Source organism: Sus scrofa, chromosome 4 (assembly GCF_000003025.6).
Source record: "Sus scrofa isolate TJ Tabasco breed Duroc chromosome 4, Sscrofa11.1, whole genome shotgun sequence".
In the NCBI taxonomy this organism is placed as follows: domain Eukaryota; kingdom Metazoa; phylum Chordata; class Mammalia; order Artiodactyla; family Suidae; genus Sus; species Sus scrofa.
In genome coordinates, this window is record NC_010446.5 from 42,438,277 (window position 1) to 42,492,609 (window position 54,333).

At 44.7% G+C, this 54,333-nt stretch overlaps 1 protein-coding gene and 1 long non-coding RNA gene across 3 annotated transcripts; both read left to right on the forward strand.

The window, feature by feature from the left end:
- GEM (GTP binding protein overexpressed in skeletal muscle) lies at positions 20,315 to 33,665 on the forward strand. Of its 2 annotated transcripts, none has more exons than XM_001926976.7 (5): positions 20,315 to 20,448; positions 21,880 to 22,219; positions 29,182 to 29,258; positions 30,040 to 30,244; positions 32,307 to 33,665. In XM_001926976.7, exons 2-5 carry the CDS (start codon positions 21,889 to 21,891, stop codon positions 32,582 to 32,584), a joined length of 891 nt encoding a protein of 296 aa, XP_001927011.3. In that variant the 5' UTR covers positions 20,315 to 20,448; positions 21,880 to 21,888; the 3' UTR covers positions 32,585 to 33,665. The 2 variants fall into 2 exon arrangements, with proteins under 2 accessions (XP_001927011.3, XP_005663022.1); XM_005662965.3 differs by lacking the exon at positions 20,315 to 20,448 and adding an exon at positions 20,562 to 21,640.
- Positions 22,226 to 27,438, forward strand: LOC106510023. The gene is made up of 2 exons (XR_001308124.2): positions 22,226 to 23,340; positions 23,703 to 27,438. It is a non-coding gene; the product is annotated as an uncharacterized LOC106510023 (long non-coding RNA).

A 54,333-nucleotide genomic window follows, 5' to 3' on the forward strand; every position in this document is an offset into this window, starting at 1 on the left:
TTCAAAAATAAAAAGTAGCCATGTAACATGGTCACATATGTAGGTAAGTCCTACTCTAGTCAAACAAAATATGTAAAAATTTGGTTAAAAATGTGTATTAGGTAATGTTTATTCACTTTACAAAGTATAATTCCACTTTATAAATGATTCTCCTTAGTAAGTTCTCCTATTGTCTCTAAAATATGATTCAGTTTACAACAATCATAATTACGCATATATCTCAGGTAACTCTTACATGAAGTGAGATATATTTAGATTATATGGGGCACTGTTTTTTATCTTTCCTTCTCAGTAAGTAGACTGTTACTTTATCCTGCGTTATAGACCGCACCTGGAAAAGACAGGAAATTTAATGACTCAAAACCTTGAAATTGGACTGGAGGGTTATATCAGAGAGGATACCAGTTTGATTGCTTTGCAAAGGTCAGAATAATAGTGGCTTAGACAAGAGAGAAGTTTCTTTCTGTGGTAGATGGAGCAATGACCTCCCCAAAATATCTATGTCCTAATATCTAGAACTTGTGAATGTTACCTTATATGAAAAAAGGAACTTCGCAGATGTGATTACGGTCACCGGCCTTGAAATCGGGGGATTATCCTGTGTCTTCTGGATGAGCTCTACAAAGCAGACAACTTTTCCTGGCTGTGGTCACAGAGGGATGTGATAATGAAGGGGGGTCAGAGAGGATGACATGAAAAAGATTCGCCCCACCATGCCTGGCTTTGAAGATGGAGGAAGGGAAGGAACCACAAGCCAAGGAATCCTCAGTACCCTCCAGGGACTGGAAAAGGCAAGAAAACATATTCTCCCCACAGACATTCAGGAAAGAACTTAACCTTGCCAACACATCTGTATTAGGTAGCTCTGTGAGACCTTGTCCCTCTTCTGACCTATAGAATTGTAAAACAATAAAGGTGTGTTTTGAGCTACTTAATTTGTGTTGATATGTTATAGCAGCAATAGAAAACTAATAAAGATTTTGGTACCTGAAAGTAGGGTGCTGCTGTCACCAATACCTAAAAATATTAAAATAGTTTTGGAATTGAGCAGTGGGGAAAAGCTAGAAGAATTTTTTTTTCTTTTTAGGGCAGCACCCATGGCACATGGAATTTCCCAGGCTAGGGCTCAGATCAGAGCTACACCACAGCCTACACCACAGCCACAGCAATGCCAGATCCGAGCTGCATCTGTGACCTACACCACAGCTCATGGCAATGCTGGATCCTTAATCCACTGAGTGAGGCCAGGGATTGAACCTGCATCCTCATGGATACTAGTTGGGTTCTTTACCACTGCACCACAATGGGAACTCCCATGGCTGGAAGAATTTTGAGGAGGCTAGACTGATGGTGGAAATATGGATGTGAAAATCTCTCTCTGCTGATGACGGCTCAGAAGAATCATTTTAGAGAATATCTAAATGGTGGCAAACAGGCTATTAATAGAAATCTGGGCTTTAAGGATACTTCTGAGGAGGATGTAGAAGGAAATGAGGAACGTGTTATTGGAAGCTTGAGGAAAGAGGATCTTTGTTATATAATGTCAAGAAGGATAGATGAGTTGTAACTTGCATTTATGTGAAAAGCAGAGCCCGTAAATGATGAACTTGGATATTTAGCTGAGGAGATTTTCATGCAAAGTGTTGAAGGTGCAGTGTGCTTGCTGCTTATAGTAAAATGCAAGAGACGAGAGAGCATGATTAAACCAAAAACACCCAAGAACTGATGTTTTGGAAAACGCTCAACCTATCCAGATTGTAAAAGATGCAGAAATTGAGAGATTTATTGTTAGGAAAGTATGCTCTAAAGAAGAAACTGAGGGTGTGCCTGTACAATCTTTTGCTAACACTTTAGAGAGATCAAAAGCTGAGAGTATTTAGTCACACAAAAAGCCTTTTGAAGGATGTGACTCACAGATCCTCTCAATCAAACCAGAGAGGACAGACAATGCTTAAAGTCATTGTTGCTTACCCATTTCAATATAGGCAAAACCACAAATGGGGTTATCTAGCAGAGATCTGTGGACAAGCCTCTTGCCTAATGGAATGAATCCTTGTGATATACACTGGAAACACAATATTCTTCATGATTTTTTTTTTTTTTTACCAGCAAAAGCCTTTCAGCTTGGAGTAAAAAGGATAGAATGAAGTGAGAGAATGCTATTGGATCCCCCAAATGCTAGAGCGGAGAAGCAGTTTGACAGAACTACTCAGCTGTAAATATATATCAGTTTTCATGAGAGGAAAAGGGTATGTAGATAGAAAAGAAAAAAGGAAGACTTTATTTTTTTCTTTCTTTTAATGATTTTAATTTTTTTCCATTATAGCTAGTTTACTATAATGTCAATTTTCTGTCAATTTTCTGCTGTACAGCAAGGTGACCCAGTCACACATCCATATATACATTCTTTTTTCTCACATTATCATGCTCCATCATAAGTGACTAGATATAGTCCCCAATGCTATACAGCAGGATCTTATTGCTTATCCATTCCAAAGGCAATAGTTTGCATCTATTAACCCCAAAGTCCCAGTCCATCCCGCTCCCTCCCCCTCTCCCTTGGCAACCACAAGTCTGTTCCCCAAGTCCATGATTTTCTTTTCTGTAGAAAGGTTCGTTTGTACTGTATATTAGATTCCATATATAAGTGATATCATATGGTATTTGTTTTTAGAGAAACAAGAGTTCTGACTTAACTTCACTTAGTATGAGAGCCTCTAGTTCCACCCAGGGTGCTGGAAATGGCATTATTTTGTTCTCTTTTATGGCTGAGTAGTATTCTGTTGTGTGTATATATACCACATCTTCTTAATCCATTCATCTGTGCATGGACATTTAGGTTGTTTCCATGTCTTGGCTATTGTGAATAGTACTGCAGTGAACATGTGGGTGCATGTGTCTTTTTCAAGGAAAGTTTTGTGTGGATATATGCCCAAGAGTGGGATTGTTGGATCATATTGTAGTTCTTTTTTTTTTTTTTTTTATTTTCCCACTGTACAGCAAGGGGGTCAGGTTATCCTTACATGTATACATTACAATTACATTTTTTCCCCCACCCTTTCTTCTGTTGCAACATGAGTATCTAGACATAGTTCTCAATGCTATTCAGCAGGATCTCCTTGTAAATCTATTCTAAGTTGTGTCTGATAAGCCCAAGCTCCCGATCCCTCCCACAAAAATGTGGAACGCTTCACGAATTTGCGTGTCATCCTTGCTCAGGGGCCATGCTAATCTTCTCTGTATCGTTCCAATTTTAGTATATGTGCTGCCGAAGCGAGCACATATTGTAGTTCTATATTTAGTTTTCTCAGGTGCCTCCATACTGTTTTCCCTAGTTCTTGTACCAATTTACATTCCCACCAACAGTGCCGGGGGGGTTCCCTTTTCTCCACACCCTCTCCAGCATTTGTTATTTGTGGACTTATTAATGACGGCCATTCTGACTGGTGTGAGGTGGTATCTTGTGGTAGTTTTGATTTGCATTTCTCTAATAATCAGGGATGTTGAGCATTTTTTCATGTGCTTGTTGACCATCTGTATATCTTCCTTGGAGAAATGTCTATTCAGGCCTTTTGCCCATTTTTCAATTGGGTTGTTGGGTTTTTTTTCTGTTGAGTTGTATGAGTTGTCTGTATATTTTAGAGATTAAGCCCATGTCAGCTGCATCATTTGAAACTATCTTCTCCCATTCTGTAAGCTGTCTTTTTTTTTTTTTGCCATTTCTTGGGCCGCTCCCGCGGCATATGGAGGTTCCCAGGCTAGGGGTCTAATTGGAGCTGTAGCTGCCGGCCTACGCCAGAGCCACAGCAACTCGGGATCTGGGCCGCATCTGCAACCTACACCACAGCTCTTGGCAACGCTGTATCCTTAACCCACTGAGCAAGGCCAGGGATCTAACCCGCAAGCTCATGGTTCCTAGTCGGATTTGTTAACCACTGCGCCATGACGGGAACTCCTCTTTTTGGTTTTTTTAATGGTTCCCTTTGCTGTGCAAAGGCTTGTCAGTTTGATGAGGTCTCATTGGTTTATTTTTCCTTTTATTTCTATTGCTTTGGGAGACTGACTTGAGAAAACATTTGTAAGGCTGATGTCAGAAAATGTTTTGCTTATTCTCTTCTAGGAGTTTGATGGTATCTTGTCTTAGATTCAAGTCTTTAAGCTATTATGAGTTTATTTTTGTGCATGGTGTAAGGGTGTGTTCCAGTTTCATTGATTTACATGTAGCTGTCCAGTTTTCCCAGCACCACTTGCTGAAAAGACTTTTTCCCATTTTATATTCTTGCCTCCTTTGTCAAAGATTAATTGACTGTAGGTGTCTGGGCTTATTTCTGGGTTCTCTATTCCGTTCCATTGGTCTGTATGTCTGTTTTGGTGCCAGTCCCACACTGTTATGATTATTGTGGCTTTGTCATATTGTCTGAAGTCTGGGAGAGTTACGCCTTCTGCTTGGTTTTTATTCCTCAGGATTGCTTTGGCAATTCTGGGTCTTTTGTGGTTCCATATAAATTTTTGGATTGTTCTGTGAAAATTGTCATGGGTGTTTTGATAGGGATTGTATTGAATCTGTAGATTGCTTTGGGTAGTGTGGCCATTTTTATAACACTAATTTTTCCCACCCAGGAGCATGGAATATCTTTCCATTTCTTTGAATCCTCTTTTAATTTCCTTGATTAATGTTTTTTTTTGTTTTTTTTTTTTTTAGTAAGGAGAGAATTTATTTATTTATTTATTTGTCTTTTTTTTGCCATTTCTTGAGCCGCTCCCGCAGCATATGGAGGTTCCCAGGCTAGGGGTCTAGTCAGAGCTATAGCCACCGGCCTACGCCAGAGCCACAGCAACATGGGATCCGAGCCGCGTCTGTGACCTACACCACAGCTCACGGCAACGCCGGATCATTAACCCACTGAACAAGGGCAGGGATCAAACCCGCAACCTCATGGTTCCTAGTCGGATTCGTTAACCACTGCGCCACAGTGGAAACTCCTGATTAATGTTTTATAGTTCTCAGCATATAAGTCTTTCACCTCCCTGGTCAAGAAAACTTTATTTATTTTATTTTATTATTTATTTATTTATTTTTGTCTTTTTGCCTTTTCTAGGGCCACTCCTGTGGCATATGGAGGTTCCCAGTCTAGGGGTCTAATCAAAGCTGTAGCCACCGGCCTACACCAGAGCCACAGCAACACCAGATCTGAGCTGCTTCTGTGACCTATGCCACAGCTCTTGGCAATGCTGGATCCTTAATCTGCTGAGCAAGGCCAGGGATCGAACCCACAACCTCCTGGTTCCTAGTTGGATTCGTTAACCACTGAGCCACGACAGGAACTCCAGGAAGACTTTAAAAGGAAGATATTTCTGGGTTCCTTTCCTAGATAGACTCTGTGTGAAATGGTTTGTTTGTGATGAGCTACAATTAAACCTGCCTTCTTTTTGCTAATGGATTGTGGTTGTGTTTCCAGATGTTAGTGGAGCAGAACATCAGAGTTATATATAGAAGCAGTTTATACAGTTATTTATCTAGAATATTCCATGCTATTTGATGATACCAGGAGTTGGTAGGGAGAACTAGCACAATTTTTCAAGGAGATGTCAAAAGTAGCCTCAGCCAAGCTTAGTTATTTGGAGAAAACAAGCTTTCTTGCCAATAGATGTAGAAAAAAGTGGAAATACAGTGACATAAGAATAGATTGATTAAGATGTTAGTACCATAGTTTTAAAAAGTGCTGGCAATTTTAATTTTGAAATTCATCTTTCACTTAGCTGGCAACTTATTGGCTATATTTCCAAAGATGTTGTGTATTCATTTAACAACAGACCTGAAATATCTTCTATATATGCCAAACTTTACACTAGGTTCTAGGGAGAATAGAGCTCATTAAAAGGTATCCTCAGAGTTCCCGTCATGGTGCAGTGGTTAACGAATCCAACTAGGAACCAGGAGGTTGTGGGTTCGATCCCTGGCCTTGCTCAGTGGGTTAAGGATCCAGCGTTGCCAAGAGCTGTGGTGTAGGCTGCGGACACGGCTCAGATCCCATGTTGCTGTGGCTCTGGCGTAGGCCGATGGCTACAGCTCCAATTCAACCGCTAGCCTGGGAACCTCCATATGCTGTGGGAGTGGCCCTAAAAAAGGCAAAAAGACAAAAAAATAAAAAATAAAAAAAAAAGTTATCCTCGCTGGTACAGACTGAGATAAATGGCTACAAATTCCTCCCATCCCTATGTCCTCTTCACTTAGCAGTGTGACTCTGCCTCTTGTCCCATAAATTGGTGAAGACTTTTTTTTTCACCATCTTAGCTATGGGCTGATCTTGTGACTTGTTTTCTTCAGTAGACTATGGCAAGGGAGACCTCTGTCTGTGGGGGTTCTCAGCTGTGGGAGTTCCAGGTCTTGCAGCCTTTAATCTTGCTTTCCTGGAATTCTGCTGCTGCTAGGGGAGAAGGCAGCCTCCTTAGCAGTGAGAGATCATATGGAGAGAGCGCGAAGCCCAGCTGAGATGCGGCCCCAATTTTTAATCACAAGAGTGAGGTCCCTGGTGAATTGCTAACTGATAGCTATGAAATGAGTAAGCCTAGGTGAGACAGTAGGGGGTGGAAATCCATCTGGGTCTTGCCCAAACCAATGACCCATGGTATCATGAGCTAATAAATTATACTTGTTTTAAGCCACTAAAGTTTGGGCTTGTTTGTAACACCACAGTAATTGCTATGGAGGGGTTCACTATTGAATGAGTATACTTCCACAGGTTTTTCATTCTAAAAGATTTACCTTTGCAACAGAAGAAAGGGTGGGGGAAAAATGTAATTGTAATGTATACATGTAAGGATAACCTGACCCCCTTACTGTACAGTGGGAAAAAAAAAAAAAAGATTTACCTAGGAATTCTCTAAGTTTTTGATAATTCACCTCACTGGGTTTCTCACATTCACATATGTATTCTCTTATGCCCTTTAGTCCAGATTTTTCTCGTTATCATGTGCTACTTTTGAACTTTGCTGATAAGGATTTATTCACTTTTAGATCCAGCATCTCGAGAGAAATTACCCTTGGGTTTATGTTGAACTCATACTTGGCAGAAGCTGTTTTATCCCACAAGATGGGAAGGAGGTGCTGTAAACTGGATTTGGGTTCATTGTGAGAAGTGGGGCTATGGTTCTTCTTTGACAGGTTTTTTTCTCCTGACTTCCGACCCTGAGTGTTCTAGACTCCTTTTGCTCTACTCTCATTTAGAACAGGATTTACAGGAGTTCCCATCATGGCTCAGTGGAAACAAATCTGACTAGCATCCACAAAGTCTCAGATTCGATCTCTGACCTCAAACAGTGGGTTAAGGGTTCTGGCGTTGCGGTGAGTTGTGGTGTAGGTCGCAGACATAGCTTGGATCCCACGTTGCCATGGCTGTAGGCTGGCAACTATACCTCTGATTCAACCCCTAGCCTGAGAACCTCCATATATCCTGGGGGTGGCCCTAAAAATAAAATAAAATAGGATTTACATTTCAGGGATGCAGATGAAGCCCCCCAAGGAATCATTCTTGAGTGGCATGTAGGAGAGATTGCCTGTCTATGGCTATCAATCAGATAAAATTCATCTAACCCTAATAGTGTTCTCCCTAGTGGGAAGCCCCATCTGGGCTGGCACCAAATGGGAGTTTGTCTACACACATGGAGGAGAAAACTTCCTGATGGCAGGGTACCTACTTCTTTGGTACAGGGACATGCTCATCAGTGACTGGATGCTTTAGGTTATAAATGAATGAAGCCAGGCTTGTATCTAGGAGATCAAAATATTTAGGATCTTTTGTGTAAGATGATGTGTCTTTTTCTAAAACTCCCATTGGTTCTCAGTGATATATTCTTTTGTTCTCAGTGATATATTCTTTCCTCTTACTTTGTGTTTGTGTGTAATATTTCTCCTTAATTGATGGCGAGAATCAAGGCATTGTAATGTTTAGTATTAATTAGCTTATATTTCTCAGTGAAGAGCTGGAGAGAGAGTATACTGCCTGTCTCTACTTATTTAAATAAGCAATCTACAGAGGATTTTATAAGAAGAATCGCAATTTTACCACCAACTTGCAAGGTCTTAGTCACAAGGGAGTTATGTAGCAGTTTTAATGATTTTGCAATATGTGAAGAGTTTTTCTTTAATGTGTCAATTGCTTTAAGATTTTCTGAAGTAATTCTTCAGATTCTTGGCCCTTGAACAACATGAGGGTAAGGAGCACCCACTTTCTGCAGAGTCAAAAATAGGCATATAACTTATAGCTGGCCATCTGTATCCTTGGTTCCTCCAAATCCACAAATTTAACCAATTGCCAGTTCTTTTTTCTATTTTTTTTTGGTGCTGCGCCCATGGCATATGGAGGTTCCCAGGCTAGGGGTCAAATCGGAGCTACAGCTGCCAGCCTACACCACAGCCACAGCAATTCAGGGTTCGAGCCGCATCTGGGACCTACACGACAGCTCATGGCAATGCCAGATCCTTAACCCACTGAGCAAGGCCAGGGATTGAACCTGCAACCCCATGGTTCCTAGTCAGATTCGTTTCCACTGTGCCACAATGGGAACTCCAATTACGAGTTTTGGATCTCGAAGTACTGTAGTGTTTACTATTGAAAAAAAAAATCTGTGTGTAAGTAGACTTGCACAGTTCAAACCTGTGTTGTTAAAGGATCAACTGTATTTGAAAAGAATAACATTTATTCAAATACCAATTGAGGGTACAATAGTACACTGAATAGCACAGTAGTAATTTTATTAAATGTGTGTGAAATTCTAAAATAGTTATTGTGGGAGTTCCCGTTGTGGCTCAGTGGTTAATGAATCCGACTAGGAACCAGGTTCGATCCCTGGGTCTTGCTCAGTGGGTTAAGGATCTGGTGTTGCCGTGAGCTGTGGTGTAGGTCGCAGACGCAGCTCGGATCCCGAGTTGCTGTGGCTGTGGTGTAGGCCGGCGGCTACAGCTCTAATTAGACCCCTAGCCTGGGAACCTCCATATGCCATGGGTGCGGCCCTAGAAAAAAAAAAAGAAAAAAAAAAGTTATTGTTTGAAAGTTTTAATGCTTGTAGAGATTCTTGAGGAGCTCATTTTATGTCTAAAGAGGATTTGGAGACAGGATGGGTCTTTTATGATCTAAAAAGCTCATATTACTTTTGAGGGAAACTTTCAAGCTTATAGTTCTTTTCCAGGAAAAGCAAGAGCAGACTGTTCTTAATTCTTGGTTCCTATTCTGTAGTCTTGTCTCCCCACTACCTTGTCCACCTTTGATGGGAATAGGGATTGATAGGCTGATGAACTGATAACTGGCCTAGAGAGACCTACAGGTCAGTTGAAGTTGGATGGCCAATCCAATCCAATCTTCTTTAGGGGAGAGTGAATTCCATTCACTCAGACAGATGTTGGAAATAAAGTGGCACAGAGGCCAAGAGGAATGGAGGTAGGAGGTAAACAGAAAGCATGACACATTAGTAGTTATAAATAAGAAGCCACAAGATATAAAATAAGAGAGAGGAGAAACTTAGCGAATGTAGTAGAGATTATCAATTCCTGGGTCATCATAAAGCAGTGCCCAGGACAGGGAGCAAGAGAAGCTCTCTGTGGAGAGATGACAAAATACTCAAAAGACTAGTAACACCTTTGTGATACTACTCAGTTCACAGTAACATCTTGCATCTGAGAATGCCCTTTCACACTCTGAAGGCTCCTCAGTGGCAGCCAGGTTTGTGGTACTTAGCCCTGCCTTCCAGGTCTCCATTGATTGGATCGAGAGTGAACATGTCATCCTACCTGAGCCAATCAGATGCTCTCTCTTGGGGCTTTGGCACTGGCACTGAGAGATAGTCTATCTCTCTCTCTGGCTGGAGCAAAGGGACATGGAGCTATGGGTTAAGAAGAAGACAAACCTAGTATATGGAGAGAAAGGAAAGAAACAGATGTGCAGCAAGAAGCAACCTTGGAGGGAGACAGTGTGCGAGCCCTGGCTTCTGATAGCTTTTCCATTTCCTGACTGTGATTCCCTCAAAGAAATCCCTCAGGGCCTCAAGATACCTGTAATTTTTATAATATCTACCACCATTAAAAAAATTAACATGACTCAAGGTAATGCCCAGATTTTGCAATAAGAAGTTTCAGTGAGAACATAGAGCTAAAGTAGTAACCTACACAAAGTTTGGGTTCTCCATGCAGCTCACCAAGGCAGCTGTCAAGATGGTTTCTGCCTCTGTTGCAATAAGTTCCCAGGAGGCTAGGTCTCATTTTGCAACCTAGAGGGGACTAGCAAACATAGCTGGAGAATGTGGTATAATGGAACTGATGGAATTAGAGCTTCAAACACCAAATACCAATTCCTAGATGAGGATACTTTTGCTATTATCTCTTCTCACTGCCCTTTGCTTAGTATGTATGTGCTCTTGGAGGGCAGAGGCTGTCTCAGTGCAGTAGGAATGGGGGAGCCTATGCCCAGTTTCTCAAGTTTGGGGTCGCCCTTTTCCTATTTGAAGTCTCACTATGATCCTGCCCATCCATGCTGATGGGGCTTGGTCTTCTTAGTGAACAGACACTTGAGTACTAAATATGAGTTCAATGATTGTGGCTTTATCGAGGGTGAGGGTTGTGTTGCTCTCATCTGTGTATCATAGGGCCTCAGGCCCAACACCTAAGAGACCCTTCATCAAAGTGTATTGAGTAAAAGACTAAATATATTATTTTTCTCATGGCAATTTGAAGGTACCAAAAACAGGATACAAAACCTGAAACCAAACCACATAGTAAATTCTATAATCTGAGCATGCAAATGGACAGATGCCTGATACAATTCATTGGCGTATTAATTATGATGATGGTATCTACGCCATACAATTTCTTAACCCTCTAGGTGTGAAATCCCTAGTGTGGGAAACAGATAAGACTATTGGGTCTATGTGTTGTCTGCAGGGATCTTGCTTTTTTTTTTTCTACTTCTGATTATGCTTTAGCATTGAGAGAAAAATGACAATCCCAGTTGCCATTGGGTCATGCATCATTCCTGCTGAATTTCCCAGGAGGGATGACATCACAGTTTCTTGGAGGCTTCTACTTATTTCACTTATTTATAAACATTCGCATCAGAGGAATGTTTATAGTTTTCATGTAAATTTTAATGGGCAGAAACATCTGTTCCTTATCCAACCATGATGTTTTGTGTATAGATGAGAATTCCTGGCCAAGCACCAACCATGTTTGCTGTGTATTGGATGCCCAGAAAATTAATGGAGACCAAGGATAAAGAAGAAGGGCATGAAGAGAGGGTGGGAAGGAGAAAGTGGAAGTGGTGAATGGGTGGGTGTTTGGGCAGGAAACCTTTCCCTGTGCCAGCTGGTGGTGCTGTGTGTGGCCTGTGCCTCCTGGGTGGTCTGGCTGGTCCTGGTGGATTCCAGGCCTCCCCTTTCCTCCAGGAGCGCAGCCAGTTGGTCTGGGGAACCACTCAGTTCCATTTAATGGAGCTGCTTTCTCATAATCATCCCTCTCGCCCCTTGGATGGGAAAGGGTAAATATGCACTGGTGTGACACCATCCCACACCCATTTGTCTCTCAAGGCTGGCAGAGCCGGCCGCTCCTTGTTTGCTCCTGTACTTCTAGAAATTCTTCCCTGTACTTCTAGAAATTGTTACCATCACCCGAGCCCCTGCTGGAACTTTGAATTCTTGGATAGGACTAAATGGAGAGTTGGGCTTATCCCACCACAGCTTGGAATTTGCAAAGGACCCCTGACTACCTTTTTGGCCTTGCCTCTCATTGCCCCACATGTTCTCTAGCCACCAGAAATTACTTGTGAGTCTCCAAATGCCCATGCTTCTGAGTCTTTGCTAATTTCTTTTTCTTTTTTAGGGCTACACCTGCAGCATATGGAAGTTCCCAGGCTAGGGGCTGAACCGGAGCTGCAGCTACAGGCCTATGCCACAGCCACAGCAATGCTTATCCGAGCCACATCTGTGATCCATGCTGCAGCTTGTGGAAATGCTGGATGTTTAACTCACGGATCGAACTCACATCCCCATGGAGACTATATTGGCTTACTAACCCACTGAGCCACAATGGGAACTCCTGTTATTTTTTTAAAATCTGGGAATGCTTCCTCTTTGCCAGCCCCTGTCCATGTGGTGATGTGTGCACACGCACTGAACACATGCCTACCCCAGCCTGCTCATTGCTCTCTGGAATTCAAAACCCACACTGATGTTTCTTTGTGAGGTGCTCTCGGACCCCCTCAAGCATAGTTTATCACCCCCGTTTGTTGCCCCACTCTTTTGCACACATGCTCTGTGACATTGTCATGTCATTTTGCAGTAACGGATTTGGATATGAAGACTCTGTTGCTGAAGTCAAGTTGCTGGGCCGCAAATTACAGCTCCATCACTGGGCAATTTGCTTAATATCTCCATGCCTCAGTTTCCTAATTTGTAGAATGGGGACACTGTCAATAATGACCATATATGGTTGTTGGGAAAATTAAGTGAGATGATACATGTAAATCACATAGCAAAATACCCAGCTCAATAAAGGGTGGCTATTACTATTAACTCCCCAGTTTTTCTTCTCAACCATCTTGTGTAGACACTGTCTGTTATGTACCCTGTATTCCTAGAGGCTGGTGTATAATAGATCTTTCACATTTGTTTGTTGAATTGAATTGTTGAATTGATGGCTCCTACTGGCCTACTCAATCAAGTTCATGTTCTCTGGAATCAGAAGTTGTGGTTCCAGTCTTAACTTTACCACTTTGTTGCTGTGGAACCAACCGTGGGTGAATTAATTAAACTTTCCATGTTTCAGTTTCATCAAATGTAAGATATTAATTATGATTGTACCTAGCTCACAGGATAGAGATAATCTACATTCACAGTGCCTAGAAAGAATATGGAAAGATCTCAATAAATGTTTGTTGATATTATTTTCATTAATGTATGAGTATTATTACATTTAAAGGCTCATCTTAAATATCACTATTATAGGATTTCCCACGTGGCTCAGTGGGTTAAGGATCTGGTATTATCACTGCGGTGGATTGAGCCGCTTCTGTGGCACAGGTTCGATTCATGGCCTGGGAACTTGCACATGCAATGGGCATGGCCAAAAAAAAAAAAAAAAAAAATCGCTATTATAAAGTCTCAATCACTCTATCTGGAAGTAATATCATTCTTTATTCAATCATCCAGTATAATTATTAAATGTCAACTATAAGCCTGGCACCGTGCTAGACACTGCCTGAACAGTGGTAAATAAATCATATATGTTGGAGTTTGAGAACTGACAAATCTCAACATGTTTTAAAAGTTTCAAATCCACTGAAATACAGACTGAGCTCAAAATATCGGATTACTTATAACCACGTATCAATGGTGTTAACAGCCCATGTCCTCAGCCCATGTTCATGCTTTTGGCTTTCTAGATTTATCATAGAGGAGTTCTTGGGTCACTATAATTGGCTAAATCAAGGCTTTAGCCTTAGGCTGGTTTGACTCCTTGGGTTAAATAGTGTCATTGGTTTTTCTGTTGCTGAACGAAGGAACCTAAGGGGAAAATCCTGTTGGTTGGGAAACCAAATATACATTGGGCCAAAGCTTTTAATGCAGCTCTTGGATGATCTCATGGATCTGGTAATTTCTGGGGAAGGGAACACCAGACCTTATGTTCCTTGAGGACAGGAACTTGGTCCTACATAATTCTGTGTCTCTGGGGATTAGGATATTGCTTAGTAATAACAAATATTCCATAAAAATTTGTTTTGCTCACATTGTTGAAAAGCAGTTTCATTGACCATAAAATTCCAGTTTGATGGTCTTTTCACTAAGCCCTTTGATTTTATTATATGACTACTTACTTATTTCTTGGTGGTTTTTGAGAAGCCTGGTATTCCTCCATTTGATTGTGATTTCCCTGTTCCCAGGTGGTAATCTCTATTTTGAAGTTGGTATGTATTTTATATATTTACTAAATGTATTTAACTATAAAATATTAGTGTGGGGTTTTAAAAATTATGTAAATGATTACCCTTATAGATATCCTATACTTTTCTTTTTCAAGTCACCATTATGGTCTCAACATTCATCCAAGTTGATACAACTTGGTCTACTTCATTCATTTTTCTCTGCTGTGTAATATTTCATTGCAAAAATATAGCACCATGTATATATTCATTGACGGTCATTAGGTGGTTTCTGATTGTTGCTATTACAAGCAGTGCTTTAGTGAGCATCCTTGTATCTGCCTACTGTGTAATGTAGAGGATGCACATTAAGAAGTAGAATTGCTGGGTCACCAGGAAATGCACATCTTGGATGTTGATGGTTGACCTCCAAAGCTGTCTCTCAATTTACACTCCCACCAGCAAGGCACAAGAATTCCCCTTCTTCAAGTTTTCATCAACCATGCTGCTGTTAGACTTCTGAATGGATATGTACTTGACACCTACTTTATTCATCGTCTCTAATATTTTTTTCGTCTCTCTCTCTCTCTCTTTTTTTTTTTCAGACCTGCAACTGCAGCATATGGAGGTTCCCAGGCTAGGGGTCCAATTGGAGCTGTAGCTACCAGCCTATACCGCAGTCACAGCAATGCAGGATCCGAGCTGTGTCTGCAACCTATGCAACAGCTCACAGCAATGCCAGATCCTTAACCCACTGAACAAGGCCAGGGATGGAACCCACATCCTCATGGATACTAGTCAGGTTCGTTAACTGCTAAGCCACAATGGGAACTCCATCACCTCTAGTATTATCATTCTTTTTTTACAGATGAGAAGACAGAAGCTAAAGCCCAGATAATAAATGAGTGAATGAATGAATGAGTGAGTATGGCGATACTTTATTTGTTATTTATTATTTCTAACCTAGAATATAAGTTCCATGCATGAAAGTACTTTACCCTTAGGCCTTAGAACAGGATCTGATAAAAGGTACAAGCTCAGTAGTTATTGTAATGAATGAAGGAACCTGGACAGACAACGTCCATTTCCTTCAGGACATTCCTCTTGGCCTTCTGAGATATAGTTGCACTTACCCTGCAGGGTTTTAGAAGGAGTGGCAAAGGCCCACAGCAGGCTGGGCTAATGGAGCAGAGGAAGGGTGACAGGTAAGAATTTTGCAATGGAAAATTAAACCTGCTCAGCAGGAGTCTGATGAGAAGCTGGGGCCAGCCTGAAGGAGGATGCAGCTGGAGAGAGTGTCCATCTGGATCCCATAGGCCTCTGGATGTTAGGAGATTATTCTTAGCTGTCTCTTCTACAGGCTTTATTTTCTCTTAATCAAGCCTCTCTTGATTTTGCAATTGAAGTCTTTTTTCCCCTTCTGTAAAGCAATGATTTTCCATATAGTAATTCTTTCCTTCTTTAGCCTTCCCAGAGGGGTTGGGAAGTTCTTTTTGTCTCAGACACTTTGCACATTGCCTCCCACCCAGCTCCTCCCAGTGCTTTTGTGGCTGGTGTAGACCTATTCTGTGTGCTGGATTTGACCCCAGATCCTTGTTTGTTTACAAAGGACTTAACCACACCACTCTCCTTGCTAATTATTTTTTCCTAGTAACATCAATAGGAGTACATTTCCCGCCCTGCCTCCCTCTGCCTCATGTGTCCTGAATTCTGCTGGATTAATTTAACTTGCGCCTTAAGGGGCAGCAAAACCAAAGGCACATGGCCAAGTTCCAGTCCTTGGTTCCTGCGTCATCATCGTAATCACTTGCATTGACTTGGTGCTGTGTGGTTAACAAAGTGCACCACACTCAGTAGCTCTCTCGTCCTCAGGGCAGCAGAAACCAAGGCCTCTGGCATTTGGTGACATCCTCAGGATCATGTGGCTAGGAAGAGGAAAGGCTGAAGTCTGAACTTGCTTTTCTAATGCTAAATCCCCTGTCTTTTCTTTCAGCCCTTGTGAGAGTCAAAAAGTCAAGTACATTTGGGGGCCAGGTAGATCATCTTAATGAGAGAAACTGGCTGGGGTAGACGGCACTAGGGAGTAATGAGGACTGTGGGGAATTAGAGAACGTGCTTTGCCTGAAGACATTAAAATGCAAAGCATTTAAAAAGCTGTAAAAACAAAACCCATTTATTTTATCACCTATTCAATGCCTGGTCTATAACTTCCCTTTGTTGGTGGTGAAGGTGGATGGTGTCACCTTTGCCATTGAGTAGCACTGACTTGGTAGCATGAGTAAGCATGACCGTGGTTGCAGCAAGTCTCCGGTATGGACAGTATAGATAGTATATTAAAGATCTAGTGACTCTATGGCTTTTAGAATAGTATTACATTAAGCAAGGAGGTCCTACTGTACAGCACAGGGAACTAAATTCAATCTCTTGGAGTAGAACATGATGGACGATAGTATGAAAAAAGAATGTGTGTGTATACGTGTGTGTGTGTGTATACACGCACACACATATACATATAAGAATGTATATTATATACACTTATGTATATGAGTCACTATGCTGTACAACACTGAAAACCAACTATAATTATAAAATTAAAAAACAACAAAACAGGAGTTCCCATTGTGGCTCAGCAGTAATGAACCCGATTAGTAACCACGAGGACATGGGTTCAATTCCTGGCCTCGCTCAGTGGGTTAAGGATCCTATGTCGCTGTGGCATAGGTTGGTAGCTGCAGCTCTGATTCGACCCCTAGCCTGGGAGCTTCCATATGCCACAGGTGCAGCCCTAAAAAGACAAAAAAAACAAAACAAAACAAAAACAGTATTACAGACCCCGGGATGTACAGATCCTCACCTAATTTCACTTTCCTATCATCTCACTTTCCCTAGACTTTTCAAGGGATGAGATTCGAAATCATGTGACATTAATGTTTGTATAAGTCCCTGATGCCCCAGCCCCGGCTCTGGTCAAAAGTTCTCCCCCTCCTTTTCCACCCTCTTTCCTCCCCGCCTTTTTTTTTTCCAACTTAATTTTTATTTTGTATTGGAGTAGAGTCGATTTACTAAGTTCTCATTCCTTTTTGAAATCTCAGAGCTTGGTCGCTCAGGTCTCTGAGATAAAGGGTGACAGTGACAGAGACAGAGAGGTAGTCAGGCCCCCAAAGGAACCCTAAGTTCACCTTCTCACCCAGGGCCTAGGACTCAGAAAGGAGAGAGAAGAGCATGGTTCATGATTTTAAGTAGAGAGACCTTCTCTATGAGTAAAATATGGCCCAATGAAGATCATGGACTTTGGCCAGTCAAATTAAAAACTCCTTCTCTTTTGAAGGGAGTTAGGAAGGGGGTGGGCTAAGGTGGGGCTAGCCTGGGAACAGGGCTGAAGAGTGATCCTTATTCTAAAAAACAGTGGTTAAGACTGTGGCCCCGGAGAGGGCTGCTCTGCTACCTACTAGTTCTGTGACCTTGAACGAGTTATTTCACCTCATCTATCAGCATCTTCATCCATGAAACATAGGTAGATGCAGTAGTGATGAGGATTAATTGGGATGTTATGTGTATTGTCAGTAGCTGTTAGTTACCTTTGTTTGGAGTTCTGCCTCCTAACCTCACTCTTTTCCATGTTAGCTAAAACCCAAGGAAGCCTTCAAACACAAGCAGAAGGAATATAGACAGAACAATTCGTAGAACAAGAAACTACAATATTCTGCCAATGTTTCCTCTTCCCAACTTGCCACTTGCTCAGATGCCCTGATTCTACCTTTTTTCTCCAGCTCGGGATTCTGCTGGATAAGGGTTGGCTTTTTTTTTTTTTTTTTTTTTTTTTTTTGTCTTTTTGCCTTTTCTACGGCCGCTCTGCGGCATATGGAGGTTCCCAGGCTAGGGGTCGAATCAGAGCTGTAGCCACCACCGGCCCACACCAGAGCCACAGCAACGTGGAATCCGAGCCTTGTCTGCAACCTACACCACAGCTCATGGCAACGTCAGAGCCTTAACCCACTGAGCAAGGCCAGGGATCGAACCCACAACCTCATGGTTCCTAATCAGGTTTGTTAACTACTGAGCCACGACGGGAAATCCAAGGGTTGGCTCTTGAATGTGCTTTTTGGGAGGTGTAACTGTGACTTTTGTCTAAATGGTCACTCCAACTTAACTGCTGTTCAGTTGAAACTTGTCCTAAATAGTTGTTTTCTCATCTGGCTTCTTGTAGGACAGGAAATTTACCAAGCAGATTCTATTATTCAAACACAACATTGTTGTACTTACCTAATCAGTAGTGGACTGAATCCCCACTCCCAATCTTTAGAGTTTGTTTTCTTTGGTGTGCCTCATATACTCCAATGAAAAACAGTTCATAGTAGATATTGCCTAGGCATAGAATTAGGTTCTTATTAATGAGAAGAACTAGGTTTTTTTTTTTTTTTAAATCATAGCTTATTTTCTTTAAAGTTCTTTTTAAAAAAGGTTTGTTTTTGTTTTGTTTTGTTTTTGGCCGTGCCCATGACCTGCAAAAGTTCCTGGGCCAGGGTTGGAACCCAAGCCAGGGATTGAACCCAAGCCATAGCAGTGACAATAGCAAATCCTTAACTGTTAGACTGCCAGGGAACTCTGGGAAGAATTAGGCTCATATCAATGGGCAAAAGTAGATCTGAGAGGCTAGATGCTATGCTTATATACCTTGATTTATTTGTTTTTACCACACATAATGTTTTGGTTGAGACCAGTTGGCAGAGTAGGAGACTCAGCATGGAAAAAGCATGGATGATTCTGACATGAGGATAATTCACAAATGCCATGTATTTTAGCATGGATTCAGGCACATACTTCTGGATAATTTCCTTTTCTCTCTGTCCCTCCCCAACCCAATCCACACATCTGTAGCTGTCCCCTCCCAAGCCCAGAAGGAAAACAGGATGGAAATGGAAGGGCACCATTCAGGAAATTATGACACCCAGGGTCTGCTTCCAGCTCTGCCAATGACTAACGGAGTGGTAGCTACCCCTCTGGGTATCCACTTCCTCATGCATAAAATAAATCGGAGGCTGGGGTCAGGGCACCTGAGATTAAAAGAGCTCTAAGTGTTCATTCCTCTGTGGATTCCACTGTTGCCAGCTTGGGGTCTGGCATGTCTCCGCAGCTGGTCATTTGGATTAGCCCCAGAGCAGATAAGTGCTGCAGGAGAATGGAGAATGGACCCTATTCACAGCAGAGTCCAGCCACTCAAATAGATGCTGGTACCTCTGGCTCTCTTCCAGAGCCACCAGCCAACCCAGAGATGAAGCTGGCTGGAAAGGTGGATGGATGGGTTGGAAAGACCAGTGTCATCGCCAAACACAGCATCTGGGAAATGCCCACGTCCCCAGAAAGAGGTCATTGAAACCCTTCTGCTGGTGGTGCAGTGCCAAGAGCCGGGCACGCCAAGCTTTGAATCCTGATGCTGCTACTTTTATGAGCTGTGTGACCTTGGGCAAGCTCACTGGTTTTTTGGTCCTTTTGCTCCTCCCTAGAGTGGGAATAGCAGTATATTCACCTTGCAGAATTGTAGTAAAGTTCAAGGTACTGCAGATGCCTAACAGTACCTGCTGAGTATAGGAACACAGAGGTACTCAGTAAATGGTAGTAGAAGTGGCTGTTATTATTATTATCTGGAGTCATTTGGGGGACTTGGGCCCCAAAGTTTGGCTCAAGACTCCTCCCATGACCCGAGGCACTGGCTCCATGCCCAGGGCCAGGCATGCCAGGCAGCCTCGAACAGAGATGTTGCCAATTGGGATGCTGATTAAATTCCCTGATCGAGGAGTCTCAGCATCCCCGCCCAGAGCAGGAGGGCCAGCAACATTTAGCACAATCTGCTTGGATCCATAATGAAGTTATTTTTCAAGACCTGTTCTTTCCTCATCTCCCTCTGGCTCCTTCTCTCTGAATCCCTGTCAGAGAAGGGAAACAAAGCAGTATGGGGCTCTCCCTCCTCCCTCTTCCAGAGAGAAGGTGACAGGAGCAGGCAGAAGGCTGTTTTCCTTGCAAAAGATGCAGCTAACACAAGCCCTGGCCACTCAGCGCTGCTGCAGCCTCACCCTGATCCCTGCTTTATTTTTGTTTTTCCTGAAACTGGGCATCCAATTCAAACCTGCCTCTTTCTCCATCCTTTATCCGGACAGTTCGCAAGTGTTTTGCTGGGCGGCGCGATTAAGTGGCACTTGGTGTATTTTCCCATCTTCCTGTGCCCAGCTGGTAAAAAGAAAATAAAATAAAGGCGCCCGGGATTGAACTGTCGTTATTTTTTAAAAGGGGTCATATGACTGCGAGTTACTGATTTAGTGAAGTGGCTGCAACTCGGGGTTTGCTGCAGAGCCGCCCCCTCCCAGCGGGGGCGCTGACGTCACGGAAAAGCCCCGGCGCGGGTTGGCGGGGCTGGTTATAAACCGCGGGGCCGCGGCGACTGCGAGCGGCGGGCACCGGCGGAGGCACGGAACGTGGTAGCGCGCGAGCATCCCGCGCGGCGCCAGGGCATCACAGCGCACATCGACCCTCCGACGACTCCCACCAAGTAAGTCAGGTGGTCGGGGCGGGGGGGTTGTTGATGGGGGTGGTGGTGGGTGCTCCCGACTTCGGAGTGAGGCGGGTGGTTGGGAAAGGGGTGGGCGTTCCCAGCCCGCAGAACTTTCTAACTTGAGAAAAGAGACTTTGGAACCTGCTGTCTGCGCTGTGGTTTTCCGGTCAGGGCCAGAGTTTCAGGTGCAAAGGATGCCATTTGTCATTAGCGGGTTTCTTAGTTCAGTTCAGTAGGAGCTGACTGAGGTCACCTCCTCCGACCGTCTGTGGCCAGAGGGCGCCCACAGTGATACTTCGGCTCCTGTGGTTTGAATTCAAGCCGGCCAACGGAGGCGCTGCTTGTAAGATTAAAAAACCGACCGGTCATGGTCATCGTGGTTAGATCATCGACGCCTTGGGGTGTGGAGAGTGGGGGCGAGTGTGAGAAAGGGGCTGTCTGTGCATGTCTCCCCCTTGTTAGTAGATCTTGCTGGTTAAAATGAGAATGCTTCCACTTTATCTCAGGGAACCTGGTACTACAGACCTCCCTGCAGGGAGGGAGGGAGTCTTGAGAAGGGAAAGTTGTAGCAAAGTTGTTGAATGTCTTTTGGGAGAGTCTTTGACCTTCTCATTTGCTTCCAGAAGGAGGAAATCTGAGTTGAGTTAAAGAACTCTCTGAGTGGATGTGGTTTAATAAGAGTGAAACATTTTCTCTGCAATTTTGACAGGTCTGAACGTGAGCAGGTCATTTCTCTGCCAGAAGGACAAGGCACAGGGCTGGGGCTGGGATGTTTTGAACGTAATATCTGTGGGCAGGAGGGCAGAGCTGAGGCACAAACCTCAAACAGAAATTCTCTCCCTCTCAAATAGTAGCTTATTCAGGGAGCTAGGGAGCATCAGGGCAACTTTACTAAACATGGAAGTTCCAATGAGTGCTTGTCCAGTCCAGCCAGGGGGGGTGATGTCATTGTCACGTGTTTTCCACTGAGGCATAAAAGCCGTCTGGATGCTAGTACAGTTAAGAGCCATGTTTAGACAAGAGCAGCTAACCTGGCCAGCTGGTCCCCAGCTGCATTAACTTGTTGCTTTTCAAGCCATCTCTGGAGGCCATTGGTTCCTTCTGGCTGCCTCTGTGCCAGCTCGGAGTGGGAAATCCCAAGGCTTCCTTGAGGATGGAGGAAGCCTCAGGGCAGTGGGCAATGATCACGGTACTGTTTTCTCTTTGCAAATGACAATCTGCCTGAGGAGCTGGTAACTGACTGTGTGTGTGTGCGCGTGTGTTCAGTTGAAAGCCTTTTGGCTTTGGGGACTGCTTCATTGGTGTCCCTTGTGTTAGGGTTACTTGGGTCTCACCTCACTCACTAAAATAGCGCTGATGACTCTTGGAGCCTCCTGAGCTCTCACTTGTGCTTACAAATGCTACCATCTTGGCTGCTTTGCTCTCCAGGACCCAACGATGACTCTGAATAATGTCACCATGCGCCAGGGCACTGTGGGCATGCAGCCCCAGCAGCAGCGCTGGAGCATCCCAGCTGATGGCAGGCACCTGATGGTCCAGAAGGAGCCCTACCAGTACAGCCAGCGCAACCGTCACTCAGCTGCCCCCGAGGACCACTGCCGCCAGAGCTGGTCCTCCGACTCCACGGACTCAGTCATCTCCTCTGAGTCCGGGAACACTTACTACCGGGTGGTTCTCATAGGGGAGCAGGGGGTGGGCAAGTCCACTCTGGCCAACATCTTTGCGGGCGTGCATGACAGCCTGGACAGCGACTGTGAAGTGCTGGGAGGTAGGTGGCTCGGCCCTGGTGGGCTTCTGTAGTCAGCAGTGGTCCAGGAGGAAGAGTGAGTGGGTGGGTGATTTGTCTGCAGATTTGGAAACTGAGACTGTTCTTGGCTCTGGCTGGGGAGCTAAGGCCAGAGAAGCCCTGGCATAAGCCCTCGGGACAAGAAAATGAAAATGCTTGTAGATAGAAGCTGGTCCAAGAAGGGAATTTCTTAGGTTCCAATTCTAAAGGGACTGGGGAGACTGATCACAGAGGACCGAACTGGAGGGTCAGGATGCCACCTCTGGCTTTTGCAGGCTCTCACCTGAACCTTGCAAGAGCTCAGTGCAGACACAGCCTTTTTCCATGGTGATACCTAAAACCAAACCAATTTGAAAAACTGTTAGGATGAATTCAGTAGTTTGTTTATACCAGTATTAGAGGCTTTGGATGGTATACAGCTGTTTAAAATCTGTGTTTTAAATAGCACAATATTTTTTAACAATTGAAGTATAACAATGATGATACATACATTTGTAGAGTCTTACAGCTTTTCATGACAAATTTTCATGGTCAGTCTCATCTAAAATATTTATTATTTAAGCCTCAATTCCCCACCTGATTTGAGGTGACATAATCTCAAAAATGCACACATTCCTCAAATACATATAAAGGATAACACTGTATTCTGGGAAGTCATAAGAGGATGCTAATAGTTAATGGTTTTCATACAATGTCTTTCAACCATCACTCCTGTCTTAGACAAGGCCAGGGTCACTGTGTGTCCATATTTGCAGCTGTAGAAATGAAGGAAGAGCCTTCCAGCGCCTGCCCCAGTGGCATGGTCTGTCTGGACGCTCAGTTGCAACTCTCAGCTGAAGCACAGGCTTGCAGAGTAGGAAGATGCCTTAGTGTGACTTGGTTCTGCTCTCCACTTGATGCATCGGAACCCCACTCCTTACACACCATTGTCAGCTCATATCTCTACTCAACGTTTATTCTTCCAGTGTTGGAGGAGTTCACTGCTTCATGAGGCAGCTCCCGAACTGGCTTTAAATGATGACTCATTGAGAGAACATTGATTTCTTTCCTCCCTTCTGAAGCCTCGGGGATGATGGCTAAACAAGAATTAAGGGAGAAATAAGGTCAGCGTCTCTTTCTTTGGAAAGGCTAGGAGAAAGGGAGGAGGAACTGCCATCTAGAATGTGTATTTGCAGCGGGAGAGGCACTTTATTGGGTGCCTTATGTTTGCTACTGTTAATTTTGGTCCTTGCGTTAGAACTGTACTCATATGAGTAAGCTGAGCCTTAGGGACTTACCTGGAATCACCCTGGGGCAGGTGGGGTTTGAAGTTGGGATTTTATAAGCCTAGTTTGGTTGTGGTCTCCTTCTGCCATTAATAGGCTTGCTATATGCCAGGCACTGTGCTAGGTACTCCCCATAAGTATTTTGATAATAGCTATAAAAAGTGAACCAATTTGGTATTAATAACATCTCTATTTTACAGGCGAAGAAGTGGAAGCTTTTGAAGTCAAGTGACTTTCCCTGGGTGGAAACCTAGTTCATAGTCTGGTCAGGAGTCAAAACTAGTTATAGTTGCACCTAAATCCTACGTTCTTTCACCGTACTCGGCAGCCCCTGGCTTTAGCATCCAAGTGCTGTTAAATACTATAGCATTGGGCTGGGTGCCGGCCACATGCCTGCCTCTGTGCTAGTCTCTGGGGTCCCCAGTGATGAATGAGGTGCACTGTTTATATCCTCTAAGGAAGGATCTAAGTGTCAGTGGCTGTAATTCTGGGCAGGGGGAAATTAATGGATACCTTAAGAAGTAGCAACAAAGTACTTTGGGGATTGATAGAAAGAAGAGATCCATTGAGAATTTTTGTTTGTTTCTGTAAGAGGAAGGAATTAAAAAAGTTAGTGAATAGCAGACTTTCAAAAATCTTTGTCCATCTATCACAGGCATAGATATGGGTGGTATCCCCATAGGCATAGAGTACTAAGAAGATCGACCCAGCCCTGAAATTTGGGAAGGCAGGCTTCTATATTTGGCAAGCCTCTTCGTTTAATAGGGAGGTGAAGCGGTTGGTATGGAGAACCCTTTCCTTATCTTTTCAAACAGAGACTCTTGACAACAAGAAGTTTCTGGGGTGACTCATCCTACCTTATGTGGCCTATTTGAGTAACTTAATTTATGCTGTCTAGGATTATACCCCTACTTTAGGTGGCCATTGGAATCACTAGTTGGCTTTAGGTTTTCCAAGAGGAGAGTTTTTCAAGGCACTTCCCTGCATTGTTTTGTTTTTGTTTTTTCCCAGCATTAACCGTAAAAAAACTACCCATAACTCTCACCATTATTTCTTGAAATAAAGATGGATGTTGTTAAGATTATGTGGCAATAATCTTATGACTCTCTGTACACATTTAATGTTGTTCATTTATTCATTCATCCATCCATCCGTCAATCCATCCATCCATCCATCCATCCATTCCTCAACAGTTACTGAACACATACTATGGAGCTTAATGAGATATTATGAGGATACACAAAGAGTCATGGGGCTTCTTCCTTAAAGGTACTTACAGTATATGCAATAGAGATCAGCTGTACCCAACTGTAAATCAAGACAGGGTGTGACAAATGTCTTCACAGAGGTACAATGGCAGTGCTGTGGGAATTCACAGGAGAAAATGAATATTACTTCTGGCTGTGGAAATCAGAAAAGGGTTCATGGAAGAGGTGGTCTCTGAGTGGAACCCTAAAGATAGCTAGGATTTGGAATCCCTGAGGTAGGTGGGAAGGCACCACATATGTGCACGGAAAGTTCTGGAGAGAACACTGGTGATGTGGGTTTGGACCCTGGCTTTGACAATGACTTAGTGGGCTGTTCTTGGATAAGATACCTATAGCTTGTCCTAAGGTACCCCCTCCAGCTTCCTCATTAGTAAAAGAGGGACAGTCCCTACTTTCTGGGGTAGAGGAGGATTAGAGGAAATAGCATAGTGCCTGACACAGAGTAAGTGGCCAATGAGCAAACGTTAGAGCTCATTGTGAATCTGTTGTTTCCTTTCCTTGGGCTTATCTTCCACAGTGGGCCCTTTCATTGCTTGAAATCCTCATCCACTTTGGTCCTTCTTGGCTGGGGCCCTCTGAGACATGCAGAGGAGATGTGAGCCACTGGAGGAGAGGTCAGTCTTCCTGAGCAAGGCTTTCCTTCCAGGGTTCCTTGGGATCCCTTGGGCTCTGAAGGCTGAAAGCAGTTGAGTTTCAGGGGAGAGGAATGCCGGGACCTCTCAAGGTGGGGGTCACTTGAGGAAAGCCACCTCAAGGTGCGAGAGTCCAGGGAAAGTGGCTTCTGATCACAATCACCCAGTTCTAGAAAAACCATCCCATGCCATCAGGATGATCCATCTTGTGAGACAGAGGGTGAGTTCTCACCCCATGCTTTCCTGGAAAGCACTGGAAAAAAAAAAAAAAGGAAAAGAATACTTCCCCAGATCAGGTTACTCAACAGCTTTACAAGCCAATAGGCCTGAACCCTTCTCCACATGTCATAGCCCAGGGAAGTTTCAAAGGGCTCTTCTCAAATTCCTCGTTCTTCCATTTTCCCTCTTTGTACTGGATTAGCACTGGAAAAGCCTGAAAGGTGAGTGACTAAGGGAGGAAGAGAAACTAGAACTTTGGTTACTAGCAGGTGCCGTCCTGGTGGCAGAAGATGGTCAGGCCGGAGGCTTTGTATATTTGAGGAATCCTTTGGGCCTGTAGCCAGAGGTGATGTATAAAGCCAGGTGCAGGGCAGAGGCACAAAGCAGGGCGGAGATGTATTGTTTTAGGCTCTTGGGTTTCCAACACTAACTTTCAGGCAGAGGTGAGTCCAGACAGTGTGATCCTGTCAGGAACCTTCCAGAACCGCAAGGCAGTTTGGCTCTGCTTTTGCAGCTAGAATCTTTAGTCCACTTTTTCTCTAGACTTCTTCTGATACCTCTTGATCCAAGAGAAAATTTGAGTTTGCATTTTCCCTAAGCTGTTGAAATATGGTATATTCCTATGGGAACTCCTGGGGACTCAAGTGAATCCCTAGTGCCTGCTTTAGGGTGGTAGGCGATGGGCTGAGGGCTGAGAAAGTGCTTTTTTGAGGTTTCTGAATGCAGGAAGGGAGAGAAGGGAAAAACTCTGAAGCAGTAAGCGGCAGTCAACCCCCCACCCCTGTTGTGCTGCTCAGGCTTTGGTGGTTTACGTTTGGTCCTGTCAATTTATCTGTTGAGGTCTTCCTTTACTCTTCAGGAAGACAAATTATGCATCTTCCGCTCTGAGCCCATCCACGATGCATGCCCTCATGGCAAACACCGTGGAATAACAGATTTTAAATCCCTAAGCAGAAAACAGTTACTATTGTTTAGAAGAATGGTACCTAAAGAGGTGGGTAAACTGACAGAAAGACAGAGCAACCCCTGGCTGATTGTCTTCCCATTTGTCCGTGTTTAACTCTCCTGATCCAAATTCTTAGATGAGCAAACGTTAAACCAGGAGCATTTTTTTTTTTTTAAATAAACCTGTCACTGTTTTAAAACAGAAATGTTCTGGTTCCTCCAAAATAGTGCTCTTAAGCTAACATTTACCTATAATAGTTTCATCTGAAAAAGTGATGATAACGACTGACATTGATTGCATTTCTACTTTGTGCCCAAGCTTAATATATATAATGGTCACACAGCCCTAAGGCATGGGTACTGTCATCAGTCTCGTTTCACAGATGAAGAAGGTGGGGCCAGAGACCTTACGTAATCAGTCCAGAGCCCAATAGTTAATAAGAACTGACCCCTGGATTTGAATCCTGGCTTGCTTGTGCTCACAGCCACAATGCTGTATTTATCATTCATTCATTTGATAAGTGTTTACGGAGCACCCGCATTCTATCAGGCATTGGCTCGGGTGCTGGAGATACGGTAGTAAATATTACAGATGCAGATGTCTGTCCTAACAGTCAGGGGGAGGGGGCGAGAGGGACAGACAATAATAAAATAAGTAAGTTAAATGATTCATGTTCTTTTGGCACTCAGCACGATGAAGAAAAATAAAACAGGGAAGGGAGGAAAGAGTATTGATAGGGGAGGGTGATGGAATTTAAATAGATGGTCAGAGAACACATTCTTCAGAAAGAGGTAAGGGAATAAGCTTTTGGGTGTTAGAACAGATTCTAGGTGAAAGGAACAGCAAGAAAAGTGATTTAAAAAAAAAAAAATCTCTGGGAATTCCTGTTGTGGCTCAGTGGTAATGAACCCCTGTAGTATCCATGAAGATGCAGGTTCCATCCCTGGCCTCACTCAGGGGGTTAATGATCCAGCATTGCCGTGAGCTGTGGTGTAGGTTGCAGACGAAGCTCAGATCTGGTGTTGCTGTGGCTGTGGTCTAGGCCAGCAGCTAGAGCTCTGATTTGATCCCTAGCCTGGGAACGTCCATATGCCTCAAGTGCAGCCCTAAAATGCCAAGAAAAAAAAATCATTATGAAGATCATAATTTTCAAATGATGAAATTCAAAATAGGAAACCTCATTGTGAAAACAGAGCGGGTATGAGCTCAGTTGTGTGGAGTTAGTGGGAATTCCTCTTGCAAAAATCCCAGTTAACTCACTTAATCCTCTCTCTTCCCCTCTCCCACCGATTTTTCTGGCCTGGAGCTACCCTGGCCCATTTTACTGCATTACCCTTTCACTATACTCAATCTGGGCTCCAGTGCAAGGAGGAAAGTTTCTATTACCGAGTAGAGCTGGAGGCTGCACTTCTGGTCTACTTGAGATGGGAAAACAAGCCCATTTATTCCTATGGAACTGGTTTTTTTTTTTTTTTTTTTTTAATGAAGAGAACTCCAAGATAGGAGTAACCTCAAGATTTTTTCCCTTACACATCTCAAAAGAGGAGAAATGTCTCTGAGCTGAAAACTCCTGAAATTGCCAGTGAATGTTTGGCAGTCACCCCCCTGAAAGGCGCAGTGGCTTTCGATGTAAGGCTTCTGAGTGGGGCTTACAGTTCTGCTGGGCAGTCAGTGTTTTCTGATGACAGCAGCCCTGGAATCTGAGTCAAAAACGCTGAAGTGGGAGTTCCCATCGTGGCGCAGGGGTTAACGAATCCGACTAGGAACCATGAGGTTGTGGGTTCGATCCCTGCCCTTGCTCAGTGGGTTAACGATCCGGTGTTGCCATGAGCTGTGGTGTAGGTTGCAGACACGGCTCAGATCCTGCATTGCTGTGGCTCTGGCATAAGCCGGCAGCTATAGCTCCGATTTGACCTGGGAACCTCCATATGCCGTGGAAGCGGCCCAAGAAATAGCTTAAAGACATTAAAAAAAAAAAAAAAAAAAAAAAAAAAAGGCGCTACAGTGAGTTTATCCTCCATATGCCGTGGGAACCTCCATATGCCGTGGAAGCGGCCCAAGAAATAGCTTAAAGACATAAAAAAAAAAAAAAAAAAAAAAAAAAAAAGGCGCTACAGTGAGTTTATCCTCCTAAATAGTTTTCCTATATGAAAGATATAGGAATGATGAAAAAGGAATCCTTTCATTTCAGGTGTTTAATGATACATGTTCCAAAGATGAAGTTCTTCTGCTTAGTAGATATTGGAGGAATATATGTAGAATGTTGTTGAAGGTGACTCAAAAATAATTTGTCTTAGAGGTCCCACTGTGGGCCAGTGGATTAAGAATCTGACTGCAGTGGCTTGGGTCACTGCAGAGGCACAGGTTTGATTCCTGGCCTAGCACAGGTGGGTTAAAGGATCTGGCATTGGATTCAGTCCCTGGCCTGGGAACTTCCATATGCCAAGAGTTCGGCCATTAAAAAAAAATTGCCTTTGTGAACTTTTACATATTTTACTTTGTATATGTACATAATTAATTGCATATTTAGAAAGTTTATAGCATCAATTTCTACATGGCCGTCTTATATAAAAGTGTTTAGCTGACCTTAATATTACTGTTCTTTCTTTTCCAGAAGATACATATGAACGAACACTGATTGTTGATGGGGAAAGTGCAACAATTATACTCCTGGACATGTGGGAAAATAAGGTATGCAGAACCTGTAAGTTCCTTCAAGGCTTGCCTTCCACCAGGCGGTTTGGTGCAAGGGTGACATTGTCCTTTGTGGGCAGTTCCAGATGAGTTGAACTCATTTTCTTGATTAAAAGCATTGACTTCTAAAGAATGAAACTGTTCTAAGGAACAAGTTGTTCATAAATGAGCTTTGAATACCAAGCAAGTTGCAGTGATTTGCCCTTCTATTCAGAAATACCAAAAAGTCAATTTGTTGTAGGGAAAGTGCCAATAAGTATGGATGATCATTTTAAACTGTGTAAAACCGTATTATACGACCTTGATACTCTCCATCCTAGTTTTCAGCATGTGCTTTGTAGAGATCTGGGGCTTTTGAGCATATACGTTAGATTTTCTGTTTATCGAGAACCTTCTGATGCTGATGAAGGAATTCTTGATTTCATCGGTTGGAAGAGGCGAAAGAGTTTTTTGAAAGCCAGGAAAGGCTCATTTGGGGTAGTTTAAATAAAGTTGGAAATACTGTTTGGCAGAGTCATTGTATAATTTATCAACTCAAGCTGTGAAAGGAGTCAGAAAGTAAAACTTCTTGGCATCCGTACCCCATGAGCCAGCAGTCTTTGTAGCCACAGACATCTTGTAGGCATGGAAGACCAATGCCTTTTGGGGAGTCGGAATGAATTTTCTTTCTTTCTCATATCAGCAAGGATACTTTAGGATACACGCATGGTTTCTTTCAAACGGACACCTCATTTACCAGCTCATCTGAACTCAATGGGAGTTCTTCTCATTTCATTAGGGGGAGAACGAGTGGCTCCAAGACCACTGCATGCAAGTCGGGGATGCCTACCTGATTGTCTACTCCATCACGGACCGCGCCAGCTTCGAGAAGGCGTCTGAGCTGCGAATCCAGCTCCGCAGGGCCCGGCAGACAGAGGACATTCCTATAATCTTGGTTGGCAACAAAAGTGACCTGGTACGGTGCCGGGAAGTGTCTGTATCAGGTGAGAGGAGTGGTGCCAGTTACCACAGACACTATCTCTGGGTCTTGGGTATTTTCCTTTAAACAGTTGCTCTTCCCTTCCTCTTACACAAAGCTGGAACCAGGGACTCTTAAGATGCCACGTGGAGTTTTACGCACACTCGAAGACACCCACATTCCCAATAGATCATCTGGTCTACCTGCAGGATTTCAGTCTCTCCATCCCCAAGCTTTCCCTGGAATTCTTTTAGAGAAGAGGTCATACTCGGGTTTACTGGCAGTTCCCAGCCCTTTTTTCTCATCCTCTCTATTCTCCAGGGACATCTCTCAAGAGTCCCAGGAAGTGAAAGTAGCACCTTCATGCAAGAAGGATGGGAACTTTGATTTCAAGAAACTATTGAGATTAAGAATTCTACTCTGGCTGCCTCTGATTCCTGTAGACCCTAGAAACACCCTTCCAGCCCCTACCCTTTGCTTCCTGAATAACCTTAACCTTAACTTTCCAGTTAAGGTGCCAGTCCAATGGCATCACATATACTTTGTCGTATTTAGTTCAGGCATGATTCCTATTTGTTGAGTTGGCACCCAGTGCCTTTGGGGCCCTTAAAATCTTAATTTTTTTTTTTGTCTTTTCGTCTTTTCTGGGGCCACACTCACTGCACATGGAGGTTCCCAGGCTAGGAGTCGAATCAGAGCTGTAGCCGCCGGCCTACACCAGAGCCACAGCAACGTGAGATTGAGTAGAGTCTGGAACCTACACCACAGCTCACGGCAACGCTGTATCCTTAACCCACTGAGCGGAGCCAGGGATCAAACCCGCAACCTCGTCGTGGTTCCTAGTCAGATTCGTTAACCACTGAGCCATGACAGGAACTCCCTAGGGGCTCTTAAAATTTTATTGGCCTAATTCAAATTTGGTACAAGGGTGAAAAAACAAAATACTGCATTGCCAGGCTCCGCCCAGGAGAAAAGAATGCTGTTAAAGACTAAACAGACCCAGCCAGCTTGGGAATGTCTTACTCTTAGGAAATGACTGTCTGCAGGAGTCATTTTTTCCAAAACCAAACTTGGACACCTGGTCATTGAACACAATGGAGCATTTGAAATTGAGACTGTTTCAGAAAAGCTTTTTTTTGTATCATTCGCCATAATTACACTGTACATGTGTGAAGATCCTCAAAATTTTTCAAAATAACTCATGAAAGCTTAAATAGTTTTTTTTTTAAGTAGGATTCTTTTTGTTTCTTTATTCATTTTTTAAACTTCTATTGAAGTAGAGTTGATTTACAATACTGTGATCATTTCTGCTGTACAGCAAAGTGACTCAGTTATATGTGTACACACATCCTTATTTTCAATTCAGAAAACTGAGTCAAGAGAAAGTTCTCTTAACTTGAGAGTGAAGCGGGTCTGGACTCAGATCCTCCACTTACAGGTTATATGAACTCCCTCAAGTTTTTAAAGGACCCCCCCCCCCCATCATCTACTGGAAAGGGATAATGTGTTTTTAAAGATAGTTGGGAATGTCTAAAAAATGTTTATACAAGATCCTTCTGTATAGCACAGGGAACTATATTCAATATCCTCTGATAAACCATAATGTATATATTCTTTTTCATATTCGTTTCCATATGTATATATAGGTATGAATCACTTTGCTCTACGGCAGAAATCAACACATTGTAAATCAACTACATTTCAGTAACGCTACAAAAAAATGTTTATGAAGTATTTAACCCAGTTCCTGGCACATAGTAAGCGCAATAAATTAAGGCTATGGCTTTTAGTATTGGATGGAATTTGACAATATTTGATGTAATTGGACCTTCACACAGGGTTTGGCAGGCCAGATCTAAAGCCCATCTCTCCTGCTTCTGGCAATCTTCCTGTGAGATTCTGCTGTTTAAGCTCCAGGAGGACACGGGTCCCAGGGGCCTCCGTATCCATTGCATGTGTGATGGACTTAGCATTACCTTGAGGACCATTTAAAAAGAGGATTCATCCAGCTTGGCTGTGTGTGTGTGGGGGGGGATGCTATTCTGCAGCCCCTCTGACTTTCTCCTCCCCACCCCACCCCCAACCAGAAGGCAGAGCGTGTGCTGTGGTGTTCGACTGCAAGTTCATTGAGACCTCAGCGGCTGTCCAGCACAACGTCAAGGAGCTGTTTGAGGGCATCGTGCGGCAGGTCCGACTCCGGCGGGACAGCAAGGAGAAAAACGAGCGGCGACTGGCCTATCAGAAGAGGAGGGAGAGCATCCCCAGGAAAGCCAGACGCTTCTGGGGCAAGATCGTGGCCAAAAACAACAAGAACATGGCCTTCAAGCTCAAGTCCAAATCCTGCCATGACCTCTCTGTGCTCTAGGTACCCAGAGTCACCCAGATGTCCCCCGATGGACGTCACTGAAGGCCATTGGGACCCATAATCTATATTAGATTGGATTCTTAAGTAGTGTAAGATGTGGCTTCCCCTGTTGTAGCTGGGAACTAACATGTTCGCTGGTGGGCAACATTAATGCATGGGAAATGAAAGATCTTTGTAAAGAGTCAGTATTTATTTACATGAAAAGCCTGACCTTTGCTACATGGACACCCGAGACTCGAGAGAGCGTGGTTGGTGTTCACATGTGTTTCCTCTCTCCTTTGGTTTGTAGAGGATGAGTGCCTAGGCAAGAACTTTTTCTTATTAAGATGTTGCCCGGTGTTCTGATATGTGACTCTGAGGCCAATCAGTGGGTCATAGATATAGGAAGGCTGTCAAAGGAATTTTTCAAAGGAGGGAGAACTTCTTTCTCTGTACCTTGTATTCGTGGAGCTAGGATTGCCCGACGGGGCTCATCACAATCATGACTATGATGCTCCATGAAGCTGTGAAAAGAAATGATGGACTTGCTGGAAACTAAAGCTTAGCAAACAGTTTTTTGTTCAATGCCCACAGTGGGGGATCCAGAAATTTGTAGAATTGGGAACTGATACCTGTACCACTAATGGGTTCAAAAATTCTCTCTTTACGACTGTGTCTTATAATTTTTTATTTAGGGGAAAATTATTTTAGCCAAATTCTATTGCATCAAACCACCTTTTGTGTTTCATTATTTTTCAAATCATAAGGGCATCATAAAAATATTTTTAAAATCTGAATTATTGAGAACCTGGAGCGCACAATGCAAAGTTTTTGAATATAATCGAAGGTCTGAATTTTTATAAAACATGAGACATAATACTTCCAATACTTTGGGTTGACCCTTGTATACCACAGCTTTGCTCTATTTATTATTATTTTGCAAAATAACAACCATTTTAACATTTGATAAAGCATATTTATGAACATATTTCTTAATGAGAAAAATGCTCATTTTATTACCATTTTCTATCTTTTTCAGAATATGCAAGTTTTTATCTATATGTCTTCTAATAAAAGAAATAAAATATTTGAAAAAAAGGCATTTCTAAATGTTTTTTCCTTCCCTACAAGGTGATTATGAATATTTTGCTATAGCTTCTAGAGAAAGCACATTATAAAGAAACACACTTATTGTATTTCTTCACTTCACTGGTGGAAGCCCAGTTATTATCTGGTGGGTTTTTTTTTTTTTTTTTCGCTCTTTATGGCTGCACCCGCAGCATGTGGAGGTTCCCAGGCTAGGGGTCAAATCAGAGCTGTAGCTGCCAGCCTAAACCACAGCTGTAGCAACGCCAGATCTGAGCTGTGTCTGCCAACTTCATCACAGCTCATGGCAATGCCGGATCCTTAACCCACTGAGTGAGGCCAGGGATTGAACCCGCAACCTCATGGTTCCTGGTCAGATTCATTTCCACTGCGCCATGATGGGAATGCCAGTGATTGTCTGTTTTAAAGAGTATCCCTGACATCTCTCTTTTGGAATGCAATTCGCAATAATGCAAAGTGATTTTTGGCTGATATAATTTGGAAGTATTTGGGATCCTGTAAATGCTATGTTACAGTAAAAGTGAGTTTGACTTTCATTTTGGTCTTGCAAATACCTGGCTCAGCAGATGGGCCTTGCTTTGCTCCCCAGAGGCTCTTGGTCCTAAGTACTAGAGGAAATTATAAAGGATTAGGGGTGGGGGGAAAGGAAACAGGTGATTTTCAGCCTGAGATCTAGCCAGGCAAGGCCTTAACTGCATTCTGTCCCTGACATAATTCAGCTGGACATTAATCACGTGGCTGCCATCCAATGGTCACATGTCATCTTTCTGCTGGAGTGAGACTTCGTGGTGCTCCTCATTCACCTCTCTGACCCCCACACGCACCCTCTTTCACTCTCGCTGCTAACGGTGACAGTCATGGGACCTTGCATGGTGTCCGGAGCGTCACAGTTTTACAGGATGTCTCTGCTCAGTGTTATTGGCCCTTTCTCCTGCCTTTTCCAAGTTGAGAGCAAAGGTTCCTGTCTCTGCACTTTGCATCTTTGAATTGCTCAAGGAAACAGTACAGGGAAGTGATCAGAGTATAAAGATTCAGGTAGCCCAGGCCCAGGCTGAATCTTGGCTGAGCCATTTAACATCAGTGTGACTTTGGAGACGTTAAAGGGTAAAGCTTCTAAACCATGACTATTTTTTTTTTTTTTATCTGTAAGTGAGATTGCTAATAATACCCACCTTGTAAGATTGTGAGATGAACATCTTTCAGTCTGTCATACTGTAAAGAGCTCAGGAGATGGCACTTTTCATTGTCACACATCTTCCACTTTCCATAAATAAGTTTTCTGTGTCTGTCTCCCCCAACTGGAATGGAAAATCCTTAAAATCAGAGACCATTACTGCTTTTCTTTTTCATCTCTTTACTCTCATCAGTGACGTTCCCTGCATATGTTAAAGCTTTTTATATTCTTTCTTCTTGAATAGATACTCCCAGTGGCCCCATGAGACTGACAGTCCATTTTATAGGCAAAAAGGGCTGGGGGTGGGGGGTTAAGTGACTTGTCCCAGTTCGTTCAGATGTGCAGTGTCTGGGCTAGAACTGGTGTCCAGATAGGATTCATTTGTATCTTCTAGAATCCCAGCCCGTTTCCTATACACTCAGCTCATGGACCATCACCCCTCCCTCCTCATACACCACATACACCACACCACGTCCCCCCCACGCACACTGCACACCATGCACACACATCCCGCATATACCACACTAAAAACACACACAGCACATACGAACACAGCACACACATATCCCACTCCACACATACCACATATATCCCTTACACACCTCACACACAGACATATATTCTTTTTTTTTTCTTTGCTTTTTAGGGCCACACTTGTGGCATGTGGAGATTCTCAGACTAGGGGTCAAATTGGAGGTGTACCTGCCGGTCTGTGCCACAGCCACAGCCACAGCCACAGCCATGTAGGATCCAAGCCACATCTGCAACCTACACCACAGGTCGCAGCAATGCCGGATCCTTAACTCACTGAACGAGGCCAGGCATCAAACCCACAACCTCATGGTTCCTCGTGGGATTCGTTAACCACTGAGCCATGAAGGAAATGCCCACATATTCTTTATTTACCCTTTTCTTTGTTCTCCCAGATTCAACCTTCTTCCTCACTTATTTCAGACCTTCCCAGACAAATGGCCAACAGCTCCCAAGCCTCCTAACTGTTGGGGCCTGCTCAGATTGTCACCCCAGGCCTCCCTCAGCTTGATCCAGGCAGATGGTGCAAGTTGCCTTTCCGTCTGAGTGGTATCTTGGTTCAGGGCTGCAGCTTGAGTTAGACAGATCTGGGTTTCACTCTGTTTTCATCACTTGCAGATGCGTGATCAGGGGAACTTTCTTATCCTCTCAGCCTCAGTTTTCCCATCTGTGACATGGTAACAGTAACATCTACTTCATAGGGTGGTGAGGTCTGCAAAAGTTTTCACCCTAAGAGAACTCAGACTACCTCTGCTCCAACACAATGTTCACATCTTCATTCACTCACACCTTCTTCAGACCTTACTGGACACACAGGCACCATTGGGTGCTGGGAATAAAATGATGACTAGGACATTATCCTGTTCCTCTGAAGCTTTGAGAGAGTAAATCTGACTCTCTGGAAAAGTCAAAGAAGGTGTCATTAGAGAGAGGAAGAAAATGAACAAACCGGGAGGATTATACTTGGAAGGTGCTGGATTTGCTGCCATTAGGTAAAATGCAAATGAAGGAAAAATGTCATTAAAGTGACTGGGTTTGATGTGGAAAAATAATTTGGGTTATCTAAAAACATTCCATTTGGGGGATGTGGGAACATTGGAGAAAAGTCGGCTTTTACGCGTCCTACTTTTTTTTTTTTTTTTTTTTTTTTGGCTGCACCCACAGCACATGGAAGTTCCTGGGCCAGGGATTGAACCCACGCCACAGCAGTGACCTGAGCTGCTGCAATGACAAGGCTGGATCACCAATCTGTTGCGTCACAAGGGAACTCCCAAGCATCCTACATTTTTTGCTCAATAATACATGATCTACTCAATGCAGGGAATGAGGTAGACAATTATGAATTTACTTGGCCAAATCCATGGAGGTCCTGTTTGTGAGCGTGCTGTGGAGAATACACTGCGGGAAAAAGTAGTCTTGCCTTTAAGAAGCTTATGATATATTTTCAACATATAGGTGGGAATGAGGACAACTGCCCAAAACCCTGGAATATGATGTAGAAGATAGAAAGGGCTCACAGAGACATGTGAAGTGAGGCTATTGGAGATGCGATGAGGGAAAGAATTCCTTGCTTGGCTGGTGCTAGCATGGAATGCTTCTCGGAGAAAGTGGCATCAAACTTGATCTTGAAGACTACTTAAGATTTTCACAAGCAGGGTCCGTTAAAGGAAAGAAAAAGGGAAAGGTTGATCTATGTAAAGAAAGTAACATGAGCAAGGGCAGAGAAAAAATCTGCTGAGAAAAATGAGAAATCCTAGAGTTCCCACTGGGGCTCAGTGGGTTAAGAACACAACTGCTACCCATGAAGATGCAGGTTGGATCCCTGGTCTCACTCAGTGGGTTGAGGATCTTGTTTTGCTGTGAGCTGCAGCGTAGGTCAGTTGCAGACATGGCTTAGATCTAGCCTTGCTTTGGCTCTGGTGAAGGCAGGCAGCTGCAGCTCCAACATGACCCCTAGCCTGGGAACTTCCATATGCCTCAGGTGTGGCAGCAAAAAGAAAAAAAAAAATTAAGAAAAAGAAGAGAAGTCCAATTTGGCCAGGAGATTTCTAGAAGGTGGTTAAGTGACAGGTTGGATTTTGTTCCCTCCAAATCCATGTCTACCTCAAAATATAACCTTATTGGATATAGAGTCTTTGGGGGTGCACTTAGTTAAGGATCCTGAGATGAAATCATTCTGGATTTATGGTGGGTCTTCAATCCAATGACTGATGCCTGACTTATTTATTTGTTTATTTGCTTTTTAGAGCCACCGTTGCAGCATGTGGAAGTTCCACCACCACAGCCACCGCAATGCCAGATCCAAGCCACATCTGCCACCTATGTATTTTTATTTTCTTTTCTTTTTCAGCCACCCCTGTGGCATATGGAAATTCCTGGGCCAGGGATCAACTTTGAGCAGCAGTTGTGCCCTGCGCTGCAGTTGCAGCCAACGCTGGATCCTTAGCCCACTGCACAGGCATGGGGATGGAACCCTTGTTGCCACAGAGACAACACCAGGTCCTTAAACCGCTGCACCACAGCGGGAACTCTGAATGACCCATGCCTTTACAGGAGAAAACAGAGGGAGAGAGATCTGACTCAGTGGGTTAAGAACCCAACCACTATCCATGAAGTAGCAACATAGCACTTCAGAGTAGGAAGTGTCGCAGAGATACGTAGGGAGGGAGCAATGTGAAGATGGAGACAGAGATAGAGGGATGCAGCTGCCAGAGAGGGATACCTAGGAAGATCTGGGACCCCCAGAAGCTGCAGAGGGAAGAAAGAATTCTCCCCTAAAACCCTCTGAGGGAGTATGGCTCTGTCGACCTCATGATTTTAGATTTTTAGCCTCCGGAATGGCAATAGAACACATTTCCATTGTTTTAAGCCCCCAAGTAGATGGTAACATCAGCAACCCCAGGAAATGAAATACTTCAGGTTATTTGGGGTCAACTTAGCCTCCATAAGCCTCAATTTCTTCATCTGAAAAACAAGGATAATACCCATCTCAAAGGATTATCAAGAGGATTAAATTTAAAGCACTTAATTTATTGTTTGTCCAAGAGGCAGAGGGTGAGCAAGCAGGAAGCTGAGAAGGACAGCGGGGTGGAATGCATCAATGCCCCAGCTGCCAAGTTTGGACTTGGTTCAAAAGGCAAAGCAGGCTCTAAATATCACCAAACAGGGGTGTGACCCGTCAAGTGGTACCTCTTCAGGACATGGTCCGGGGGAGCCGACCTGGCAGAAACCAGAAGGCACAAGATCACCCACCTTCTTGCAAGGAGACGAGTGAGGAAGCTTCCAGAACCCCTGGCCTAAGCACCGGGTACTCTGCTCTGGGCAGAGGGAAGGAGGCTGTCCAGCAGGAGAAGCATCATGTCTTCCTTGGATTTAGAGTGTATCTGGCAGGGTTCAAGGTTTTGCTTAAGGAGTGCTCCCAATGCGATCACCCCTGATGCCTACAACAGCCAGACAGCAGGGCAAATAACACAAAGAGAGAAAGGCAGCAGAGTGAGGCAGACCCTGGTTATAAGATTATATCGGAGTAAGTGTGCAGATTCCGCATTTGTGACTGCCTAGAAAAATAGCCACAAAACCAGGGGCCCCAAACCATCCGTAACTGTCCAGTTTAACTCCTGAAGCTATGAGGAAGCAGACCTTATATATCTGATTGTCCTGTCACGTGACCAGGAAAAAGGCTGCAAAGCAAGGACTTGAGGTTCTTAGCAAAGGAGCACTGCTGTATGCACACGTGACTCTGCATAAGTGTGCCTGCATGTGCACATACGGGTGCCTCTGTGTGAGGGGTCGGGTGGGGTGGGTGGAAGTGAGAAAGAGAGGCCCACAGGTAAAGGAGAAGTGGAGAACTGCCATGAGAATGACTTTAAATGTCAACCAGGCTCTCATCTTCTCCACTTTTCTATATATTCCAAAAAAGGGGTGCTGTCAGTGGTCTTATTTATTTCCGTATCTGCCAAGGAAACTGAGCATCCACGAGGTGCGTGCCCCTTCTGAAACTCAAGATGAGGTGTAATTTAAGTTTGCTGAAATTGTGGTCAAATAGAAAAAAACGAGCCCTCATCTTCTGTGGTGCTGAAGCTTTTAACCACTCAGGCTTTTAGAAACATGGGAATTCAGGTGGCCTAAGATGTATTCTCACTCAAGGTCCCCGGGGCTGTGGTTTGACTTGCCGAAATCTGGCTGCCTTGTGGCTAAGCTGAAACAGCTTTGGAGGACATTGTTCTGAAGGATATTTGCAATTTTAGCTACATGCGCTTACAAATCCCTGCATATACCTACCTATATATTCATGTATATGTTCACACACACACATTTGCACCAACCTCATTTAAAGGCAAACAATAATGGTAATATTGATGGCAGATATCTTATTTTATTTTATTTTGTCTTTTTGCCATTTCTTGGGCCGCTCCCATAGCATGTGGAGGTTCCCAGGCTAGGGGTCTAATTGGTGTTGTAGCTGCCAGAGCCACAGCACCGTGGAATCCAAGCCGTGTCTGGAACCAACACCACAGCTCATGGCAATGCCGGATCCTTAGCACACTGAGCAAGGCCAGGGACCGAACCCACAACCTCATGGTTCCTAGTCAGATTCGTTAGCCACTGAGCCATGATGGGAGCTCCTGATGGCAGGTATTTTAAAATAAATATCTGATGAGGGAACTATAGCCGTCACTTGAATGTTGGCAAAATGTACTTTATCAGCAGTACCACACAGACACAAAGAAAGGGCAAGTTGTGTATATTAGAAAATGGGCAGGAGTTCCCGTTGTGGCTCAGTGGTTAACGAACCCAACTAGGCACCATGAGGTTGTGGGTTCGATCCCTGGCCTTGCTCAGTGGGTTAAGGATCCAGCATTGCAGTGAGCTGTGGTGTAGGTCGCAGACGTGGCTCAGATCCTGCATTGCTGTGGCTCTGGTATAGGCTGGCAGCTACAGCTCTGATTAGACCCTTAGCCTGGAAACCTCCATATGCTGTGGGTGTGGCCCTAGAAAAGACAAAAAAAAAAAAAAAAAAAAAAAAGACTAAATAAATAAATAAAAGAAAGTAGGCAAAGTACAGATCTATAAGAAGTGCAACGCAATAGTTGGTCAGCTTTGATTTGATTTAAAAAATGCAATGAGATATACTTGAAAGCAGTACTTACTTTTTTTTTTTTTTTTGTAAACATCAGACCGGACAAGGCAATGAGCTCGGAGTGGAAATCCTATTAAAAAAATCTAGAGGAAATTGCCTGTGATTCATCTATTTGATTATAAGATGGAGCTGGTGGCTGGCCATAATGTGTTTCAATATTTGGAAACAGCAGTGTGAGGAGCTGGGATTATTTGAGGAATGATTGGGCAAAAGTAGTCCTGAGCTGAAGTGGAAAAAAAAAAAATCAGTGAAAACAGGACCTCTGGATGTCTTTCCGACAAAGACCTGCAACATCATGAATGTGTAACCTGGCTGAGGGGGAGGTGGGGAGGCAGGAAGCTAGCAGTGGGGGATGCTGAGTGGTCACCCCGTGTCTACCTGTTCCCAGTGCTGGGAGGGGGGCACCTTTTAACTGTCCTGAGTGCATAATCTGAGTCATGGCCAAGGCGGTGTTGTCCACAAGGATGGTGGTAGCTAACTGTTATGAGTTTGCTAACTTCACATTTGTTAATGGAGCACAGAGTCCTGGATGATGAACCCCAGTCAACAACGGACCATAAGATGAACTGAAATAGAGAAGTTTGTGACTCACAGGTCCTGGAGGGAGCATACAGGGAGGTCCAAGGAGGATGCAGACAGAGTGGCAGGACCCTGGGCACATGCCTTTATTAGGGTCCGAGGATGGAGGGCTTTGAGGTTCCTGGGTAAGGCAGGATGGATCAATTCAAACAAATGAGCCAGGGTTTTGGTGCCCTCCATGGGGTCTTATCTTAGGGGTGAAGGGGGGAGACCGTGCTTGCATGAGTAAGTTACATGGGGAACTTGTGGGCCATTAACCAGAGCATGTGCTTGCGTGAGGGGGCTGGTATCAGTTTAAGGCCTCCCGAGGTCACTTGGCCAAATAAAATAGGAAGCAGGGGCAGCAATACCCTGAAGTAGCTTAGCTAAACTCTAGGCACTAATGTTTATTGAACTCTCTTGGTCCCAAAGCCTTACCTGCTGACCTATGGACTCCCAGAGTTGACCCCAGGTTGGAGCTCGAGGGGCCTCAGATGGCAGAGACCTCCTCCTCCTTTTTTTTTTTTTTTTTTTTTTTTGCTCAGGAAGTAACTGAGGGAGTTCTCGTTGTGGCTCAGTGGTTAATGAACCTAACTAGTATTCATGAGGATGTGGGTTGATCCTTGGCCCTGCTCATTGGGTTAAGGATCTGGCATTGCCGTGAGCTGTAGTGTAGGTCCCAGACATGGCTCAGTCCCACATTGCTGTGGCTGTGGTGTAGACTGGCAGCTGTATCTCCGTGGGGACCCCTAGCCTGGGAACTTCCATATGCTCATGTACGGCTTTAAAAAAGCGAAAGAGAAAAGAAAGAAAGTAACTGGGACCCTGACAAGTGTGAGTTGCTCAAGGGACTCAAGAATCTGGTTGGGCCAGAACCCGGGGCTCCAGGTCCCAGTTCAGCGCTCTTTCCACAGGAGTAGCTGCTCTGCCAGGTGGGTGCGCATGGTGGTCAGGCACTGCCTCCACTTCTAGCTCCTTCCAAAGGCCTGAGCCTTTCCTTCTCCTCCTGCAACACCCTATACTGGGCTCCTCTTCTGCCAGGCAAAGAGATTGTGTAAGAGGAGTTGATATGTGCTAGTATCTCACATCCATAAAACACTGGTCCTGGAGTTAAAAACCTCCGATGCAAGTCCTGGCTTTGCTAATTATTTGTGAGCCTTAAAGCCCTCATATGTAAAATAAGAAAAATGATACCAACCTCACAGTGTTTTATTTATTTATTTATTTATTTATTTATTTACTTTTTAGGGCCACACCCTCAGCTCATGGAGGTTCCCAGGCTAGGAGTCAAATTGGAGCTACAGCTGTCGGCTTACACCGCAGCCAAGGCAACATCAGATCCGAGCCATGTCTGCGACCTACACCACAGCTCATGGCAACGCCAGATCCTTAACCCACTAAGCGAGGCCAGGGATCGAACCCCCAACCTTACGGTTCCTAGTGGGATTTGTTTCCGCTGCACCATGATGGGGACTCCTGACAGTGTTTTTCAGGTGATAGAATGAGATAAGTAAAAGGGCTTTGTAATCTCCAAAGATCACGAGAGGGTTATTAAAGTGCTGCATACATAGGAGGTGGCACTAGGGTTTATTTGCACATCGTTTGAGGGAGAAGGATGGTGTAAGTCTGATGGAAAGGGGAAGAAGATCTTCTGGAGTAGGTGGGTCTCTCAGTACCCACCCCCAGCAGATTCCACCCCCATCCCCAGTCCCCCGGTGTAGACGCTCACCTGCTTTGCTGACACATTGGACCGGCCTCAATCACTGTCCCTTGGAATGTCTATGGCCAGTTTAAAAACATTAGCAGTTGGGGAAAGGCCAATGCTATCTCTTCTGGCAGTAAAAGGAGGAGACCTATAATTCGATTTTCTTTATTGTGTCTTTGAGAGTCTCTGTACAGACTGGGCCATGAGAAATGCTATTTTAGGTGTTGAAGACGAGGACATTTGACTCATAAAAAAATCAGATTGATAGTGACCTTGCCCATCCCTCTGCTTTTAAGCGGAACAGTGCTCCACCTGACAGATAAATGGGACCCTAGGGTTTTCCACGTACTTTGGGTTACAGTTGTGAGTATAGGAAAGAAGCCAGACATACAGAATCCCCTCCTTTACAACTGAGAAGGAGGATGCAGGCTGTGCCGCTGTGGAGAGGGTGGCTGAAAAGATGAGATGAAGTGGTCACGAGGAGGATGGGTTCTGGAGTTCAGCTACCTGGGTTTGAATCGTGGCTCCACCTGTTCCCCAGCTGGATAACTGAGGCGAGTTAACAATCTTCCTCAGGCTCGGTTTTGTCGTCTGAAGGAAGAAACTGAATAAACGAATTAAAGATATCCACTTTTTAGGTTTCTACGGGGAATAATGGAAACGTGCTTTAAAAGTGCAGCCCCTGGCACCTGATGAAAGCTCAGAAATGTTTTTAGCGATGCTTAATTCTTTTCTTTATTTAAATGAAAACCAAGAGCCTCCCGAGACCCAGCAGGAGGGAAGCTTGGAAGTGGGGAGGGGCCATCTAACAAGTGACTGTCCTACTCTTGTTATCCTAAATTATCATTTGGCATATGCACACTGGGGCATATAGGACGACTGACCAAGGGGGACTTGCTGTACAGCATAGGGAACTCTGCCCGATAGTCTGTGATCATCTATATAGGAAAAGAATCTGAAAAATAATGGATGTATGTACAGTAGAAATTATCATGACATTGTAAATCAACTATACTTCAATAAAACTTTAAAAAATGAAAAAAAAAGGAGTTCCCATTGTGGCTCCATGGTTAATGAACCCGACTAACATCCATGAGGATGAGGGTTTGATCCCCAGTGTCGCTCGGTGGGTTAAGGAACCAGCGTTGCTGTGAGCTGTGGTGTAGGTCAAAGATGCGGCTCAGATCCTGAGTTGCTGTGGCTGTGGTGTAGGCTGGTGGCTACAGCTCCAATACGACCCCTAGCCTGGGAACCTCCATATGCTATGGGTGCGGCCCTAAAAAGACAAATGATATACAATAAAAAATTTTTAAATAAAAATAAAAAGATGAAAAAAATTACAATTGAAGTTATTAATTTGTAAAAAAAAATTATCATCTTCCCCCTGGGCAGTCAGTATCAATCTGGTGGGCAATCCAACCTGAATGCCTTGGCAAAGGGTGGACCCAAACTCTCTGCCAAAAGAGTTCCCCTTAGCTGGCTATGAACAAGCTAAAAATATCCAAAAGCCTTTCTTAAGTTCTGAGGTTGCTAAGCAACCTTCCTTCTGCATGTAAACAGTGTGATCTATAATGGCAGAGAATTAGCCCCTAGTCCCTGGGGAGGTATGTTGGGGGCATATTGTCTCAGCTCTCTTGCCTGGATTTCTTGTTTCCAAGTTTCCAAGCCTGCCTTGGAAAGAGGATTTTCTAAGTTTTCCAACTCAGGAACTGGCTCCTGAGTGCCTTACCGTGAAAAGAAGCCCGAGAGAAGCAGATGCCTCCTCTGCTCTTTGCAGTTTAATGTTTTCCCTCTTGTGTCCTCGTTTACTGAGTGGGGTACAAGCTTCTTCCTTCCCTGTGCCTGGCCCAGTGTGTTTCTTCCCTGTGTTAAGTGAGATCCTTGTCCATCTGCAACATGAGGATTTATCCTTGAAGTTTCAGCCTCAAGGCCTCATGCCAACCTTTCCCAAAGTGTGTTCTCTGGATCTCTTGCTCTCTGCGGCATTCTCTGTGGTGAAAAGGGAGAATTCCATGGTCAAATGCATTCAGGGAAAATTAGGTTTTAGAAAGTGAAATAGGCTTCTTTCTTAAAACGTCATAATAAAGTATATATAACATAAATTTACCATTCTAACCATTTTAAACCATAGAGTTCAGTAGCATTAAGCAAATTCACATTGTTGTATAACCATCACTGCTATTCATCTCCAGAATTTTTTTTTTTTTTTTATTTTTAGGGCCACACCTGCGGCCTATGGAGGTTCCCAAGCTAGGGGTCAAATGGGAGCTACAGCAGCCGGCCAACGCCACAACCACAGCAACGCCAGATCCAAGCCACATCTGTGACCTACATCACGGCTCACTACAACGCCAGATTCTTGACCCACTGAGCGAGGCCAGGGATCAAACCCGCAACCTCATGCTTCCTAGTCAGATTTGTTTCTTCTGCGCCACGATGGGAACTTTGGAAACTTTTTTTTTTTTAATAATCTCTCCCAACTATCCATTACACACTAATACCCATTTCCCTTCCCCTATACTCCTGGTAACCACCTTTCTACTTTCCGACTCTATGAATCTGACTTTCTCCAGGTACCTCAGATAAGTAGAATCATATGCAATATTCGTCCTTTTGTGATTAGCTTGTTTCACTTTGCATAACATTTTCAGGATTCATCCAAGATGTAGCAGGAGTCAGTATTTCATTCGTTTTTAAGGCTGAAAAATGTTCCACTGGATGTATCCACAGGGTATTCCACGTTTTGTTTATTCATTCATCTAGCAATAGACACTTGAATTGTTTGCCCTTTTTGATTATTTTGAAAAATACTGTCATGAACATGGGTGTACACGTTTCTGTTAGCATCCCTGTCTTTAATTCTTTTGCAAGTATATCCAGAAGGGGAATTGCTGGGTCTCTTAGTTATCCCCCCTTTTTTGACATTTTTAGGGCTGTACCCATGACATACGGAGGTGCCCAGGATAGGGGTTGAATCAGAGCTGTAGCGCTGGCCTACACCACAGCCACAGTGACACCAGATCCAAGCTGCGTCTGAGACCTACACCACAGCTCATGGCAATGCCGGATCCCCAACCCACTGAGTGAGGCCGGGGGTCGAACCCACACCCTCATGGATGCTAGTTGGGTTCATTAGCCACTGAGCCACAATGGAACCTCCCCTTTGCTGATTTTTTAGTAGTGTTTTTGTTGTTGTTTTTTTGTAGAAGTTTTTTATATTTTCTGGATATTAATCTGTCCTTAGAAATATGGTTTGCAAATGTTTTCTCCCATTCTATGGGTTGTCTTTTCACTTTGTTCATGGTATACTTTAATGCACAAACATTTAAAATTTTGATGAATTCCAATTTATCTATTTTCGTTTTTTGTTGCCTGTGGCGTTGGCATCATATCCAAGAGATTGTTACTGTACCAGTTGCATTTGCCTGGCACACAGCAAGACAAATGCTGAGATGGAGAGGTTTGCAGGAGAGAAAAGGGTTTATTCACAAGGTAGCCGAGGGAGGAGATGGGAGGACAAGTCTCAGATCCACCTCCGAAAAGGTGAAAGCCTTGGGATATTTATGGGATAAGGACGTGAGGTGGTCCGAAGCATGAGAAAAGATGATTGGAGGCAAGAAAAAGGTAAAGGAATTGATGTTCTGTGCAGACATATCTGAGTTACATGCTTCTTCATGGGATGCATGTTCAGAAAATGGCAGCATTAGCATGATCTAAGGGTGAGGTGTTTGGCTCTCTAATGTCCAAAGGTCATCTACTGCATCCAATGGACATTCTCACAGGCCCAGTTGGATGGTTGGTCATCTTGATAGGTTTGATCTAGGCAAGACTAGCTCTGTGTTCCTGGAAACCAACTTAGGCAATTGTTCATTGTTAGCCACACATCAGAGGTGTTATCTATGGGGGGCAGTTAAAGGAGTCTTGGGATATATTGTCTAAGCTCCGTGAAGCTTGGAGGGTATGCAGTTTGCAGAAACAGTTAAGGCATGTTTGATTGGTAAAGGCAGATTATAGGATATTAGTTATTAAGCAAGTTATGGTTTAAGAGATCAAACTGATGACCGGCCTCGGTTTCAAAATCATCGCTAAATTCAATGGCATGAAGCCTTTCATCTGTGTTTTCTTCTAAGCGTTTTATAGTTCTAACTCTTATGTTTGGGTCTTCGATCTATTTTGAGTTAATTTTTTTTGTACGTGGTATAAGATAAGGGCACAACTTCTTTTTTTTGCATGCAGGAAATAGATTTCTTGCATCATCTAGAGTTCTTTGGTTGCAAGCAACAGAGACTGAGATAGGCTAATTATTGAAATAATTCTAGATAGTTCACAGGACTTAAGGGAAGCTCTGAATGGTAAAATCTCTAGAAGCTCAGAATATGCCAATGATTTAGGAATCTTAGTAACAGGTACTCATGAACTGTTTCTAACAATGCTGTCATCGGAGAGATTTAGCTCCAATAATCTCGTGCAGGTGTGCCGTGTTGGGAGCCTTTTTCCATGCATCACATGAATCGAGCTGAAGTGGGTCTGGACTGCTCAAATTTGTGCTGGGAAACGAGGGGTCAGATTCAAGTAATCCTGTCTCATAAACTCATAGCCTTAATGGTGACCTCACATAAGCCAGGCAGAAATGTAGTTTGTGAATTTTTTTTTTTTTTGGTGCATATATTATCTAAGTGATGAGAGTAAATTTCTGTGACACCCAAATGTGAGAAAGGAGTGTTTACTTTTTGAGATAAAATGAAATGTTAGCCTAGTTCTTCCTGAGCAGGGCTGGTCTTGTGGGGAGACCTCCACTCCCTTGGGTTATTCATGACACCATGAGCCTTATTCAAGGCCCAAACAGTGGGTCTGTAGGGAATGGCTAGCTTCATCACTATTGTGTTTGCTGTTATGGAGTACCCCTACTGGGTGCTGGTCCCCCATGTTGGGCACTGATGCTCTCAGTGGGCTCCTGAGATACCTTCCGCAGTGCTCTTCTCCCCCGACTTCATGCCCATCATGGAGCTCTTAGTGTGGTTTCCCAGACAGATCTCTTGGAGGCCACCTCTGCAGACATCCATGAAACTAAATCCAAACTCAAGTCCTCTCACTTTCTAGGTGGCACAGTGGAAACTTGGGGTAGTCCTGTAGGAGTCCCACCCCCTCCCCAGGCTCTAGGATTCCAGTCTCCCCACCCATTTTATTCTTTTGTATTTATTTAGGACTGCACCCATGGCGTATGGAAGTTCCCAGGCGAGGGGTCAAATTGGAGCTGGTGCTGCCAGCTTATACCACAGCCACAGTACTGTGGGATCGAGCTGCATCTGTGACTTACACCATATTTCAAGGCAATGCCGGATCCATAACCCACTGAGCGAGGCCAGGGATCAAACCTGCATCTTCATGGAGACTAGTTGGGTTCTTAACATGCTGAGCCATGACGGGAACTTCCTCCATCCTCACTGACATTGAATCATTTCTTTTCTGGCTTCAAAGCATCAACATCTTCATCTCCTCCTCCTCTGGCACTTAGTGGTCCAGCACTTGGGGTGAGGGGAGTGCAGCCCAGGAATCCAACTTCAGTTCCCTGAGGGCTTTGAAGATCCCAGGGCCCAGTCCCCAGAGATTCTGATTCAATTCCAGAGCAGAGCTCAGAATAAGCTCCAGGGAGAGTCTGATTCAGCAGGTCTTCTGACCATACTTTATGAGCACTGGCCTAGATCTTGGGACAAAGGCCAATGTGTGTGTGTTGTGTGTGTGTGTGTGTGTGTGTGTGTGTGTGTGTGAAAGAGCTCATAGCTGGTCTCCCAGCTTCAGACAAATTTGTTTCATGGACAGTTCTAAAGTGGCAACAACATACAACCAATATGGTTCCATTTCCACGTCCTCATTAAATTCACCATGACTCAAGCTCTGTTGAGCTGTATTTCGGAAATCCCTGTAAACACAGAGAAAAGAGTCTGGCTATTGTGGCCTGGCAGGGATCAGCAAGACCTTGGCCAAGGGCCTCATTCTCTATCTCTTGAGGTCTGACAGGCTGCTGGCTTGAAGCAAAAGGGAGCAGATAGACAAGGGGGCTGGGCTCAGGCTTGTGTTCACGGGGGTGGCTTGTCTGCCCCAGGGCATCGTTGGGCATGGTCACTGATTTGGGCATCTTATGTGACTTTTGGAGAGCGGGTCAGTACCCCCTCTTCCTGCTTCTTCAAATTCCATGCTGGCATCCATATTTCTATTGTTTCACAGATCTTGGTGTTGGAGAAATGATTGGCTGTCCACCAGGACAGCAACAACCCTGTCAGTCTGTCATTTCAGAGAAGGCAGGAGTGATCATTTTTAAACTCCAAAACTGAGGGCTGGGTGGCAGGCTGATTTGGGACCCTCTGAGGACCGGTTTTAGCAGGGAGCCACCAGGGCTTTGACCAGTCTTGCTTGCTGGGGAGTTAGGTTTGAGTATGAATGTCATACGCACTGTGTGCAATAAGCTGGACCACTGAGAATGTGCAGTGGGAGTCCTCCTGGTACCAAGGATGGTGTTTCCTAGAAGTGAACCAGGAGGCAAAACATTTGGAAGCCTGGGATCAGCCTTACCTCTTGCAGGAATGTCCCGTGCCCTCTGTGCTTCAGGATGCTTTCCACTAGAAAGTGAGGAGGGTTGGGCTAAATCTCTTAATTCAAAAATAAACATTTACTGAGCTTTGATTATGCACTAGGCTGTGTGCTGTCGGGATGTGACATTAAATAAAGCCCGATGCATGCCCTTGTGATGACACTTTCCAAGGTCTCCCGAGGCTCTACACAACACCTACTTAAAAGCCCTTGAACCCTGCGCTTTCGCCTGCATCATCACCACTGCGCATGAGATGTGTTGCGCTTCCCACCACTGCGTGGGGGGTCAACTGACTTGTCCAAGGACCCACGGCTATGAAGCAGCAGAACTGGATTTGAATCCTGATTTTCTGGCTCCCAGTCCTGTGCTCTCTGCTTGTAGCTTGCTGTCTGTGACTCTGCTCCCTCCTTCTAGATGTTTCTGCCCAGAGAAATCATAGCTGTCATTTGCCAAGCGCCTACTTTGGGTCCTGCTACATGCATTAGCTCATGGGAATCTCACAGCAAGGTCACGAGGCACTGCTCTTACCACCATTTTATAGAATAGGAAACCAGGAGTTCTCGTCATGGTTCAGTGGTTAATGAATCTGACTAAGAATCATGAGGTTGCGGGTTCCATCCCTGGCCTCGCTCAGTGGGTTGGGGATCTGGCGTTGCTGTGAGCTGTGATCACTGATGGGCTCTGATCTGGTGTTGCTGTGGTTGTGGTGGAGGCTGGCTGCTACAGCTCTGATTAGACCCCCTAGCCTGGGAATCTCCATATGCCACGGGTGTGGCCCTAAAAAGACAAAAAAAAAAAAAAAAAAAGAAGAGGAAACCAAGGCTCAGAGAGGTTGAGTGCCTAGCCCAGGGTGACACAGTTTGTCAGTGGCTTGTGATCCCAGGTCTGTCTGGGGCTACTACACTGCCCTGCTTTCTGGGATCATCGTGAGAGACAACTGGAAGGACACTGGGCCCTGTTCTCACCTGCAGGGCTGAAGGCCATGCCATTGGCAGGGTCCCCCTCTCTTCCCTCTGGATAGAAGCAAGAGAGTCGAGGGAATGGAGGGAGCTGGAGGTGAAGAGGCCTGGGTCAATGCCTCCTCCTGGGTGAAGGCCCTAGGCTGGGGCCTTCCTGGGGAAATAGGGCCGACTTCCAAGGCCCAGAGCATCCTAGGCCTTGGGCCCAGAGGCTTAGGAGGAGTCAGCTGAAAGGCAGCATCCTGTCATTTTCTGGAAGAAATGAGCTGAACTGGCTGGGGGTTGAGGCCCTCCCTTTCCCCTGGGTCTACCATCCTGGGCTCCTTCCTCGCACCCTCAGCCCCTCCCTCCCCAAAGGCCTTCCTCTTCCTGAAGGCTACCTGCAGGGCTCCCTTCTCCCAACGCTTGGAGGCTCTGAGGACAAATTAACCTCCGGCTGGGCACTGCCCCCACCTCAGGGCTCCTGCTTAGCCTCATGCCATCATGGGGAGGCTGAAAATAGTGAGTGCCCTGCACCTTGCAGCTGGGGAGTGTAGGTTTAAGGGGACAGAACTAGCTGCCCCCCCTAACCTCCAGCGGAGGGAGCTGGGCCTGCGTCCCCGACCTGGCTCTCAGCTCCCGGGGGCAGGATGCAAAGCTGGCCTCTCAGCCCAAGGTGACAGGCTCTCATCTTTGTTTGTAGGCATTTATCTCATGTACAGTGACCCCGGGAGCAGGTAGTCTGTGTCTCCACTCTGCAAATGAGGCGCCTCCAGCTTGAAGTGTTTCGGTAACTTGACACGGAGGATTCAAACTCATGATCTTCTGGATCCCTCCAGGGTGTCCCACTGTCCTCTCTCCCCTTACTGCCACCCTGTGATGTTCCTTACTTGTAAGTTTCAAAGTAAGGTGGAGAAGTTCCGGTTGTGGCTCAGTAGGTTAACCAACTAGTATCCATGAGGATGCAGGTTCGATCCTGGGCCTGGCTCAGTGGCTTAAGGATCTGGTACTGCCGTAAGCTGTGGCGTAGGTCGCAGATGCAGTTCAGATCCCGTGTTGCAGGCCGGCAGCTGCTGCTCCAATTCAACCCCCAGCCTGGGAATTTCCACATGCAGCAGGTGCGGCCCTAAAAAAGCGAAAAACTGAAAAAACAAAAAACCCCCCAAAGTTCACTGGATGTGAGTGAAGCCTGGAAGGATCCTTAGGGTGGGGGGCTGGTAACTGGAGTCCTGATTGCCATTGGATAACTGACCCCCAGGCCCTGGACTTTAATTATCATGCAAGCAGCCACCAGAAGCTTAGACTCATTTGTTAGCAACAGGAAGTGTGTGGGCTATGCAGAGCCTCCGGAAGGACCTTTTAAGGGAGCCAGCAGCTCTGTGGAGTTAAGCAGAGCAGCCTAGAGATGAATGGCAAGCGGCGGGGCCCCAGGAGTAAGGGCTCTGACGGCTGGTGAAGTCACCCTGGGGTGTTGGATGCTAATGGACAAAGGTCTCAGCCTCCACGGAAATGCAAGTGACGCATGCATCTGTGAGTCATGGGGGGAAGAGACTCACAGGCTTGCCCTAAACCCAGGGACCCGAACCAAGCTGTCACCAAATCCGCCCTCCCCTAAAATACATGATTAATTATGATAAAAGCTGCTTACAGATGTGGGACTCCAAGCTGGGTTTGCAATTAGCATGAAGAGAAGGTGCTTCACATTCAATTAATTTTTATCTGACCTTCCTGATCTCCTGCTGTGCTCCCTCTGTAAGGATTAGATTTTCTGCCAGGGCCGGAGGGAGCTGTGGCTCCAGGTCCTTCCAGACTGGAGAGTGTATTTGTGAGCTGTGCAAACCGAACAGATGAGGGAATAATGAGCTTAATTGTCCTCCAGCCTACCCCCTGGAGACCCGGGGAGGCACAGTCAAACCTGTTCTTTTGCAATATGAAAGGCCAATCAGGTGGCAGTTTTTTCCTTAAGAAAGCATAATTTTTTTAGCAGAAAATTTCCAGCGTATAGAGATGATGTTGACACTGCAGTGGCAGAGGGACAGAGGCAGGAACACGAGCCGTGGGTCCCTGATGGTCCCTGCGACCCCTGGCTTTAATATGCACCTGTCTAGACGTCCCCTCCCCTGCACCAGCACACATGGGGAACATGTGAGGCTGGCTCTGGGCACAGCCAAGAATGGGCTCTGGAAGAAGCCCACATCTTGGAGAGGATTGGACCACCAGAGTGAACAAGGGATGCTAGGGTGAGCCCAGGCAGGTCTCCTGATCTGAGAGCCCCGTCCCCACCAGGTGGGGGAGGGCAGGGTGGTCACAGGAATCCTGAAGTCCTGGCTTTTGTTGAAAGCAGGGATGGGAAAAGCCAGTGGGAATTGTCACTAAAGAGGAAAGTCCCAGGTGGCTGGTGGGGATGACATTTGAATGGATTGGGAGGATTTGGCTCTGGGGATTTGGGGTCACTTTATTCACCTTCCAAGAAGGCCAGGGAACAGTGAAATGCCACATCCAGGGAAGCCCTGGAGTCTGGAGTTTCAGGAAGAAGGATTCAGACTTCTTACCTCCTAATCAGATTTACTCAGAAAGCTTGAGTCACACAGACCCAGTTCCACCTCTTCCCTGTTGAGTCATCTTGGGGAGGTTATTTAACCTTCTAATCCTTACCTTATAATGTAAAGGTAATAAATATCTCCTTATTGGGGTTGATGTGAGGGTCAAGTGAAATAATACCATCATACCTGGGGTTCTGTTACAGGGGTGTCCTGAGCCCTCCAGCCTGAGACTCACCTTTTCCTCGTTATCCTGAAAGACTTGCCTGAGGCCCAGCCCACACACTGTGGCTTGTCCCACCTCCCTTCCTTCAGGGCTCTCCGAATTCGTGGGGGGGATTTTGTTTCCCTCCTGTTGATCTCTCATTCTGATTTCCTGCCTCTGCAGAATTTTCAAGCTCTTTCTGCATCTTTCCTGCTATAGTTGCCCTCCTGTTACTCACTGCCCTCCATCCCCTCTCTTCACCTGGAAAGGTATCATTCACTAAAGAGGTCGAGTTTACTGAAGATCTGGGCCTAGTCAGGGGTGGGGTGTGGGTGGTTCAAGAGTGCTTATAGTATAGCCAAGAAAACAACCCAAAGCTGAGTGTTACCCTTCTAATGTTTCTCAGCTATTCCACAGGCCATTTCACTGTATCAGGTTTCTGTATCAGTTAGCTATTGCCGCATAACAAATTACCCCCCCAAACATAGTGGTCATACTTCTGTACATTAGTAATTGAAGTTCAGTGATGTGGCTCTTCTGGTTTCAGCTGGACTCTCCTATGGATCATTAGTGTGCTGACCTTGACTGTGGTCAATTTGCTGATCTTGGCTGAACTCTCACACATCCAGGGACTTGGCTGGGACACATAGGCTCTCTTTCATGTGGTTTCTCAACTTGTAGCAGATAAGCCCAGGCTTGTTCATAAGGCAAGTGAGTGGAAGCATACAAGGTCTCTGAGATGTAGGCTTAGAATGGGCATTCTACTATTTTTGCCACATTTTATAGGTCAAAGGAACTCACAGGATCAGCCCAGATTCAAGAGGAGGGAAAAGGAATCTAATTTTGGATGTGAGGAGCTACAAAGCCACATGGCAAAAGGTGTGGATACAGAGCAGAGTGAAGTACTGCATTCATGTTTGGAATTCACCACCCCATCTTTTCCCCTCAGGGTCTCTCCTATTGTATCATTGTTGGACCTTCAGTCTCTCCTCCTGGACTGTCTGGACTCTTTGCAAATAGTCTCTTCTCCTCTTTCTAATTTCCCCAACTCTTCTTCCTATTTGAAGAAGACTCCAATTTCTTGTAAATTTATTATGCAAAATGTTTACTTTTCTTTGCCAACAAAGTTTTCCTTTCCCATTATGTTCTCACCAAAAATGGTCTGTTGATTAAAGTATACTAGTGGTTCTCAACCCGGGCATCTGTCATCTGTAACAGTCACCTGCAAAGCTTTAAAAAATGACTGATGTCTGGGTTCCGTGCCCTGGTCTAAGGTAAGCTTT

What these genes read in the sequence shown, in the direction of transcription:
- GEM (XM_005662965.3), top strand. Translation starts at nt 21,605, where the DNA reads ATGGAGGAAGCCTCAGGGCAGTGGGCAATGATCACG. An exon ending in GGCAGTGGGCAATGATCACG is followed by an intron (nt 21,641 to 21,879) that starts GTACTGTTTTCT and finishes TTTGCTCTCCAG; the next exon opens with GACCCAACGATGACTCTGAA. An exon ending in TGGACATGTGGGAAAATAAG is followed by an intron (nt 29,259 to 30,039) that starts GTATGCAGAACC and finishes TCATTTCATTAG; the next exon opens with GGGGAGAACGAGTGGCTCCA.